The 72,089-nt window shown below is 45.3% G+C and overlaps 2 long non-coding RNA genes across 2 annotated transcripts in view; both read left to right on the forward strand.

Moving 5' to 3' along the window:
- Positions 1 to 1,465: 1,465 nt before the first annotated feature.
- LOC144892440 (uncharacterized) lies at positions 1,466 to 29,681 on the forward strand. Its single transcript, XR_013623653.1, has 2 exons — positions 1,466 to 2,041; positions 29,125 to 29,681. It is a non-coding gene; the product is annotated as an uncharacterized LOC144892440 (long non-coding RNA).
- Positions 29,682 to 61,634: 31,953 nt separating this feature from the next.
- The window catches only part of LOC144892441 (uncharacterized), a 15,670-nt gene continuing 5,215 nt past the window's right edge, over positions 61,635 to 72,089 (forward strand). Inside the window, exons 1-2 of the long non-coding RNA XR_013623654.1 lie at positions 61,635 to 61,785; positions 61,943 to 62,393. This is a non-coding gene — a long non-coding RNA (uncharacterized LOC144892441). The remainder of the gene's footprint in view (positions 61,786 to 61,942; positions 62,394 to 72,089) is intronic.

Consider the following 72,089-nt stretch of genomic DNA (forward strand, 5'->3'; position numbering starts at 1 on the left):
GATATTGGGTTCCATGGGTGGACTCTATAGAAGGTGGGGTTACTCGGTTCCGTGGGTGGAGTCTATTGAAGGCGGGGATTCTCGGTTCTGTGGGTGGAGTCTATAGAAGGCGGTGACACTGGGTTCCGTGGGTGGAGTCTATAGAAGGCGGAAATACTAGGTTCCGTGGGTGGAGTCCATAGAAGGCAGGGGTACTCGGTTCCATGGGTGGAGTCGAAAGAAGGCGGGGATACTCGTTTCCGTTGGTGGAGTCTATAGAAGGCGGGGATATTCGGTTCCGTTGGTGGAGTCTATAGAATGCGGGGATACTCGCTTCCTGGGTGGAGTCTATTGAAGGCGGAAATACTAGGTTCCGTTGGTGGAGTCTATAGAGGTCGGGGGATACTCGGTTCCGTGGGTGGAGTCGAAAGAAGGCGGGGATACTTGGTTCCCTTGGTGGAGTCTATAGAAGGCGGGGATACTCAGTTCCGTTGGTGGAGTCGAAAGAAGGCGGGAATACTCGGCTCCGTGGGTGGAGTCTGTAGAAGGCGGGGATACTCGGTTCTGTGGGTGGAGTCTAGAGAGGGCGGGGAAAGTCCGTTCGGTGGGTGGAGTTTATAGAAGGCGGGGATACTTGGTTCAGTGGGTGGAGTCCATAGAAGGCGGGGATACTTGGTTCAGTGGGTGGAGTCTATCGAAGGCGGAAATACTAGGTGCCGTTGGTGGAGTCTATAGAAGGCGGGGATACTCCACCACTTGTGAGGGGTAATAGCCGAGTTATTAAAGACCCTGAGAAAGCACTGAAACCTCATCCTCAGACAGCACTGAAACCTCATCCTCAGACAGCACTGAAACCTCATCCTCGGACAGCACTGAAACCTCATCCTCAGACAGCACTGAAACCTCATCCTCAGACAGCACTGAAACCTCATCCTCAGACAGCACTGAAACCTCAGCCTCAGACAGCACTGAAACCTCATCCTCAGACAGCACTGAAACCTCATCCTCAGTCAGCACTGAAACCTCATCCTCAGTCAGCACTGAAACCTCATCCTCAGACAGCACTGAAACCTCATCCTCAGACAGCACTGAAACCTCATCCTCAGACAGCACTGAAACCTCATCCTCAGACAGCACTGAAACCTCATCCTCAGACAACCTTCTTCTCGAGTGATTCGTCACCATTGAGAGATCGGGCCAAAAACGATAAATAACATGATATTTAAAAATGTTATTGACGAGTTCAGAATAAACTTCGTGGATGAGTTGGTTTGGTGACAAGAACAAGGCGATTAGATTTTGGTTCAGGTACGAATTCCGATCCAGCCAATCAGTGGATACAAAACGTAAACTGTTCAACCTGGAGAAGGATGCATGCAGGTGAGCATTTCTTCACTGTAACTTTCGATGTCTGCACGAAATGGCATTAAGGAGCGAAGTGCAACGACTCACAAACATGACAGTTCCTTTTATTACATTCGTTAGCGATTGCTGACAGATTGAGCAACACCTGTGCATGATAAAAGAGTTCACCTTACCTGTCGTACTTCTCCAAACGCTTCACTCGTCCTTCACACCTGGGAACAGTTGGTTCTCAGCATTATCCGCAAGAGCCATGAATCCATCAGGTGAATATGTTAATGGAGCAGTGAAGGAAGAAAATGGAGTGTCGATGCAGACGAAGACAGATCCATCTCGACAAGATCTACCACCTTACACACCTAATTATGCTGGAAATATTCCCATTGCACCTGGGCATGGATTATATCCACCGGGTGGACAAGGATTATATCAGGGTGGACCCATCATGTATCCTCAGGGTGGACACGTGATCTATCTTCAGGGTGCACAAGTTCCCAGTCGTCGGGGAGACGAATACCCCGCCGGGGTCAACGTGGTCTACACACAGCAACCCGTCGCCATACCTTTGGCAGTGGAACCTGCGGCTGGGCAGCAGCAGAATGAAGGCAGAAAGTGGAGCCACTACCTGGTTTGGTCCATCCTCAACACCATCTTCTGCAATTTGGTCATTGGTGCTGTAGCGATCATGTTCTCCGTTAAAGTAAGTATGACGTCATAAACTTGTGCTGCACCCATTTCCCCGACAGACTCGTCCTGAAGGACAAATGTTTAATCGCAGCGAATATTCGTACGTACGCACATCTACCTGAAAGGGAAAATACATGGATATGGTCTTTTTAGATGTTTTATGAACTATGTAATTAACCTTTTCCAAATATAGTTGTTACCTTTGTCAACGAATATAGTTGTCCACTGCCTCTGACATCAATTCTTCCTGGGAATTCTTCCAAAGCAAACTGATCTCTCTCATGCACAGATTTATCCCATCTCGCCTTCAATTGTCTTACCCTTCCTCCCGTCCATGGTACACTGAATCTTGTGGTGAGGCAGTTGCCCTGAAACAACTTGCCTTTGCCTCTTGGAAGGCTAATCCAACTGAAGGAAATCTCAGTTCCTTCCACCAAGCTCGGAACAAGTGTGTGTCTACCCTCAGGAGTGCCAGGAAGCACTATCTCTCCTCACTCAAGAATGAACTCTCAAACCTGTCTCCTTCCTCCAAATCCTGGTGGCGTCTGGTCAAATCCGTTTCTGGTGTTTGTTCCCCCTCCATTCCCTCCCTTACCTCAAATGGCCACACAGTTGACATCGCACGTGACAAAGCCGAATGCCTCAACTCTGTGTTCGCCTCGAAATCCTTAGTCCCAAACCCATCTCTCTCTGTTCCCACCTTTCCCAGTCGAACCCAACTGCTCCTGGACTCTGTGTCCTTCTCTCCTGACAAGGTGGAGGAGTTTTTGTCAAACCTCGACTCTGATTCTGCAACTGGACCAGACGGCATCAGCCCACGGGTCCTAAAATCCTGCTCTGCCGCTCTATCTCACCCTCTCTCTGTTCTTTTCACCCTATCTTTTGCTCAAGGTCATCTGCCACCATCCTGGAAATCAGCTAACATTACCGCTTTACACAAAAAAGGTGCAAAAACAGATCCTTGCAACTACAGACCAATCAGCCTGCTCCCAATTATCAGCAAAGTCATGGAATCCATCATTGCTTCGGATATGAAATCTTTCCTCTTCTCCAATGGCTTGATCTCTGATCATCAATTTGGTTTCAGACCAGGTCACTCTACTCTGGACATGCTGCTTCTGCTGTCTCAACAATGGATGGAGGTCCTCAATGCCAAACAGGAAATCAGAGCTGTCTCCCTTGACATATCAAGGGCCTTTGATACGGTCTGGCACCCAGCTCTGCTCACCAAACTCTCCTCCTATGGTATCCATGGAAATCTCCATGCATGGCTTGCGGACTTCCTCTCTGGTCGTAGTCAACGTGTGGCCCTGAATGGATTTCTCTCATCTCCCCTTCCTGTTCAGGCTGGAGTTCCCCAAGGAAGTGTGCTGGGCCCTGTGCTTTTTCTGGTCTTTATCAATGATCTCTCTGACTCTCTGGAAAATCCTCTCTATCTCTTTGCTGATGACTCCACTCTCTGCCGCTCCATTCCTCTTCCCTCAGATCGGCAGTCTGCAGCCTCCTCACTCTCTGAAGACCTGGACAAAATCACAGACTGGTCAAACAAGTGGAACATGTCTTTCAATCCTGCCAAATCTCACTCTCTTACTATGTCTCTCCGAAAAGATCGACTGGACAACCCTCCCATCTACTTTCTCAACAATCCTCTCCAAGAAGTTCTGTCACTCAAGCTTTTGGGTCTCACTATCTGCCATGATCTTTTTTGGGAAAACCACATTTCCAAGCTGGCCTCCAAAGCCAGTCGCCGACTGGGCATCCTCCGTCGTGCGAAGTCCTTCCTCGGCACACCTGAGCTCCTCACCACATACAAGGCTTTCATCCGCAGCTCAATGGAATACTGTTCTCCCCTATGGGCTGGTGCTCCTGCCTCACACCTGGCTCGGCTTCACGCTGTTGAATCCAAAGCGTTCAAAATCATTGGAATCTCCCGCGATGAAGCTATCTCTGAGGGCCTTTCACTCACTCACCGCAGGCAGGTAGGTGGTCTTTCTGTCTTCTACCGACTCCTCTCCGGCCTTGCTCCCCCAGCTCTCTCTGTGCTCTGTCCCCCAAATATTCCTACAGGTCGCACAAGATCTGCCAGCAACCCTCTGATGGTTAAACTGCCGAAATCTCGGCTCTCTGCTCACCTTCACTCTTTCATTCCTCTTTTCTCCCGCCTGTGGAACAAACTCCCACACTCCCTTCAATCCCTCTCCTCCCTCCAGGTCTTCAAAACAGCTGTTCACCACCATCTCTTATCTTCCCCCATCCATAACCTTGATCTTTTCTACCCCCACTAATTCACCCCAGATCCACCTTGTTTGAAATTCCAACTTATTTCCTGGAAATCCTGGCAGTGTCCATATGTTTATACCTCTCCCACCCACCCCCCCTTCACATGCCTCCCCCCCTTCACATGCCTCCCCCCCTTCACATGCCTCCCCCCCAAAGCCCTCTCCCTCCCACAGATCTCTCGATGTCTCCATGTCTCTCGGTCCCTGCTCTCAAATGTTGTGTTTGTGTCCTTCCCCCTCTCTCCCCATCTTGTCTACCGCTCCCGATGTTATTTGTTTTATGTGTCTGTTTGTCTTTCTGTGTGATTAATGTTCGCTCTTTCACGAGCCTCGATCTTGTATACAAAAAAAAAAAAAAAAAAAAAAAAAAAACGAAGATGGAGGAAGGGTATATTTTCACACCTGTCTGTTTGTGCGTTTAGGAATAGCATAACTCAAAAGGTTGTGGACGGATTCGGACGAATCTTGGAGAACAGGTTCGGTGTGTGACAAGGACAAATTGTTCAGATTTTGGTTCAGGTTTGAATCCAGATCCGGCCTATCAGTGTGATGATACAAAACGTAAACTGTTCAGCCTGGCGGAGGTGTGCCCTCCACCAAGTGTCGTGATACAGACATGGCATTTAATATGGATTTTTTTTTTCTTGACTTGGATTTACTTTCTTAACTCAGTATATCATTCTGGTGAGTTTCTTTTACACTTTGGTGATTTATTTGTTAAAAGAACCATGTCACTGATTGTCTGTCGCAGCAAGAAGTGAACAACAGGATTATATCACAGGTGGCGTGGCAAATTTAATGGACAGGTGCATTTGACGATTGGCTTCACAGTCGGGTATACAAGGGTTGTTGCGTTCTGTATTAGTGGAAAACAACTGCTGCACGTCTCCAAAAGTTATTGCCGCTTCCTCTGGAGATGGTCCGTCAACTCGACAATGCTGTTTGTGATTGTGTGGTGGCTTTACGAAATTACGGCATGAAAGAGCGTGCTATTGCTCGGCAGTATGGTATCACTCAAGGTCAGGTGTCAAAGATCCTGAAACGAAATGCTCAGAGGGGTGTCCCTACTCAAATACCGAGGCCAGGACGTCCCCGCAGAACCACAAGGAGGGATGATCGCCAGCTGCACCGGTTAGCCCGCAATGGCCGTACCAAGTCAGCTAATCGGCTTAGGGCTGAGTGGCAGCAACTGACAAATGTGCCTGTATCCAGAAGGCTAGTCAACCAACGACTGGTTCAAGCAGGCTATCATGCCAGGCGTCCCTTGAGAAAGCCACGCCTGACCAGACAACACTGCCAGCGCCGATTGCAGTGGGCCAGAGAGCACCGTCAATGGCAGCCAGGACACTGGAATCATGTGATCTTCAGTGACAAGTCTAGATTTCTGGTCTATCGTCAAGATGGCCGCGTCCGAGTGTGCAGACAAGTGCATGAAGCCTACAACAAAGATTGTTTCGTGCCAAGAGTCCAAGCTGGAGGTGGTGGGGTGACCATTTGGGCTGCTTTTCATGCAGGGGGCAAAACTGACCTGGTTGTTCTGAATGGAAACCTGAACCAGTTCAAGTACAGGGCCATTCTGGAAGAAACATTGCTTCCATTTGCTCGTGCAGCCTTTCGAGGAAACTTTGTCTTCCAAGATGACAATGCATGGCCTCATCGTGCTCGCATGATCCAACACTTTCTTGCTGACCGTGGTGTAGAGCATATGGAGTGGCCTGCCATGTCCCCAGATATGAATCCGATAGAGAACTTGTGGGCAGAATTAACGTGTCAAATCGACCACTTGGACCAGCAGCCGACCTCTGTGCGTGAATTGCAGCAGGCTATTGTAACTGCATGGCAAGCGATTCCTGTCCAAACCTTGGCAAATCCCGTGAACAGCATGCCTCAACATGTACGTGCTCTCCTGAATGCTCGTGGGGGTTACACGAAGTACTGAACTGTAATTTTACTGTCGGTAATCCCAGTCGTAATTAAACTTTTGTTTTTGTTAAAAAAAAATTTGGCTAATGTGCAAAATAAAGAGATACTTCTGGAAAACGTACAGAAGTTTAACACAGTACTGTCCATGAATTGAGTTCGATATCAGTTTACATCACTTTCAAGGATCAATTTATTTGTTTCGAAATGTCAAATGTGGTTTTTGTTTCTTTTAAAGGTCACATTAACAAAATCTAGAATAATTTCAACATAATTCCAATGAACTTTTGGTTATAAGTCATCTTGAAAAGTAAGTTCACCCCCACAAAAAAAATATTCCATATTAAATGCCAAGTCTGTCGTTACCTCCGCCTCCAAATGTTTTCACCCCTGTCTTTTGTCTGTGCGCAGCACTACATCTACACCGTTGCACATAGAATCGCCATACTTTACATACATATTTGTCTTTCCCTGGAATAGACCGTGCCCAATTTTTAACTCTCTCGGCCCAAGGCCTCCATTATGACGTCATAATTCTATAATTCGACAAGTACAAAACTTCATCCAATCAAGATGCAATTTCTTGAGCGCCATGTCGGCATAAACTGGTGGAGAAAAAATGATAATGATGACGTCATCGGTCACGTGGTTCGGCCGCCATCTTGGAAAAACCGAAAAAGTTTGCACCTCTCCATCTCCGAAAGTGCTGAATAGAAAAAATTGAGACATGGCTCATTGTAAAGAACTCTCCATGGGGAATAAAATATGTTCATGATGATGTCATAGGTGCCTCCATTATGACGTCATAATTCGACAAGTACAAAACTTCATCCGATCAAGACGAAATTTATTGAGCATCATCAAGGAATAAATTCGTTTAGAAAACAAATGATGACGTCATCGGTCACATGGTTCAGCCGCCATATTTGTCCAAAATGGCCGATAAAAAGTACATTCTGGCAAGTCTACAGAAGGTGGGGACTCTGACCGATTTTTCATCTGTTTGTCTGTTTGTTACTTGCAAAATCGAAGATTTTTCAAGTATATTGGTCGGTTGTGTTTGTGACTCTGTTAGTTTGTCACCGGCCTACAGGTCACAATTTTCAACCAAACTTCACCAAGTGGTAGAGTTGGTCAAATGCCAGAAGCCTATTGTTCTTGGGGTCAATAGGTCAACATAGGCCTAAGGTCACCAACTTTGCTAAATTTCTAAAATCCTCAATTTTCATCCGATTGACTTGAAATTTGAAGACCACTTGCATATCTGGTCATTGAATTCAACCACCAATAATTTTTGAGGTCAACATAGGCCAAATGGTCAACATAGGCCAAATTTCTAAATCCTCAATTTTCATCCAATTGACTTGAAATTTGGAGAGGACTTGCACATCTGGTCAATGAATTCAACCACCAAGTATTCTTGAGGTCAACATAGGCCAAATGGTCAACATAGGCCAAATTTCTAAAATCCTCAAATTTCATCCAATTGACTTGAAATTTGAAAAGGACTTGCATATCTCGTCACTGAATTCAACCACAAATTATATTTTAGGTGAACATAGGCCAAAAGGTCAACATAGGCCAAATTTCTAAAATCCTCAATTTTCATCCAATTGACTTGAAATTTGAAGAGGACTTGCATATCTGGTCACTGAATTCAACCACCAAGAATTCTTGAAGTCAACTTAGGCCAAAAGGTCAACATAGGCCAAATTTCTAAAATCCTCAATTTTCATCCAATTGACTTGAAATTTGAAGACCACTTGCATATCTGGTCACTGAATTCAACCACCAAGTATTTTTGAGGTCAACATAGGCCAAATGGTCAACATAGGCCAAATTTCTAAAATCCTCAATTTTCATCCAATTGACTTGAAATTTGAAGAGGACTTGCATATCTGGTCACTGACTTCAACCACCAAGTGTTCTTGAGGTCAACATAGGCCAAAAGGTCAACATGGGCCAAATTTCTAAAATCGTCACTTTTCATCCTGTTGACCCGAGCTTTGATCAAGATTATAAATTTAAATCTTCATGAAATGGCCAATTTGCTGTATCAATGGTAAACTTTTGGGGGAGGGCGTATTTTGCAAGTATCGTGCTACGCATGACGTTTTCTTGTTTGTTTGTTTGTTTGTCACCGGCCTACAGGTCACAATTTTCAACCGATCTTCACGAAACTTCACCAAATGGTAGAGTTGGTCAAATGCCAGAAGCCTATTGTTTTGGGGTCAATAGGTCAAAAGGTCAACATAGGCCAAAGGTCACCAAATTTGCTAAATTTCTAAAATCCTCAATTTTCATCCGATTGACTTGAAATTTGAAGACCACTTGCATATCTGGTCACTGAATTCAACCACCAAGTATTTTTGAGGTCAGCATAGGCCAAATGGTCAACATAGACCAAATTTCTAAAATCCTCAATTTTCATCCAATTGACTTGAAATTTGAAGAGGACATGCATATCTGGTCACTGAATTCAACCACAAATTATATTTTTGGTTAACATAGGCAAAAAGCTCAACATAGGCCAAAAGGTCAACATAGGCCAAATTTCTAAAATCCTCATTTTTCATCCAATTGACTTGAAATTTGAAGAGGACTTGCATATCTGGTCACTGAATTCAACCACCAAGTATATTTGAGGTCAACATAGGCCAAAAGGTCAACATGGGCCACATTTCTAAAATCCTCAATTTTCATCTGATTGACTTGATATTTGAAGAGGTCTTGCACATTGAGTCACTAATTAGGGAAACGAACTATTTTTGAGGTCAAAAGGTCAAAGGTCAACTCAAGGACAACCTTCCAAAATCATCATTTTTCATCTGAAAAATCGTCACTTTTCTTCCTGTTGACCTGTGCTTTGAACAAGATTGTAAATTTTAATCTTCATGAAATGGACAATTTGCTGTATCATTGGAAAACTTTGGGGGGGGGGGGGGGGGCGGATTTTGCAAGTATATTGGTCGGTTGTGTTTGTGACTGTTAGTTTGTCACCGGCCTACAGGTCACAATTTTCAACCGATCTTCACGAAACTTCACCAAATGGTAGAGTTGGTCAAAAGCCAGAAGCCTATTGTTTTTGGGGTCAAGAGGTCAAAAGGTCAACATAGGCCAAAGGTCACCAACTTTGCTAAATTTCTAAAATCCTCAATTTTCATCCGATTGACTTGAAATTTGAAGACCTCTTGCATATCTGGTCATTGAATTCAACCACCAAGAATTTTTGAGGTCAACATAGGCCAAATGGTCAACATAGGCCAAATTTCTAAAATCCTCAATTTTCATCCAATTGACTTGAAATTTGGAGAGGTCTTGCACATCTAGTCACTGATTTCAACCACCAAGTATTCTTGAGGTCAACATAGGCCAAATGGTCAACATAGGCCAAATTTCTAAAATCCTCAAATTTCATCCAATTGACTTGAAATTTGAAAAGGCCTTGCATATCTCGTCACTGAATTCAACCACATATTATATTTTAGGTGAACATAGGCCAAAAGGTCAACATAGGCCAAATTTCTAAAATCCTCAATTTTCATCCAATTGACTTGAAATTTGAAGAGGACTTGCATATCTGGTCACTGAATTCAACCACCAAGTACCTTTGAGGTCAACATAGGCCAAAAGGTCAACATAGGCCAAATTTCTGAAATCCTCAATTTTCATCCAATTGACTTGAAATCTGAAGAGGACTTGCATATCTGGTCACTGAATTCAACCACAAACTATATTTGATGTCAACATAGGCCAAAAGGTCAACATAGGCCAAATGGTCAACATAGGCCAAATTTCTAAAATCCTCATTTTTCATCCAATTGACTTGAAATTTGAAGAGGACTTGCATATCTGGTGACTGATTCAACCACCAAGTATATTTGAGGTCAACATAGGCCAAAAGGTCAACATAGGCCTCATCACATGCATTAACTTGTTTGTTTGTTACTTGCAAAATCGAAGATTTTTCAAGTATATTGGTCGGTTGTGTTTGTGACTCTGTTTGTTAGTTTGTCACCGGCCTACAGGTCACAATTTTCAACCGATCTTCACCAAACTTCACCACGTGGTAGAGTTGGTCAAATGCCAGAAGCCTATTGTTTTTGGGGTCAATAGGTCAAAAGTTCAACATAGGCCAAAGGTCACCAACTTTGCTAAATTTCTAAAATCCTCAATTTTCATCCGATTGACTTGAAATTTGAAGACCACTTGCATATCTGGTCATTGAATTCAACCACCAAGAATTTTTGAAGTCAACATAGGCCAAATGGTCAACATAGGCCAAATTTCTAAAATCCTCAATTTTCATCCAATTGACTTGAAATTTGGAGAGGACTTGCACATCTGGTCACTGAATTCAAACACCAAGTATTCTTGAGGTCAACATAGGCCAAAAGGTCAACATAGGCCAAATTTCTAAAATCCTCTATTTTCATCGAATTGACTTGAAAATTGAACAGCATTTGCACATTGAGTCACTAAATAGGGAAACTAACTATTTTTGAGGTCAAAGGTCAACTGAAGGGCAACCTTCCAAAATCATCATTTTTCATCTGAAAAATCGTCACTTTTCATCCTGTTGACCCGAGCTTTGATCAAGATTGTAAATTTTAAACTTCATGAAATGGACAATTTGCTGTATCAATGGTAAACTTTTGGGGGAGGGCGTATTTTGCAAGTATCGTGCTACGCATGACGTTTTCTTGTTTGTTACTTGCAAAATCGAAGATTTTTCAAGTATATTGGTCGGTTGTGTTTGTGACTCTGTTTGTTACTTGCCGGAAAAAATTTTCCGGCAAGTATGTTGATCTGTTCGTTTGTTACTTGCCGGAAAAATTTTCCGGCAAGTATGTTGATCTGTTCGTTTGTTTGTCTGTCTGTCTGTTTGTCTGTCTGTTTGTCTGTCTGTTTGTCTGTTTGCAGCACTGCGTCTACACCGTTGCACGGAGAATCGCCAAACTTTGCACACATAATGGTCTTGCCCTCTAATATACTGTGCCTCAATGATGACGTCATCAGTGACGTGGTTCGGCCGCCATCTTGGATAAACCGAATAAATTTGCACCTCTATATCTCCGAAAGTACTGAACAGAAAAAATTGAGACATGGCTCATTGTAAAGAACTCTCCATGGGGAATAAAATATGTTAATGATGACGTCATATGTCACGTGGTCGGCCGCCATCTTGGAAAAACGGCAAAAATTTGCACCACTATATCTCCAAAAGTGCTGAACAGAAAAAATTGAGACATGGCTCATTGTAAAGAACTCTCCATGGGGAATAAAATATGTAAATGATGACGTCATCAGTCACGTGGTTCGGTCGCCATCTTGGAAAAACGGCAAATCGTTGCGCCACTATATCTCCAAAAGTGCTGAACAGAAAAAATTGAGACATGGCTCATTGTAAAGAACTCTCCATGGGGAATAAAATATGTAAATGATGACGTCATCAGTCACGTGGTTCGGTCGCCATCTTGGAAAAACGGCAAATCGTTGCGCCACTATATCTCCAAAAGTGCTGAACAGAAAAAATTGAGACATGGCTCATTGTAAAGAACTCTCCATGGGGAATAAAATTTGTTAATGATGACGTCATCAGTCGCGTGGTCGGCCGCCATCTTGGAAAAACCGAAAAACCTAGCACCTCCATATCTCCGAAAGTGCTGAATAGAAAAAATTGACACATGGCTCATTGTCAAGAACTCTCCATGTTGAATAAAATATGTTAATGATGACGTCATCGGTCACGTGGTGCGGCCGCCATCTTGGAAAAACGGGAAAAAAATCACCTCCATATCTCCGAAAGTGCTGAATAGAAAAAATTGAGACATGGCTCATTGGAAAGAACTCTCCAGGGGGAATAAAATATGTTAATGATGACGTCATCGGTCACGTGGTTCGGCCGCCATCTTGGAAAATCCGAAAAACGTTGCACCTCTATCTCCAAAAGTGCTGAACAGAAAAAATTGAGACATGGCTCATTGGAAAGAACTCTCCAGGGGGAATAAAATATGTTAATGATGATGTCATCGGTCAGGTGGTTCAGCCGCCATATTTGTCCTAAATGGCCGATAAAAAAGTAAATTCCGGCAAGTCCTCGGTCTCTGACCGATTTTTCATTACTTGCCGGAAAAAATTTTCCGGCAAGTATGTTGATCTGTTCGTTTGTCTGTCTGTTTGTCTGTCTGTCTGTCTGTCTGTCTGTCTGTCTGTCTGTTTGCAGCACTGCGTCTACACCGTTGCACGGCGAATCGCCAAACTTTGCACACATATTGGTCTTGCCCTGGAATAGACTGTGCCCAATTGATGACGTCATCGGTGACGTGGTTCGGCCGCCATCTTGGAAAAACTGAAAAACCTTGCACCTCTATATCTCCGAAAGTACTGAACAGAAAAAATTGAGACATGGCTCATTGTAAAGAACTCTCCATGGGGAATAAAATATGTAAATGATGACGTCATCAGTCACGTGGTTCGGTCGCCATCTTGGAAAAACGGCAAATCGTTGCGCCACTATATCTCCAAAAGTGCTGAACAGAAAAAATTGAGACATGGCTCATTGGAAAGAACTCTCCATGGGGAATAAAATATGTTAATGATGACGTCATATGTCACGTGGTCGGCCGCCATCTTGGAAAAACCGAAAAACTCTGCACCTCCACATCTCCAAACGTCCTGAATAGAAAAAATTGAGACATGACTCATTGTAAAGAACTCTCCATGGGGAATAAAATATGTTAATGATGATGTCATAGGTTCCTCCATTATGACGTCATAATTCGCCAAGTACAAAACTTCATCCGATCAAGATGAAATTTCTTGAGCATCATCAAGGAATAAATTAGTTTAGAAAACAAGTAATGATGACTTCATCGGTCACGTGGTTTGGCCGCCATATTTGTCCTAAATGGCCGATAAAAAAGTACATTCCGGCAAGTCCTCGGTCTCTGACCGATTTTTCATTACTTGCCGGAAAAATTTTCCGGCAAGTATGTTGATCTGTTCGTTTGTTTGTCTGTCTGTCTGTTTGTCTGTCTGTTTGTCTGTCTGTTTGTCTGTTTGCAGCACTGCGTCTACACCGTTGCACGGAGAATCGCCAAACTTTGCACACATAATGGTCTTGCCCTCTAATATACTGTGCCTCAATGATGACGTCATCAGTGACGTGGTTCGGCCGCCATCTTGGAAAAACCGAATAAATTTGCACCTCTATATCTCCGAAAGTACTGAACAGAAAAAATTGAGACATGGCTCATTGTAAAGAACTCTCCATGGGGAATAAAATATGTTAATGATGACGTCATATGTCACGTGGTCGGCCGCCATCTTGGAAAAACGGCAAAAATTTGCACCACTATATCTCCAAAAGTGCTGAACAGAAAAAATTGAGACATGGCTCATTGTAAAGAACTCTCCATGGGGAATAAAATATGTAAATGATGACGTCATCAGTCACGTGGTTCGGTCGCCATCTTGGAAAAACGGCAAATCGTTGCGCCACTATATCTCCAAAAGTGCTGAACAGAAAAAATTGAGACATGGCTCATTGGAAAGAACTCTCCATGGGGAATAAAATATGTTAATGATGACGTCATATGTCACGTGGTCGGCCGCCATCTTGGAAAAACGGCAAAACTTTGCACCACTATATCTCCAAAAGTGCTGAACAGAATAATTGAGACATGGCTCATTGTAAAGAACTCTCCATGGGGAATAAAATATGTTAATGATGACGTCATCAGTCACGTGGTCGGCCGCCATCTTGGAAAAACGGCAAAACTTTGCACCACAAAATCTCCAAAAGTGCTGAACAGAAAAAATTGAGACATGGCTCATTGTAAAGAACTCTCCATGGGGAATAAAATATGTTAATGATGACGCCATCGGTCACGTGGTTCGGCCGCCATCTTGGAAAAATGGGAAAACTTTGCACCACTATATCTCCAAAAGTGCAGAATGGAAAAAATTGAGACATGGCTCATTGTAAAGAACTCTCAATGGGGAATAAAATATGTTAATGATGACGTCATATGTCACGTGGTTCGGCCGCCATCTTGGAAAAACCGAAAAATTGTGCACCTCCATATCTCTGAAAGTGCTGAATAGAAAAAATTGAGACATGGCTCATTGTAAAGAACTCTCCATGGGGAATAAAATATGTTAATGATGACATCATAGGTCACGTGGTTCGGCTGCCATCTTGGAAAAACCGAAAAACGTAGCACCTCCATATCTCCAAAAGTGCTGAATAGAAAAAGTTGAGACATGGCTCTTTGTGAAGAACTCTCCATGGGGAATAATATATGTTAATGATGACGTCATCTATCACGTGGTTCGGACGCCATATTTGTCTTAAATGGCCGATAAAAGAGTACATTCCGGCAAGTCCTCGGTCTCTGACCGATTTTTCGATCTTTCGATCGATCTTCGATCTTTCGGAGAATTTTTCGGTCACGTGTTTCGGCCGCCATATTGGAAAAACCGAAAAACTTTGCACCTCCATATCTCCGGAAGTGCTGAATAGAAAAAATTGAGACATGGCTCATTGGAAATAACTCTCCATGGGGAATAAAATATGTTAATGATGATGTCATCGGTCACGTGGTTCGGCCGCCATCTTGGAAAAAACGAAAAACTTTGCACCTCCATATCTCTGAAAGTGCTGAATAGAAAAAATTGAGACATGGCTCATTGTCAAGAACTCTCCATGTGGAATAAAATATGTTAATGATGACGTCATCGGTCACGTGGTTCGGCCGCCATCTTGGAAAAACCGAAAACTTTGCACCTCAACATCTCCGAAAGTGCTGAACAGAAAAAATTGAGACATGGCTCATTGGAAAGAACTCTCCATGGGGAATAAAATAAGTTAATGATGACATCATCTATCACGTGGTTCAGCCATCAGTCACGTGGTTCGGTCGCCATCTTGGAAAAACGGCAAAACGTTGCGCCACTATATCTCCAAAAGTGCTGAACAGAAAAAAATGAGACATGGCTCATTGTAAAGAACTCTCCATGGGGAATAAAATATGTTAATGATGACGTCATATGTCACGTGGTCGGCCGCCATCTTGGAAAAACGGCAAAACTTTGCACCACGAAATCTCCAAAAGTTCTGAACAGAAAAATTGAGACATGGCTCATTGTAAAGAACTCTCCATGGGGAATAAAATATGTTAATGATGATATCATCGGTCACGTGGTTCGGCCGCCATATTTGTTCTAAATGGCCGATAAAAAGTACATTCCGGCAAGTCCTCGGTCTCTGACCGATTTTTCATTTGTCTGTTTGTCTGTTTGTCTGTTTGTCTGTTTGTCTGTTTGCAGCACTGCGTCTACACCGTTGCACGTAGAATCGCCAAACTTGGCACACATATTGGTCTTGCCCTCTAATATACTGTGCCCAAATGATGACGTCATCGGTCACGTGGTTCGGCCGCCATCTTGGAAAAACCGAAAAAATTTGCACCTCGATATCTCAAAGTGTTGAACAGAAAAAATTGAGACATGGCTCATTGTGAAGAACTCTCCATGGGGAATAAAACATGTTAATGATGACGTCATCAGTCGCGTGGTTCGGCCGCCATCTTGGAAAAACCGAAAAAATTTGCACCTCCATATCTCCAAAAGTACTGAACCGAAAAAATTGAGACATGGCTCATTGTAAAGAACTCTCCATGGGGAATCAAATATGTTAATGATGACGTCATCAGTCACGTGGTTCGGCCGCCATCTTGGAAAAACTTTGCACCTCTATATCTCCGAAAGTGCTGAACAGAAAAAATTGAGACATGGCTCATTGTAAAGAACTCTCCATGGGGAATAAAATATGTAAATGATGATGTCATATGTCACGTGGTCGGCCGCCATCTTGGAAAAACGGCAAAAAATTTGCACCACTATATCTCCAAAAGTGCTGAACAGAAAAAATTGAGACATGGCTCATTGTAAAGAACTCTCCATGGGGAATAAAATTTGTTAATGATGACGTCATATGTCACGTGGTTCGGCCGCCATCTTGGAAAAACCGAAAAACCTAACACCTCCATATCTCTGAAAGTGCTGAATAGAAAAAATTGAGACATGACTCATTGTAAAGAACTCTCCATGGGGAATACAATATGTTAATAATGACGTCATCGGTCACGTGGTTTAGCCGCCATCTTGGAAAAACCTAGCACCTCCATATCTCCGAAAGTGCTGAATAGAAAAAATTGAGACATGGCTCATTGTAATGAACTCTCCATGGGGAATAAAATATGTTAATAATGACGTCATCGGTCACGTGGGTTAGCCGCCATCTTGGAAAAACCTAGCACCTCCATATCTCCGAAAGTGCTGAATAGAAAAAATTGAGACATGACTCATTGTAAAGAACTCTCCATGGGGAATAATATATGTTAATGATGACGTCATCGGTCACATGGTTCGGCCGCCATATTTGGCCTAAATGGCCGATAAAAAAGTACATTCCGGCAAGTCCTCGGTCTCTGACCGATTTTTACTTGCCGGAAAATTTTTTCCGGCAAGTATGTTGATCTGTTCGTTTGTTACTTGCCGGAAAAAATTTCCGGCAAGTATGTTGATCTGTTCGTTTGTTTGTCTGTCTGTCTGTTTGTCTGTCTGTTTGTCTGTCTGTTTGTCTGTTTGCAGCACTGCGTCTACACCGTTGCACGGAGAATCGCCAAACTTTGCACACATAATGGTCTTGCCCTCTAATATACTGTGCCTCAATGATGACGTCATCGGTGACGTGGTTCGGCCGCCATCTTGGAAAAACCGAATAAATTTGCACCTCTATATCTCCGAAAGTACTGAACAGAAAAAATTGAGACATGGCTCATTGTAAAGAACTCTCCATGGGGAATAAAATATGTTAATGATGACGTCATATGTCACGTGGTCGGCCGCCATCTTGGAAAAACGGCAAAAATTTGCACCACTATATCTCCAAAAGTGCTGAACAGAAAAAATTGAGACATGGCTCATTGTAAAGAACTCTCCATGGGGCATAAAATATGTTAATGATGACGTCATCAGTCACGTGGTCGGCCGCCATCTTGGAAAAACGGCAAAATTTTGCACCGCTATATCTCCAAAAGTGCTGAACAGAAAAAATTGAGACATGGCTCATTGTAAAGAACTCTCCATGGGTAATAAAATATGTTAATGATGATGTCATCAGTCACGTGGTTCGGCCGCCATCTTGGAAAATGGCAAAATTTTGCACCACTATATCTCCAAAAGTGCTGAACAGAAAAAATTAAGCTCATTGTAAACAACTCTCCATGGGGAATAAAATGTTAGTGATGACGTCATTGGTCACGTGGTTCGGCCGCCATCTTGGAAAAAGTTTGCAACTCTATATCTCCGAAAGTGCTGAACAGAAAAAATTGAGACATGGCTCATTGTAAAGAACTCTCCATGGGGAATAAAATATGTTAATGATGACGTCATCAGTCACGTGGTTCGGCCGCCATCTTGGAAAAACCTAAAAACTTTGCACCTCCATATCTCTGAAAGTACTGAATAGAAAAAATTGAGACATGGCTCATTGTAAAGAACTCTTGATGGGGAATAAAATATGTTAATGATGATGTCATCGGTCACGTGGTTCGGCCGCCATCTTGGAAAAACCGAAAAACTCTGCACCTCCACATCTCCAAAAGTCCTGAATAGAAAAAATTGAGACATGGCTCATTGTAAAGAACTCTCCATGGGGAATAAAATATGTTAATGATGACGTCATCGGTCACGTGGTTCGGCCGCCATATTTGTCCTAAATGGCCGATAAAAAAGTACATTCCGACAAGTCCTCGGTCTCTGACCGATTTTTCATTACTTGCCGGAAAAGATTCCGGCAAGTATGTTGATCTGTTCGTTTGTTTGTCTGTCTGTCTGTCTGTCTGTCTGTTTGTCTGTCTGTTTGCAGCACTGCGTCTACACCGTTGCACGGAGAATCGCCAAACTTTGCACACATATTGGTCTTGCCCTGGAATAGACTGTGCCCAATTGATGACGTCATCGGTGACGTGGTTCGGCCGCCATCTTGGAAAAACCGAAAAACTTTGCACCTCTATATCTCCGAAAGTACTGAACAGAAAAAATTGAGACATGGCTCATTGTAAAGAACTCTCCATGGGGAATAAAATATGTTAATGATGACGTCATCAGTCACGTGGTCGGCCGCCATCTTGGAAAATGGCAAAATTTTGCACCACTATATCTCCAAAAGTGCTGAACAGAAAAAATTGAGCTCATTGTAAAGTACTCTCCATGGGGAATAAAATGTTAGTGATGACGTCATTGGTCACGTGGTTCGGCCGCCATCTTGGAAAAAGTTTGCAACTCTATATCTCCGAAAGTGCTGAACAGAAAAAATTGAGACATGGCTCATTGTAAAGAACTCGCCATGGGGAATAAAATATGTTAATGATGACGTCATCAGTCACGTGGTTCGGCCGCCATCTTGGAAAAACCTAAAAACTTTGCACCTCCATATCTCTGAAAGTACTGAATAGAAAAATTGAGATGTGACTCATTGTAAAGAACTCTCCATGGGGAATAAAATATGTTAATGATGACGTCATAGGTCACGTGGTTCGGCCGCCATCTTGGAAAAACCGAAAAACCTACCACCTCCATATCTCCCAAAGTGCTCAATATAAAAAATTGAGACATGGCTCATTGTAAAGAACTCTACATGGGGAATAAAATATGTTCATGATGACATCATCGGTCACGTGGTTCGGCCGCCATATTTGTCCTAAATGACCGATAAAAAAGTAAATTCCGGCAAGTCCTCGGTCTCTGACCGATTTTTCATTTGCTTGTTTGTTTGTTTTCTTGTTTGTTTGTCACCGGCCTACAGGTCACAATTTTCAACCGATCTTCACCAAACTTCACCAAGTGGTAGAGTTGGTCAAATGCCAGAAGCCTATTGTTTTTGGGGTCAATAGGTCAAAAGGTCAACATAGGCCAAAGGTCACCAACTTTGCTAAATTTCTAAAATCCTCAATTTTCATCCGATTGACTCGAAATTTGAAGACCACTTGCATATCTGGTCATTGAATTCAACCACCAATAATTTTTGAGGTCAACATAGGCCAAATGGTCAACATAGGCCAAATTTCTAAAATCCTCAATTTTCATCCAATTGACTTGAAATTTGGAGAGGACTTGCACATCTGGTCAATCAATTCAACCACCAAGTACCTTTGAGGTCAACATAGGCCAAAAGGTCAACATAGGCCAAATTTCTAAAATCCTCAATTTTCAGCCAATTGACTTGAAATTTGAAGAGGACTTGCATATCTGGTCACTGAATTCAACCACAAACTATATTTGATGTCAACATAGGCCAAAAGGTCAACATAGGCCAAATGGTCAACATAGGCCAAATTTCTAAAATCCTCAATTTTCATCCAATTGACTTGAAATTTGAAAAGGACTTGCATATCTCGTCACTGAATTCAACCACAAATTATATTTTCGGTGAACATAGGTCAAAAGGTCAACATAGGCCAAATTTCTAAAATCCTCAATTTTCATCCAATTGACTTGAAATTTGAAAAAGACTTGCATATCTCGTCACTGAATTCAACCACCTAGTATATTTGAGGTCAACATCGGAAGGTCAACATAGGCCACATTTCTAAAATCCTAAATTTTCATCTAATTGATGTGAAATTTGAAGAGGACTTGCATATCTGGTTACTGAATTCAACCACCAAGTATTTTTGAGGTCACCATAGGCCAAAAGGTCAACATAGGTCATCATGTATCATTGGAAAACTTTTGGGGGAGGGTGGATTTTGCAAGTATCGTGCTACGCATGACGTCTTCTTGTTACTTGCAAAATCGAAGATTTTTCAAGTACAGTATATTGGTCAGTTGTGTTTGTGATTCTGTCTGTCTGTCTGTCTGTCTGTCTGTCTGTCTGTTTGTTTGTTTGTTTGTAACTTGCAAAATCGAAGATTTTTCAAGTATATTGGTCGGTTGTGTTTGTGACTGTCTGTCTGTCTGTTTATTTGTTTGCTTGCTTGTTTGTTTGTTTGTCACCGGCCTACAGGTCACAATTTTCAACCGATCTTCACCAAACTTCACCAAGTGGTAGATTTTGTCAAATGCCAGTAGCCTATTGCTTTTGGGGTCAATAGGTCAAAAGGTCAACATAGGCCAAAGGTCACCAACTTTGCTAAATTTCTAAAATCCTCAATTTTCATCCGATTGACTTGAAATTTGAAGACCACTCGCATATCTGGTCATTGAATTCAACCACCAATAATTTTTGAGGTCAACATAGGCCAAATGGTCAACATAGGCCAAATTTCTAAAATCCTCAAATTTCATCCAATTGACTTGAAATTTGAAAAGGACTTGCATATCTCGTCACTGAATTCAACCACAAATTATATTTTAGGTGAACATCGGCCAAAAGGTCAACATAGGCCAAATTTGTAAAATCCTCAATTTTCATCCAATTGACTTGAAATTTGAAAAGGACTTGCATATCTCGTCACTGAATTCAACCACCTAGTATTCTTGAGGTCAACATAGGCCAAAAGGTCAACATAGGCCAAATTTCTAAAATCCTCTATTTTCATCTAATTGACTTGAAATTTGAAGAGGACTTGCATATCTGGTCAATGAATTCAACCACAAACTATATTTGATGTCAACATAGGCCAAAAGGTCAACATAGGCCAAATTTCTAAAATCCTCAATTTTCATCCGATTGACTTGAAATTTGAAGACCACTTGCATATCTGGTCATTGAATTCAACCACCAATAATTTTTGAGGTCAACATAGGCCAAATGGTCAACATAGGCCAAATTTCTAAAATCCTCAATTTTCATCCAATTGACTTGAAATTTGGAGAGGACTTGCACATCTGGTCACTGAATTCAACCACCAAGTATTCTTGAGGTCAACATAGGCCAAATGGTCAACATAGGCCAAATTTCTAAAATCCTCAAATTTCATCCAATTGACTTCAAATTTGAAAAGGACTTGCATATCTCATCACTGAATTCAACCACAAATTATATTTTCGGTGAACATAGGCCAAAAGGTCAACATAGGCCAAATTTCTAAAATCCTCAATTTTCATCCAATTGACTTGAAATTTGAAGAGGACTTGCATATCTGGTCACTGAATTCAACCACCAAGTATTCTTGAAGTCAACTTCGGCCAAAAGGTCAACATAGGCCAAATTTCTAAAATCCTCAATTTTCATCCAATTGACTTGAAATTTGAAGACCACTTGCATATCTGGTCACTGAATTCAACCACCAAGTATTTTTGAGGTCAACATAGGCCAAAAGGTCAACATGGGCCAAATTTCTAAAATCGTCACTTTTCATCCTGTTGACCCGAACTTTGATCAAGATTGTAAATTTAAATCTTCATGAAATGGCCAATTTGCTGTATCAATGGTAAACTTTTGGGGGAGGGCGTATTTTGCAAGTATCGTGCTACGCATGACGTTTTCTTGTTACTTGCAAAATCGAAGATTTTACAAGTATATTGGTCGGTTGTGTTTGTGACTCTGTCTGTCTGTTTGTTTGTTTGCTTGTTTGTTTGTTTGTTTGTTTGTTTGTCACCGGCCTACAGGTCACAATTTTCAACCAAACTTCACCAAGTGGTAGAGTTGGTCAAATGCCAGAAGCCTATTGTTTTGGGGTCAATAGGTCAAACGGTCAACATAGGCCAAAGGTCACCAACTTTGCTAAATTTCTAAAATCCTCAATTTTCATCCGATTGACTTGAAATTTGAAGACCACTTGCATATCTGGTCATTGAATTCAACCACCAAGAATTTTTGAGGTCAACATAGGCCAAATGGTCAACATAGGCCAAATTTCTAAAATCCTCAATTTTCATCCAATTGACTTGAAATTTGGAGAGGACTTGCATTGAATTCAACCACCAAGTATTCTTGAGGTCAACATAGGCCAAATGGTCAACATAGGCCAAATTTCTAAAATCCTCAATTTTCATCCAATTGACTTGAAATTTGAAAAGGACTTGCATATCTCGTCACTGAATTCAACCACAAATTATATTTTAGGTGAACATAGGTCAAAAGGTCAACATAGGCCAAATTTCTAAAATCCTCAATTTTCATCCAATTGACTTGAAATTTGAAGAGGACTTGCATATCTGGTCAGTGAATTCAACCACCAAGTATCTTTGAGGTCAACATAGGCCAAAAGGTCAACATAGGCCAAATTTCTAAAATCCTCAATTTTCATCCAATTGACATGAAATTTGAAGAGGACTTGCATATCTGGTCACTGAATTCAACCACCAAGTATTTTTGAGGTCACCATAGGCCATCATGTCACATTGAAAACTTTTGGGGGAGGGCGTATTTTGCAAGTATCGTGCTACGCATGGCGTTTTCTTGTTTGTTTGTTTGTTTGTCACCGGCCTACAGGTCACAATTTTCAACCAAACTTCACCAAGTGGTAGAGTTAGTCAAATGCCAGAAGCCTATTGTTTTGGGGTCAATAGGTCAAAAGGTCAACATAGGCCAAAGGTCACCAACTTTGCTAAATTTCTAAAATCCTCAATTTTCATCCGATTGACTTGAAATTTGAAGACCACTTGCATATCTGGTCATTGAATTCAACCACCAATAATTTTTGAGGTCAACATAGGCCAAATTTCTAAAATCCTCAATTTTCATCCAATTGACTTGAAATTTGGAGAGGACTTGCATTGAATTCAACCACCAAGTATTCTTGAGGTCAACGTAGGCCAAATGGTCAACATAGGCCAAATTTCTAAAATCCTCAATTTTCATCCAATTGACTTGAAATTTGAAAAGGACTTGCATATCTCGTCACTGAATTCAACCACAAATTATATTTTAGGTGAACATAGGTCAAAAGGTCAACATAGGCCAAATTTCTAAAATCCTTGGTTATGACTAACTTCCCTGAAAATGTCTGCTGCTCTTCTTCTGCTCCGATCGGATCATCTGATCATGTCCTTGTTAAAGTGGACATCTCTCTGACCATCCTCAGGGAGCCTGCTCAGCGTCGACGAGTCTGGCATTTCACTCAGGCCAACTGGCACGGTCTTCAAGCAGCCATCAATCATCTGGACTGGTCTCCCATCTCTACCACCTCTGACATCAACTCATCCTGGGAATTCTTCCAAAGTAAATTGCTCTCTCTCATGCACAGATTTATCCCATCTCGTCTTCAGTTGTCATACCCTTCCTCCCGTCCATGGTACACGGAATCTTGTGGTGAGGCTGTTGCCCAGAAACAACTTGCCTTCGTCTCCTGGAAAGCAAATCCAACGGAAGGAAATCTCATTTCCTTTCACAAAGCCCGAAACAAGTGTGTGTCCACCCTCAGGAGAGCCAGGAAACAATATCTCTCCGTTCTCAAGACCGAACTCTCTTATCTGTCTCCCTCTTCCAAATCCTGGTGGCGTCTGGTCAAATCCGTTTCTGGTGTTTGTTCCCCCTCCATCCCCTCCCTTACCTCAAATGGCTACACAGCTGACTCCGCACGTGAAAAAGCTGAATGCCTCAACTCTGTGTTTGCCTCTAAATATTGTGTCCCAAACCCATCCCTCTCTGTACCCACCATACCCAGTCGTACCCTGCTGCTCCTGGAATCCGTGTCCTTTCCTCCTGACAAGGTGGAAAAGTTTCTGTCAACCCTCGACTCTGATTCTGCAACTGGACCCGACGGCATCAGCCCATGGGTCCTAAAATCCTGCTCTGCTGCTCTATCTCACCCTCTCTCTGTTCTCTTCACCCTCTCTTTTGCTCAAGGTCAACTGCCATCTGCTTGGAAATCAGCCAACATCACCGCTCTGCACAAAAAAGGTGCAAAAACAGATCCTAGCAACTACAGACCAATCAGCCTTCTCCCAATTATCAGCAAAGTCATGGAATCCATCATTGCTTCGGATATGAAATCTTTCCTCTTCTCCAATGGCTTGATCTCTGATCATCAATTTGGTTTCAGACCAGGTCACTCTACTCTGGACATGCTGCTTCTGCTGTCTCAACAATGGATGGAGGTCCTCAATGCCAAACAGGAAATTAGAGCTGTCTCCCTCGACATATCACGTGCCTTCGACACGGTCTGGCAGCCCGCTCTGCTCACCAAACTCTCCTCCTTTGGTATCCATGGAAATCTCCACGCATGGCTGGCGGACTTCCTCTCTAGTCGTCGTCAACATGTGGCCCTGAATGGGTTTCTCTCATCTCCTCTTCCTGTTCAGGCTGGAGATCCCCAAGGCAGTGTTCTGGGCCCCGTGCTTTTTCTGGTCTTCATCAATGATCTCTCTGACTCTCTCGAAAATCCTCTCTATCTCTTTGCTGATGACTCCACTCTCTGCCGCTCCATTCCTCTTCCCTCAGATCGGCAGTCTGCTGCCTCCTCACTCTCTGAAGACCTGGACAAAATCACAGACTGGTCAAACAAGTGGAACATGTCTTTCAATCCTGACAAATCTCACACTCTTACTATGTCTCTCCGAAAAGATCGACTGGACAACCCTCCCATCTACTTTCTCAACAATCCTCTCCAAGAAGTTCTGTCGCTCAAGATTTTGGGTCTCACTATCTGCCATGATCTTTCTTGGGAAAACCACATTTCCAAGCTGGCCTCCAAAGCCAGTCGCCGACTGGGCATCCTCCGTCGTGCGAAGTCCTTCCTCGGCACACCTGAGCTCCTCACCACATACAAGGCTTTCATCCGCAGCTCAATGGAATACTGTTCTCCCCTATGGGCCGGTGCTCCTGCCTCACACCTAGCTCGGCTTCACGCTGTTGAAACCAAAGCTTTCAGAATTATTGGAATCTCCCGCGATGAAGCTATCTCTGAGGGCCTTTCACTCACTCACCGCAGGCAGGTAGGTGGTCTTTCTGTCTTCTACCGACTCCTCTCCGGCCTTGCACCCCCAGCTCTCTCTGTGCTCTGTCCCCCAAATATTCCTACAGGTCGCACAAGATCTGCCAGCAACCCTCTGATGGTTAAACTGCCGAAATCTCTGCTCTCTGCTCACCTTCACTCTTTCATTCCTCTTTTCTCCCGCCTCTGGAACAAACTCCCTCACTCCCTTCAATCCCACTCCTCCCTCCAGGTCTTTAAAACAGCTGTTCAACACCATCTCTTATCTTCCCCCATCCAAAACCTTGATCTTTTCTACCCCCGCTAATTCACCCCAGATCCAACTTGTTTGAAATTCCAACTTCTTTCCTGGAAGTCCTGGCAGTGTCCATATGTTTTATACCTCTCCCACCGCCCCCTTCCCATGCCCCCCCCCCCCCCCCAAAGCCCTCGCCCTCTCTCAGATCTCTCGATGTCTCCATGTCTCTCGGTCACTGCTCTCAAATGTTGTGTTTGTGTCCTTCCCCCTCTCTCCCCATCTTGTCTACCGCTCCCGTTGTTATATGTTTTATGTGTCGGTTTGTCTTTCTGTGTGATTAATGTTCGCTCTTTCACGAGCCTCGATCTTGTATACAAAAAAAAAAAAAAAAAAAAAATCCTCAATTTTCATCCAATTGACTTGAAATTTGAAGAGGACTTGCATATCTGGTCAGTGAATTCAACCACCAAGTATCTTTGAGGTCAACATAGGCCAAAAGGTCAACATAGGCCAAATTTCTAAAATCCTCAATTTTCATCCAATTGACATGAAATTTGAAGAGGACTTGCATATCTGGTCACTGAATTCAACCACCAAGTATTTTTGAGGTCACCATAGGCCATCATGTCACATTGAAAACTTTTGGGGGAGGGCGTATTTTGCAAGTATCGTGCTATGCATGACGTTTTCTTGTTTGTTTGTTTGTTTGTCACCGGCCTACAGGTCACAATTTTCAACCGATCTTCACGAAACTTCACCAAATGGTAGAGTTGGTCAAATGCCAGAAGCCTATTGTTTTGGGGTCAATAGGTCAAAAGGTCAACATAGGCCAAAGGTCACCAAATTTGCTAAATTTCTAAAATCCTCAATTTTCATCCGATTGACTTGAAATTTGAAGACCACTTGCATATCTGGTCACTGAATTCAACCACCAAGTATTTTTGAGGTCAGCATAGGCCAAATGGTCAACATAGACCAAATTTCTAAAATCCTCAATTTTCATCCAATTGACTTGAAATTTGAAGAGGACTTGCATATCTGGTCACTGAATTCAACCACAAATTATATTTTTGGTTAACATAGGCCAAAAGCTCAACATAGGCCAAAAGGTCAACATAGGCCAAATTTCTAAAATGCTCATTTTTCATCCAATTGACTTGAAATTTGAAGAGGACTTGCATATCTGGTCACTGAATTCAACCACCAAGTATATTTGAGGTCAACATAGGCCAAAAGGTCAACATGGGCCACATTTCTAAAATCCTCAATTTTCATCTGATTGACTTGAAATTTGAAGAGGTCTTGCACATTGAGTCACTAAATAGGGAAACGAACTATTTTTGAGGTCAAAAGGTCAAAGGTCAACTCAAGGACAACCTTCCAAAATCATCATTTTTCATCTGAAAAATCGTCACTTTTCTTCCTATTGACCTGTGCTTTGAACAAGATTGTAAATTTTAATCTTCATGAAATGGACAATTTGCTGTATCATTGGAAAACTTTGGGGGGGGGGGGGGGATTTCGCAAGTATCATGCTACGCATGACGTTTTCTTGTTTGTTTGTTTGTTTGTTTTTGTTTGTCACCGGCCTACAGGTCACAATTCCAAACCGATCGTCACAAAACTTCACCAAGTTGTACAGGTTGTCCCAATTGAGAAGCCTATTGTTTTTGGGGTCAAAAGGTCAACATAGGCCAAAGGTCACCAACTTTGCTAAATTTCTAAAATCCTCAATTTTCATCCGATTGACTTGAAATTTGAAGAGGACTTGCATTTCTAGTCACTGAATGCAACCACCAAGTATATTTGACGTCAACATAGGCCAAAAGGTCAACATAGGCCAAATTTCTAAAATCCTCAATTTTCATCCGATTGACTTGAAATTTGAAGAGGACTTGCATATCTGGTCACTGAATTCAACCACCAAGTATTTTTGAGGTCAACCTAGGCCAAAAGGTCAACATAGGCCAAAAGGTCAACATAGGCCAAAAGGTCAACATAGGCCAAATTTATAAAATCCTCAATTTTCATCCAATTGACTTGAAATTTGAAGAGGACTTGCATATCTGGTCACTGAATTCAACCACCAAGTATTTTTGAGGTCAACATCGGCCAAAAGTTTAACCTAGGCCACATTTCTAAAATCCTCAATTTTCATCCAATTGACTTGAAATTTGAAGAGGACTTGCATATCTGGTCACTGAATTTTAACCACCAAGTATATTTGAGGTCAACCTCGGCCAAAATGTCAACATAGGCGAAAAGGTCAACATAGGCCAAATTTCTAAAATCCTCAATTTTCATCCGATTGACTGGAAATTTGAAGAGCATTTGCATATCTGGTCACTGAATTCAACCACAAATTATATTTTCGGTAAACATAAGGTCAACATTGGCCGAATTTCTAAAATCACCAATTTTCATTTGATTGACTTGAAATTCTAAGAGGATTTGCAAATATCATCACTGAATTCAACCACCAACTATTTGTGAGGTCAACATAGGCCAAAATGTCAACGTTGGCCGTTTTTTTAAAATCCTCAATTTTCATCCAAATGACTTGAAAACTAAACAGCATTTGCACATTGAGTCACTAAATAGGGAATCTAACTATTTTTGAGGTCAAATGGTCAAAGGTCAACTCAAGGTTAACCTTCCAAAATCATCATTTTTCATCTGAAAAATCGTCACTTTTCTTCCTATTGGCCCGAGCTTTGACCCGAGCTTTGATCAAGATTGTCAATTTTAATCTTGATGAAATGGACAATTTGCTGTATCAATGGAATTTTTTTCTTGTGGGGGGGCGGGGATTTTGCAAGTATCGTGCTCCGCATGACGTCTTCTTGTTTGTCTGTTTGTCTGTTTGTCCTTGAACAAAATATCTCAAAAAGTTGTGGACGGATTCGGACGAAATTTGGCAGAGATGTAGCGTATGTGACAAGGACGAAATGATTCGATTTTGGCGAAGATCCGGATTCGGATCCGGCTACTAGAATTTTAAAAGTGATTCTTCACCATTGGGAGATAGGGCCAAAAACGATACATAGCAGGATATCTAAAAAGTTGTGGACGGATTTGGACGAAACTTGTTGGACCGGTTGGGTGTCTGATAAGGACGATTCTGTTCGATTTTGATGAGGATCTGAATGTGCATTCGGATATGAGAATTATTTAATTTTTAAGTGATTCTTCACCATTACGAGATCGAGCCAAAAACGATACATGGTAGGATATCTCAAAAGGTTATGGACGCATTTGGACGAAACCTGGTGGACAGGTTGTGTTCGTGACACGGAAGAATAGATTCGATTTTGGTGAAGATCTGAATATAGATTCGGATATGAGAATTATTTTATTTTTAAGTGAGTCTTCACCATTGAGATTCTTCACCTTCACCACATGGCCAACCAGGCGGAGGTATGTATGCTTTCTACTGAGTGCCTTCTAGTTGTTTATGTCAGGGTCAGTTTGCTTTTGACCCAATTGCCTTGTATGGTGTTTTATACTTTCACCAAATGATTTATCTGCACACATGAGAGTTTCAAATGTGGAAGGAGCACGTACAAGGTGTGACAAAGTATGATATGGAATAATAAGGGAAATTCTGATGTTCACATCGAAAATTTTGATCTTTCGAACATAAAGGGGAAGGAGTTTTTATAAATTCATAATTCACTTACTTAATAGATAGAAGCCCCCTTATCGAAATGATCATTATTGTTGACATTCCTCCTAAGTAAACAGGTGTGTTCATTCCTAATTGCAGGTGATGGAACACCCTCAAGCTCCATCTTCTGCCACCTACTCAAAAACAGCCCTTGTGTTGAATGTTGTTTCCCTCCTCACTGGAGTCATAATTTGGGGGTTATCCATCGGGATAATAGTCGAAACATTAAACCAACCATATTAAAATGATGCAAGTGAGAGCAAAGCAAATGTTTGCAGTAATAATGGTGATTGTTTTGAAATTTAACACATTTGATGAATGCAAAGGAATTTCCTGCTGTCCTCGCTCTTACCGTTCACCTTCCCTACGTCCCTGGTAATTTTTACTTGTTAAAAAGCACACGGTCTGTGTGATGAAATGCTGTGATGTCAAACATGTTCAATATGGGCCTGTGAAGAGGCCTCATTTTGAGCACGATGATTCGGAACGATGTTCTAGTGTGATTTCATGCTCTCATTCTGCCACCGATTCAGCTCGATATTTGAACGTCACCTGCAAAAGACAGCAAGAAACAGTCATTAGAGGTTTTAAGGTGTTTGATAGACATTCCACCCATGGATCATGTGCCTTTGTTGAATATTAAATTCCGATCATCATTCCCGTTTCCCTTCTATATTTGATATGAAAATTCCCTTTTTGAGGAGTTTGAGAGAACAAACGTACATCACTGGTTCATTGTGTAACTCCATAGGTGGGTTGGTTTAACGATACTTCCTTTAGTCCGATTATAAATAACGATTATCCGGTTTATTATTTTCCCAAATATATTTTTTGGGCAAGTGGGTCAGGTATATCATCCTCTAACACATATCTTCTAAAACCGTCAAGATTGTTAACCTTAAAAAAACGTGACTGTTCCAGACCCCGTGATCCAATTCAACACATTCAGGATTTTACTGCTACACTCCATGGCGCTGCAATCTTATCCAAGGTCGACCTCGTTCATGCGTACCATCAGATTCCCGTTGATCCAGAGGACATCCTGAAGACGGCAGCAAGCATGCCTTTCGGCCTGTTCCCATTCCTTCAGATGCCTTTCAGCCTCTTCCCGTTCCTTCAGATGCCTTTCGGCCTGTTCCCGTTCCTTCAGATGCCTTTCGGCCTGTTCCCGTTCCTTCAGATGCCTTTCGGCCTCTTCCCGTTCCTTCAGATGCTTTTCGGCCTCTTCCCGTTCCTTCAGATGCCTTTCGGCCTGTTCCCGTTCCTTCAGATGCCTTTCGGCCTCTTCCCGTTCCTTCTGATGCCTTTCGGCCTCTTCCCATTCCTTCAGATGCCTTTCAGCCTCTTCCCGTTCCTTCAGATGCCTTTCAGCCTCTTTCCATTCCTTCAGATGCCTTTCGGCCTGTTCCCATTCAATCAGATGCCTTTCGGCCTGTTCCCGTTCCTTCAGATGCCTTTCGGCCTGTTCCCGTTCCTTCAGATGCCTTTCGGCTTCTTCCCGTTCCTTCTGATGCCTTTCGGCCTCTTCCCGTTCCTTCTGATGCCTTTCGGCCTGTTCCCATTCCTTCAGATGCCTTTCAGCCTCTTTCCATTCCTTCAGATGCCGTTCGGCCTGTTCCCGTTCCTTCAGGTGCCGTTCGGCCTGTTCCTTCAGATGCCTTTCGGCCTGTTCCCGTTCATTCAGATGCCGTTCGGCCTGTTCCTGTTCCTTCAGATGCCATTCGGCCTGTTCCTGTTCTTGTTCCTTCAGATGCCGTTCGGCCTGTTCCTATTGTCGCATAAATTTGGACTTGAAATAATTGACTAATCAAGAATCCAATGTCCAAATTTGCCAGAAGATGCTTGACAGATTTTTAATTCCCATGGAGGACCTCACTTAGGTTACAAGGAAGATACACGACAAGAAACAAAGAAAACCCTTTTGCAAAATCCCATTTCAAGAAGAACACGCTGCAAAATCCCATTTCAAGAAGAACACGCTGCAAAATCCGCACACAAAATTCCAAACAAATAAACAAAGTCCTGAAGCAAAATCCTCAAGTGAAAATCCCACATGAAATCTGAAGTGAAATCCGACATCTCTGGTGCAGGTCAGATTCTTTTTACTTGCTGGGAAGAAAGAAATGAGGTTGGGGAGGGGCAAAGATCGATGGATGAGGAAGAAGGATAACAAAGTTCAGGTAGGTCAGAAAGTTTTAGCAAACTAAGAATGAAGGTAGCAGCATTGTGTGGTCTCTGGTGCCACCTTTTGGTCCGTCCATGGTAAGGCAGGTCGTTTCTTCAACACCGTTGCATGTAAGACAAATCAGACAGGTTGTTATCTCTCCTCCCTAGCCCTTAGTGTCCATGAATCTGATTTATATATGCGTGAGAGATAGGTGCAATGCCTTATCCCTTCAGTACAAACAACTTTTATGGCCTTTAGAGAAAGCAACTCTGCTCTGACGCGAACCACCTGGATCATTAATTTACTCTGTCAGTTTGAGTTGTTCACAGAAAGGTAGCTTTTAATACTTTTCAGCCTGATAGAGATGCAGTTATATCTTGTTGTGTCTTAATACATTTACCATCTTGTCTCAGCACATTCACATATGTTGTTTCAAGTTAATAGAACATTAATCACAGTTGCATGTAAGCCTTACAAGAAAGAGTGTGTAATTTATTTCCCCAGCCCCAGTTGCGAAGTAACTATGTTTCCTCAAAGGGAGAAAGGGTGTTTTAATCAATTACAGATGTTAACACTTTGTAATGTAAGCTTATAACTACATATATATTTATTCATGCGTTACTAACAAGTAAAGAGATTTGTTATATATGTTACATCATATTAACTATGTGTAGTTAAAATATGGAGAGGAACATAAAATCAAAGGAAAAGTGTTTTGGAGAAAGAAAAGAGATGCTTTGAGACCGAGTTATCGCTCGGCAGGTGTGCACAGATATGCTGCCTGAGTTTGACCTTGCCAACTTTCATGATAAGTTTAGAAGTTTTCTTTCCCAACTTGTAACTTTTCTCAAACTTGTATTATATATTGGAGTCTAAATAAATAACTATTCGCAGAATATAATGATTAAATATGTTATGTCGTGCGCCTCCCGTTTAACACCAGAAGGTCGCGGATAGGCCTAAACGGTTTATTCAGAGGCAACAACCAAACAAGGATTTTACAATGTCGCACGGGAGGAAGAAGGAAAATGGAAGCTGCGCAAAAAGCTTACCTTGTGCGCTGACTGCAGCTTCGGTCCTGCAAGGAAATTAATTCAACCGGGCACAGGTTCAACAGGTGATGGAAAATAATACAAGGGTTTATTGCAAAGAAAATCGGGACGGGGAAAAGCACGCGCCGGTAATAAATATCCTAATCGGGACGTCCCCACACGACAGATTTCAGAAACGAGACACAGGAATATGAATTAATAAAAAGAAAAAAGTCCGTTATGTAATTGTGAAAAGTTCTGCGGATGCGGCTTTATCTCGTCTGTCGTCTTGCATCCCCAAGCTCCGCTGCACACCACGAGGCCCCTCGCTCCAGCACCACAGCACCAAGCACCCCTCCAAGCACAAGCACCGCTCCAAGCACCACGAGGTCGAGCTTCACACACGATTGATAAGCCAACTCTCAAGCCAACTCAACCAGGGACAGGACTCTCCACTCAGGATCGCACCGGGACTGCCAGGGCCAGGAATCTCCAGAGCATGAACCGCAAGAGACGCAAGAGAGCAAGAGCTGCAAGGGAGCGAATGATGTCCAAGCACCAAGAGAGAAAAAAAAGAGCACGAACCACGAGAGACTCTCCAGACCAACTCAAATGGCGCAAGACTCCAAAATGGCGTTCGGCGCTCTCTTAAATAACCTTGCTGGTGACGTCACGTCAGCCTTCGTGCGCTACCCAATCAGTGCCCTCCACTGACTCACCGGCTGGAGGTTCACGCCAACCACGCTACCCCAACTCTCGGCCCCTGTTCCGTGGTCATAGCGCATGGCACTCAAGGTGGATAGGCCTGTCGGAGGTGTAACTGGCGGCAGCGCCCATCGGCGGTGCCCCGGCCTGGTTTCTTTGCCTGTTCCTTCCAAAGTCACTGTCAGGGAAGGGCATTATTTAGTGTTGCAATAGGGACCTTTCTATGGTGTCTACAGGTGTGCATTGCCATAAGGGACAAAGGTTTGGCTGACCAGGTGAGACACACAGGGGCGCTACTCTTTAATCCCTAACTCTACTTAACACACAAACCTCCTGGGAGGTTCACAAGTATACTCCTTACCGACAAACCGCATTGACATGGAACTTATTACAAGGTAGATTCCTTACCGCGACAGACGAAGCACGTTACCTACACAGATCTATCTGCTCTACTAGTTAGGTCCAAAACTTCAATTCCATGACCATTTTCTGGCTAGTAAGGTTTGACGATTGATTTGACTTCTATTGACATTTTATAACAAAAATAGCCTCTATGTCCCTCCCAAAAATCCCGGCATTTTTCGCCAGAGGCCCGAATCCAAGATGACTGCCGGCACTATCTTGAAAAATTAAGTTTTGAACCAGAACACATAGAATCACGTACAAAGACACTTTTTTGGGTAATTTGACCACGAGGATTCCGAATCTGACATTAGTTTGACGTTATGACATTATTTTGACCCAGAAATCCAAGATGGCCACCATCCAGTAGAGCGAAAATGCAACTTTTGTACTTAAACATGTTAATGAAACTACCTCCATAAGGATATCTTGCAGTAAAGTAATTGATGATTGCATGACAAGTAAACTCATTACACTTCAAAATAAGCTATTTTTAATAGCTGTGACTTGAACAGTTTTCAAATGAAGTAATTAATCAATATGACCTTTAATTATATGATTAGTCCGAATCAGAGCATTCTGCTTCACTAGAATCTGAATCATCAGATTCCAATGAATCTGCCCGCCTTTGTACATCATCATCTCGCTCCTCATTCCCCTCCAGGCTCTCATCTTCCTCACTCTCTTCAGCTGGCCCTGGTGCAGGTAGATGTGTCGGGAGAGCAGGTTGCGTGTGGCGGACAGGGCGACAGCGACCACCCACCAGCTCCCAGCCATGTCCGAGTGGCGAGGGGTGGTGTTTCTTGGAGGGATGACGCACAAGATATGCCAAGTAGTTTGCTCGGAGGCAGTGTTGGCGTAGGCTGTCTGCATCTGGAGGGAGACGGAAAAATGATTTGTTTTTCAGTGTCTTCCACTTTGCTGCACGGGCCTCAGCCATGGTGCTACTCTTTTCGTCACCATAGATGACATGTCGTGTGAACTGGAAGAGCTCCTCTAGCACCTCCTCCTCAAGGTCAAGGCTATCTCCACACAGCGAGAGCTGCCGTCGAGCCACAGGGCTCTTCGCCACCCGGTCATACACCAACTTCTTACCCTTGCCATAGAAGCCTGAGTTGGCATCACAGCCTGTCATACAGTGCAGCTGCACAATACAGTCTGCCATCTCGTCATTAACCAGGCCATGACATAAGATAGTCTCCTTCTTCCTCTTGATACAGAGCTTTCCGGGCAGCTGCTGCGAGATGACTGCTGCCGCGACATAGGCATCGGTATCAGCGGTATCAATGACAACAGGGCCACTGTAGCCTGATTCACGCAGAACTGCGTAAGCAGAAAAGAGGACAGTATCAGCCTCAGACTGGTCAAAGCTGTAGTTCTCCATTGGTTGCTGGGTTGACAAATTGGTGCAGTGGGAGCCAACAGAGTAGACAATCTCTGCATCAACACTCTCTGCAAGGTCTGTCAGGTAGGTGCATATCAGCTTTTGCATCCACCCCTTGTTGCTGACGCTACATAGAAGTGTTTTGAATGCTTGGGCAGAAGGGAAGGGGTCATTCAATTTCATGTAGGTGTTGGGTATATGTGCCTTACCCTGTACCCGCAGGTCTCGCTCGTCATCTTTAGTAGAGTATGGTGTGTCATATGGATCATTCACACAGAAGATACGTTCAGCATCACCATGGCGGGCAAGGATGATGGAAGACACCTTGTGGACATAGTCTGACCACTTGTATGGGGTGCCATGTTGCATCTGTCGATCCTCTGCTGATGGAGTTGCCATCCTCCAAATCATGCCCATGTCGATGAGAGCAGTGTAGGGTTCCTGCAGATCTACAGATTGCAGAGAGAGTTTCTGGATGAGCTTACTCTTCTGTGTCTTCCTGTATGTTCCGTTGGAGTTGAATAAAGCCACACACTCCTCAACAACACGATGTTCCAGCAACTCAGTGAGGTCCACAAGATGACTGACCTCAACCAGGTTGATCACTGCCTTGAGAGCATTCTGCTCCATTTCAGCAGCTCTCGTTTTGAGTTCCTCCCTGGGCTTCTCCGTGTCTGGCATCTTGGCAAATGTCAAGCGTTTACTCAGAGGGACAGGTGCATGAAGGGAGGTATTCTTACTGAATACCCGCTCCTGCAAGAAGCTGGTCAACCTTTCCTCCCCTGCAGCATGGGCAGAATTGAAGTCCAGAACGAGCTCATTAGAGGCAGGCATGGCTGACTGTAGGGTGCGGAGTGTGGGTGAGGATGGGTCGAATGGAAAGGAGTCAAACTCATGTATGCAGGCTACCAGGTCCTGCACACACTGCTCATCTTCTCGCATTCGTTTTGGGCCACATTCAATGTGCTTCCTCTTGGCTTTTTTTCGGTTGGCCAGGGCATTATGAGCCGCCCGGATCTGGGCTACATTGTTCACATTTCTGGAGTGCACCAGCAGCTGCTTCTCATTCTTCAGGATGGAGAGCCAGCCAGACTTCATTTTGCTGCCCTTGTCCATGGTGCATTCGATCCACATGTCCCAGGCCATGTTGGAGTAGGGGTTGCCTGTGATGGACTGAGTGAAGTCAGTACGAAGGAAGGTGACCTGATCAGCAGGGAGATTTATCAGCATTGCCCAGAAGTCAGATAGCCACCTCCCGTACCTATTGTTGTCGTACGCTACCATCCATGGCAGCATGGCGCACAGAGAGCTGACATACTCGGCCCAGTTACAGATATGGACTGCGTGGACATTCTGCATTAGTGCATCTGTCATGGACAGGAAGTCCCTCCAGTAGTCTGCCATGTCACTGGCCTCCACATGGATGAATAAGTTAGTGATAAGGCTGTCCAGGTCAGCATCCTCCTCCAGTGCTGCATGAGCAGCAGCACGGGATTCTTGGGAAAGACTAGTATCTCTCAGAAACTCGAGGTTCTCCCTCATCTCATCAGCCAGGCAGGGCACGAGCCTCTCCTGCACCAGCTGACTCATGAGCGCCTCATACATAAGCCTCAAGCAACGCAGCCCCCTTTTGTAATGCTTGCCTTTCAGTGCACGATCAACGGAGCCCTCGGCAATAACTCCTGCTGCCACGAGTACATCTCCTAACTCACTCCCGTTGTAGCGCTTGTATATAGCACTCATCATCACACACTGTGTATGGAAGGGACCTAGAAAGGGCACAATGTCATGGTATTTCTTTAGGTTCTCGGCCTTGAGCAGGGTAATGAGGACGTACACGGGATGATCTCCCACTAAGAAGGCGAAAGGCATGTGCTTGGTGGCAATGATGATAGAAAGCTTGTCCATGATGTCATTCACAACTGACTTGTTGGACGGTTGATTGTAGGACATATGAAAATAAGCCTTGCTCTTCCCTTGCTCCGCATTTAAACCAGCATAAAACCCATTGTATGAAGGGATAGCCTGCTCAGCTGCATCAGGGCGGTCACCATCCACGTCCACACGAGCAAGGGCATGAAAAATGCTCCGCTTGCACTGATGCTTTGTACTTGATGAGAACATAGTGGGCTTTGGCCGGATGGGAGGCTCCCCACGTTTTATCGTCCTATACGGCTTAACTACCTGCATCTCAGATGCCTTCTCAGTTAGTGCTTGTGACACAGTCTTTGCGTCTGTGATGCGTGTTTGCTCATCCTGGATGTTAGCCTCATAATCCGGTACAAGACGTTCTAGACGCTGCAGAAACATCCAGTTACAGCGGTGTGCAGTACCCCCTCCTGTCAACGTGTCGTTGGTAAAGTCATCATTGTCAATGATACTAATGCTTGGTTCTCCCTCAGCGACCTCAATTCCGTGGCCAGTATAGATTTAGCCAAAATAATGTGTTAATTCATGATCATATGTTCTCCCATTTAAAAGTTGCATTTTCGCTCTACTGGATGGTGGCCATCTTGGATTTCTGGGTCAAAATAATGTCATAACGTCAAACTAATGTCAGATTCGGAATCCTCGTGGTCAAATTACCCAAAAAAGTGTCTTTGTACGTGATTCTAAGTGTTCTGGTTCAAAACTTAATTTTTCAAGATAGTGCCGGCAGTCATCTTGGATTCGGGCCTCTGGCGAAAAATGCCGGGATTTTTGGGAGGGACATAGAGGCTATTTTTGTTATAAAATGTCAATAGAAGTCAAATCAATCGTCAAACCTTACTAGCCAGAAAATGGTCACGGAATTGAAGTTTTGGACCTAACTATACATATCACTACCACATCGACATAACAGTTATACACAAAGAATTAAGTTAAGCACCCCCCCCCCCCGTTTTTTTACAACCTCGCACATTACAAGTTTGTTGTCGTCAAAACAGTGTAATATACCCATGATATTGCTATATTTTCTGGAGAAGTGATATTATGGTCACATAAAAACATAACAATCATGCCGTTTTCAATATTTTATTCTGAATAATTTAAGGTGAAATTTTTTGGGAATTTTAGGCATATTTTCACCTCAATTTAAGTGTGGAGCTATAGGTCCATCACGGACAGTGTGGATGACGTTTATGTTTTCTAACGTACAGTCATTGTTCTGAGAAGACCTCTAGCGATCTTTGCGTCAATAACGTGTGTAGGACCCACGTGATCGGATCACTGACTCAACCCTACGTCTCATAGACCCTGTGTATCTGCATTTCATCAATGGATAATTGCTAATGTCATACCAATCATTATTTGATCTCACATACCTTAGAATATATGCCAATGTATACATATACACAAAGAATATATATTAGGGGGTGCTTACCTTAATTCGTTGTGTAGGGGTGCTTAACTTAATTCTTTGTGTATATATAAAGAGTATATTTATTGATTATATAGATATTAATTGAAGAGAAAACTATGCTTTGATTTTGTTCCTCATCATTGCAAAGTGGAAAAGAAAGTATGCTCGTGCCGGCGTTGCCATGGAAACCCTGCACCCCAGCCTGCCTGAAGGTGCAGGACATGATTTATGACCTTTCTCTCAAGCTCTCAGTAAAATAAAATGCTTGTAGTCAGTTGGCCTTATCAAGAAACAATTTATGCTGAACTACATATATTAATGAAGCTTAATAAAGCAATTACAACTCAAGTGATGCAGCAAGTGGTTGAGACTCAAGAAAGTCACTCAGTTCACAAATGCAGTACGCAAATAATAAATTTACACTTCCTTAATCGCTCCTCTGGTCCTGTATCCAGGACCATAATCTAGATGTGTTCAATTTAATTATTTCAGTCTCAGGTTGACCCCATTTAGATGAACAATCGTTCGGACTTTGAACCTGCTTTCACGAATAATTCCCGTTCTTTTAGTTTCGGTCCTCAGGTTAAAGTATTACCAAATTCACCTGAGGATCCCTGGCCGAATGGTCTCCACGGATATACCTTCTCGTAGTACGGGCAAGTCTTTGAACAGGAGAATAAAAGGTCTCCAACATAGGCCATTTTGCTTAGCCCATCGTCTGGCAGTAGCCCCTTATTTGTGATAGCAGTATGCCCAATAGTTCTTGTGGCTTCCATGTCAGGAGCCATCTAAATTCTAAATAGTGAGGGGAAGTGCGAAAGTGTAATGCCCAATGGAATCAATACAGATCAATCGTGCACATGTCTCAAAAAGTCTCCTGGCACCGTGGAGTTTTGGAGAATGTAGTTGTGAAGCATTTAGTAATTAGTGCCGGTATGCATTTGATATGGCACAACACGATCAAAATCACAAGGAGAACGGTGAAAATAAATTTCAGTATAGCAGCACCCCAGCCTCCAAAGGTACTGGCTAGCCAAAACGTGGTTCCCCAATGTGTCTTTTAAGTAATCATGCAATTTTGCTCCTTCGTTCTTGATTTTTTTTCGGTCAAATCAGTAATGCGTTCAGAGTTGTCTGGAATACAAGTACAGAATTCTGAGCCAATGACGGCACAAGTTCCAGCTTTTTCAGCAAGCAACAACTTTAAAGCAATTCTATTTTGCATAACAATGGTCCTTATCGCTACCATTTCAGCATTTACCTCGTCAGTTTCAACAGTTTCATTAGCAAGCAGTTCTATGCTAGATGCCAATCTTAACAACTCCTGTCCTATTCTAAATGTCCCATACTGAGGAATGATTAGCGTTCCAACCCAATCTCCTATTGAGACAGCTCTACGTCCCCTTGCATGCAAGGCGTCCGTAGGGGTACCCTCTAACAGACGCATGTGCGGAATGATGTAACCGGGGAAGCAAGCTCCTGTCCACTTGGGGGGAAGCCAAGGATAGGCTCTAGAGCCGCATACAAAATAGGTGCTGTTGGTGTGCACTTGAGGAAGATCCCCACCTGGTCCTTCCCTGCCCTCCTCTCGTTTATCAACATCTATGTAAGTACCACAAGTCGATTTTCCCACGTAGAAATCACTCTTATTTGTCCGTTGTAGACAGAACAATCGTATCGGGAGGTCCATAATGACAAAGTGAGGTGGGTTGTTACGGTAATCATAACTAGGCACGTAACTACCAGAAAAATCAGTTGGTGTGGTGTTCTTTGGCAAAGTAAGATTATACTTACCATCCCATCCCCATCCCATGTAATCATTTACATTAAACGGGATCACCTTAAGGATTACTCTGCTTTGAACTGAGTTTGGTATGTGTGTGCAAACGCAACATTTACTCTTATTTACACTTTGTGCTTTCATCAGTGTTACGTGGTCCCCTCGGTGAATACCTGGTCTCGGTGACCCCCGGACCGTGAGAGGAACTTCGCCAGAAAGCTGTATTATATATGCGCTTTCGCCACGCAATCCATATGAATTTCACCCAAGAGACAACTGACGTTCAAGGATATATTTCAATGGTAATGATACCATACAATTTCAATGACACAACCACGGAGATTTTCCCCGAGCAATCAACCATACACAACCATCAACAATTCCCAATTCACAAGCACTTCCCTATGAGTAAGATGGCCATCTTATATATGTGTGTCCCGGTGAGTACTCACAACCCCCTTTTGGTCTCGGTCCCGCACAATGTCTCTGGGCCCCTCCTGACCAAGATGATGGTCGGCGTCGCCGCACTCGGGCGGTTGAACGAACCCCGGGTGGACGTGTTTCCACCGGGCAGGTATCGTACCAGGCACCCCGGCTACAGCCCCTCGTGGCCACGCGAAGCGGGTACGGGAAAGCAAGCCAAAAGCCCCACGCCGCTTGCCAGGCGTGTTAGGCCCCAACGGGCGACCCGTACGCGTCTTTTTAGACGGTGTCACGAACGGCGCCAAACGCTGGGTCGGTGCACGGCCACACGACAGTTTGACGTCCACCGGGCAGGTATCCGTCCCGGTAACTCCTCTCGCCAGACAGGCTCGGGAACGCCGCGTTTCCACACGGCTCAATCAATCCCACCTTTCGTCGGAGCGGGGCGAGGAAAAAGAATACTCGTCCTTTTTCCCTCGTGTCTTTTCCCTTCCGTTTCCGGTCACTTCCGTTTCCGGCCACCTTTTCAGAAGGGCTCCTGACCCTCCAACCACAACAACTACACAACAACTTAATATACTACACACGGATAAGCAAAGACCTGAATGGTAATTCACCTACATTCACATAAATATGTAACATCAGTGACAAGGAAAGATAGGTATTAATACCATAGAGACCGTTCAGGTGTAGGTGATGATCGTGTTGTCCTACTTCCCACCTTTCCCTAACCCTCATTTGTCCAAGAGTTCCATTTGAACCTCCTTGAGGTAGGCATAGCTGTGAGGTCCTATTTAGACCTTCAACCAAGATGGATGGGCCCCTATCAAGTGCTACTTACCACTCATACTGCCTTGAAATGCCAGGGCAAATCCAGCTGGATCCACGCCTCGCACTGCAAGCGAGCGAACGAGACCGACAAGAGCGACTCAGCAGAAACATAACTCGTCATTATGCAATGTCATGGGTTTTTGCTGAGCGTTTCATGCTGTTTTACATTGGGTTTGATTGCTGTGAGAATCAGACTGTGCTGCTGAACAATACACTCCCATCCAACACACAGCACCGTTACATCAGATGCCCACCACTAATGATGACAATGAGACACATCTTTTTCTTGCAATTAAAGAAACGCACACTCCACATGTTCCTTCAGATGCCGTTTGGCCTGTTCACGTTCCTTCCGATGTGGTTTGGCCTGTTGCCGTTCCTTCAGATGCCGTTTGGCCTGTTGCCGTTCCTTCAGATGCCGTTTGGCCTGTTGTTGTTCCTTCAGATGCCGTTTGGCCTGTTCCCTTTCCTTCAGATGCCGTTCGGCCTGTTCCCGTTCCTTCAGATGCCGTTCGGCCTGTTCCCGTTCCTTCAAATGCCGTTCGGCCTGTTCCCGTACCTTCAGATGCCGTTCGGCCTGTTCCCGTACCTTTGGATGCCGTTTGGCCTGTTCCCGTTCCTTCAGATGCCGTTTGGCCTGTTCCCGTTCCTTCAGATGCCGTTTGGCCTGTTGCCGTTCCTTCGGATGCCGTTTGGCCTGTTCCCGTTCCTTCAGATGCCATTTGGCCTACGCAATGCCGCACAAACCTTTCAAAATTTTATCGATCAGGTGCTCCAGAGATTACACTTCTGCTCTGTGTTTATAGATGGTATTCTTATCGCCAGCGCATACGTATGAAAACATCAGGAACACCTCTTCACCTGTTTGCAGGACTTTAGCATCGTCATCAATTCCACAAAGTGCATATTTCGCCCTCCGGAGTTGAATATTCTCGGCCATTGCGGTAACAACTCAGACATCCATCTGCTCAAGGAGAAGGTGCAGATTATTCAGGCTTTTCCGTGACCTTCATCTCAACGCAAACGGAGAGAATTTTATGGACTCATCAACTTTTACCACAGATTTGTTCCAAATGCAGCCACAACAATGCAGCCGCTGAATGAGTTACTCACAGTTGTTTTTAGAGCCAACGTTGTCAGCCTTCTTCACCATCGAAGATGCACTCGCGAACACCTCACTCCCAAAACATCTAAAGCCAGAGGTGCCAACATGCCTGACAGCCTGAGGTTAGACGCGTCTGAGGTTATGGTGGATGCGGCCCTTCATCAGTTCATTGATGCTGACTGGGCGTCCATTGGCCACAAGATCTAAAATGCTGAAAACATTGGAGCACAAGTACAGCATCTTCGATCCGGAATTACTCGCTGCATACCTCACCATCAAGCACTTCCGCCTCTTCTTGGATGTCAGACGATTCACTCTCCTGACTGACCACAAACCTTTAACATTTGCTTTGTCCATTCCGACTCTCAGGTGGAAGAAGTGGAAGGAGGGACGGACAAGTGGATGGACGGAGGGATGGATGAGTGGAGGGAGGGATGGATGAGTGGAGGGATGGATGGATGAGTGGATGGATGGATGGCTGAATAGAAGGAGGGATGGATGGATGAGTGGATGGTTGGATGGCTGAATAGAAGGAGGGATGGATGAGTGAAATGATGGATGGATGTTTATAGATGGTATCACTGTCGTAAAAATCAGCCACAGACACGACTTGTACCTTGGGCAGGTTTAATATCATTTAGATCTGTGGTAACATCCTGTAAAATACATTCATGCAATAGACATCAGAATCGGAGTATTACATGGGAAATGACCGATATCAATAGGCAAAGCAAGCAAGTTCAGCATATAGGTGCGTACATACCATTCAAACTACAGGACTATATGTCACAGTAAGTGTCGCTGGAGTGTCCTTGCGTCGCGGTTGTCCCGGGTCTTATAGACGCCCCTTCAGTGGGATAAGCGAGCACTCCCGGGTTCACCTTCAGTATAATTTCACTACATTCTCCCCGCCGTTAAAACTATACTGCCGCTAGGCAGGTCGCAAGCAAGCGTCAGCAATAATCGAATGGGGTACGTCAATCCACGTCAGTCGGTTCACCCGTAGCGGTCAGGGCGGCGAACTACCCTGCCAGTTCGTGTCCGGAGACTACCGGGTACGGCGTCCCCAAGACGGAGTCCCCCGCGTCGGAATAGCTGCCGGAGGTGGGTGTCGGAGGGGGCACCCCAGAGCCATCAGGCAAGGGAGTAGGCGATGACGGAAGTGACTGCAGTAGTTCCATAGAGGAAGCTTCAGTAGAGTCCATAGACTCGTAGATTGGTTCGTCGATATCCCTGTCGTCGACCCCACAAGGGGCGAGATGGTGTACAGAGACAGTAGACTCGCGTCCATCTGCCGTTATCACACGAGCATGCTCGGGATTAGCCTGGAGTACCCGCACCTTATCAACAAGGGGGTCATACTTGCTAGCGTGAACTGCTCGTTTGAGATAGGCCGGCCCCGGCTCAGCGAGCCAGCTGGGTAAAGATTGGATACTACCTAAGCTTCTAGGGTGGTGGAACAGTCTTTCGTGAGGAGTCTGGTTGGTGGCTGTACATAGGAGAGCCCGGATCGAGTTTAGAGCCGCAGGTAGCGACCACGCCCATTTATCGAGGCCCTGGCCGAGGGTCCTGAGGCTTAGCATGACGGCCCTCCATATAATCCCATTAAAGCGTTCGATCTGCCCATTCGCCTGGGGCTGGTACGGGGTGGTGTAGCTCGAAGCGACATTATTTTGGAGCAAGTAGCCCCGCACCTCCTGAGACAGGAACACTGCACCCCGATCGGTATGCACGTAGGCCGGATACCCAAACATAGAAAACAAATTCTGCAGGCACCGTATAACCGTGGCAGCCGACATATCCCCGCACGTATAAGCAATGGGGAATCGCGAATACTCATCAACGATAGTGAGCAGATAACGAGAGTTACTCGACACCGGCAGCGGCCCTTTGAAATCCATCGCCAATCGCTCCCACGGTCTAGTAGCCCTAACCAGCGTCCCCATAGGAGGGTTGTAAAAACGCGGTTTGAGCTCCGCACAGATAGTGCAATCATGGCAGATCCAGCGGATGTCCTCAATCGAGTTCGGCAGATTACCACTGCGCACAAAATGCGCGAAACGCGCCACCCCGGGATGACACATAGTGCCGTGCAAAGCGCGCAGTCCCTCCAAAGTTACAACCCCCGCGCAAGTGGCCGGCCTCGATAAGGCGTCGGCGACCAGGTTATCCTTCCCTGGGCGGTATTTGATGGTGTAGCAGAAGTCGGCGAGTTCGATACGCCAGCGAGTGATTTTCTCATTCTTAATGCGTTGAGCATGTAAGGTGTCGTACATGAATGCAACGCTTTGTTGGTCCATGACGATTTGGAAACACCGCCCGAGCAAGTACGGCCGCCATCGCCGAATTGATTCGACGATCGCGTACGCTTCCTTTTCGACAGACGAATGCCTCCGCTCAGCGGAGGTGAGAGTCCGCGAAAAGAAAGCCACAGGGCGCCCCCCCTTGGGAGAGAGTCAGCACTATCGCATGATCCGAGGCATCACTTTCCAAGACGAAAGCTGCACTCTCGTCAATTGTCGCTACAGTGGCGCCAGCGATGTCGGCTTTAAGGCCCCCGAAGGCCGCCATGACGGCCGGGCCCATGGGGAACGTGTCGCAGGCCACGAGGGGGCGGAGCTTCACAGATAAATTTTGCACCCACTTTGAATAGTGGGCGAACAGCCCAAGAGCGCGTTTCAGTGAAGCCCGATCGCTAGGCGGAGCCATATCGAGCAAAGGTCGCAGACGCTCCTTATCCGGAGAGACAGAGCCATGGGTCACGGTGTACCCCAGAAGATCTACCGTGCATAGAGAGTAACGACACTTAGCCTCATTCATGGTTAGGCGATATTTCTGCGCGACCTCGAGGAAGCGCTTCAGATTAGCGTCGTGATACCCCTGGTCATACCTACAAACCGTAAGATTGTCCAGATAGACAAAGACATCGGTCAAGTTCTCCTTCGTAACGAGGTCATCCATAGCCCTCTGAAAACATGAGACCCCATTAGTTACCCCAAAAGGGAGTCGAGTGAACTGGTACAACCGTTGACCCGATTCAAAGGCTGTATAGACGCGATCAGCCCTAGAGATGGGGACCTGATGATACGCACTACGCAGATCGAGAGTGCTGTAAACGGAGTACAGGGCCACCTGGCATACCAGTGCATCCATCCCCGGTAAGGGGTAGGCATCCAGCTGTGTAAAATGATTAATCGTCTGTGAGTAGTCGATTACCATGCGCCGGCGATGGGCCTCACTCCGCACCACTAAGACTTGGGCCCGCCACGGCGACCGACTGGGTTCTATAATACCGTCCTTTAAGAGCTGGGCCGTTTCTTCCGCAATGAATTGCGCGTCTGCGCGAGAGTAGCGCCGCGATTTTACGGCTACAGGGGTACAATCAGTGGTCAGGTTGGGGAACAGCGAGAGAGGCTCCACGTCCATCTGAGCGAGGGCGCACACAGCAAGCGTGTCCGGCCCACCGAAGTCCATTTCCAAACGTCCATGTCGCTTAAGGAAATCGTGTCCTAACAGAACATCGGCATATAACGCAGGTAATACCATGAGATACACGTCTGGGACCATGCGTCCCTTTATCACAAGTTTCAATCGACATGCCCCTTTTGTGCTCGGCCGAAGTCTTTGGGAGGCCATGAAGATCCGTCGTGTAGTCCCGAGAACCGGCCACCCATGTTGATGCACTAGTCGTTGATCGATAAAACTATCCGTAGACCCCGTGTCGATTAAGGCTTGCGCAAAAACGCCCTCGACCTTGAGCAGAATGATGGCCTGAGCAAGGCCGGAAGATCCGGCAGGTATTGTGCCGTCTGGGCGAGAAGCTCGCGCCTCGCGAGTGGATCCCACACCGGCTGCAGTTTTCCGGTCGTTCGGGCAGTCCGTGGAGGACCCCCGTAACAAGGGCATAGTTGGCCGCACTGGAGCAGGAGCATGTAAATCGTAAAAGCCACTGTCAGAGGACGTTTCCACGCCGGCTGCAGTTTGCCGGTCGTTCGGGCAGCCCGTGGAGGACCCTCGTGACAAGCGCATAGTTGGCCGCGCTGGAGCAAGTGCGTGTAATTCGTAAGAGCCGCCGTCAGAGGGCGCTAGAGTCACGCATAGAGGATCACTGCCATCCACCGTTTCATGAGCTGGTGCGGTAGCGTGTAATTCGTAAAAGCCGCCGTCAGATGGCGCTCGAGTCCCGTGCAGCGTTCGCTGCGAATCCAGAGGAGTTTTCAAAGCAGTACCTCGTTGCTTGTTTGAGGTGGGCGTCCGGACGCCAGCCAAGGCCGATCGCTCCGCGGCCGGTCGTGGTCGCGCCAGTTGTTTAGGCGGCCCGATGTCCCCCACCAAGGACGAGCGTGCAGCCAGGGGCCCACGAGGAGGGGATACGCTCATCAAGGCCGGGCGGGGCGCTCCGCTCGGTGCGCAGTCCGTTGGCTCAGCGATAAGCCCATTCAAGGCTGCGCGGGCTCGCGTACCTCGCGCGGACTTCTTGCAGACCTTCGCGAAATGGCCCTTGGTGGAGCACAGATGGCATATTGCCTCCCGAGCCGGGCACTCTAATCTGGGGTGATTCCGATTACCACAAAAATAACACTTCGCGTACCGTTCAGGCCGTGGCCGGGCAGCGGTAGCAGCAGTCAGGCCGGAAGCCAAGTCCGCTTCAGGAGCACCCAGGGACTCGGCCGTGGTCGAGTCCTCCCCCATATCCTCGGCGGTAACCCTCTCCGGTCGCGCGAGTTGAGAAGCCCCCGCCACGACTCGTGGGTGGTCATAGGCGGTAGATTGTTCACGGGCATCTGTAAAGACGTGAGCCAACCGTAGTGCCTCCGTGAATGTCAGCTCCGCGGTCTCCAAGAGTCGGAGCCTCAAGGCTCCAGAGCTGATCCCAGAGACTAAAAAATCTCGGAGAAGGTCATCTTGAACTTGCTCGTGTGTCCGTACCTCCTGAGCGCTGTCCGCAAGGAGGTGTCGCAGCTCCTGTGCGTAGCGATCGATCGATTCCGATGGTTGTTGTCGCCACTGAGAGAGCTGATGCTGGCCGTGCACGGCGCTCCGTTTCTTTATGTATATTCGCTTTAGCTCGGCCAGAGCAGTGGCGTACGTCTCAAATCGAGCAATGCACCGGTAGACGCGGTGATGGACCTTCGACTGTAACACGGACAGCTTCACCGCGGCGGTGGGCTCGGTTTCATGCGCTGCGAAATAATTCTCCAGCGTTTTGAGCCAGTTGGTGAACTCCGACCCCGACTCCTCGGCTTGTGCGTCGGCGTCGAGGATCGGTACCATGATCATCTTGTGTTCAGCCATTTCGTAGATTTAAATGATATTAAATGTCGTGAAAATCAGCCACAGACACGACTTGTACCTTGGGCAGGTATAATATCATTTAGATCTGTGGTAACATCCTGTAAAATATATTCATGCAATAGACATCAGAATCGGAGTATTACATGGGAAATGACCGATATCAATAGGCAAAGCAAGCAAGTCCAGCATATAGGTGCGTACATACCATTCAAACGACAGGACTATATGTCACAGTAAGTGTTGCTGGAGTGTCCTTGCGTCGCGGTTGTCCCGGGTCTTATAGACGCCCCTTTAGTGGGATAAGCGAGCACTCCCGGGTTCACCTTCAGTATAATTTCATTACAATCACCACCCCGGTGCTAACTGGAATCAACCAACAACTATTTTTGAGATCAGTATAGGCCAAAGGTCAACAACATTTTAAAATGGACGAGTGCAATGTGGGATGGATGAGTGGATGTATGGATGGAGTGGGAGGAGGGATGGATGAGTGGATGGATGGATGAGTGGAAGGAGGGATGGATGAGTGGATGGATGAGTGGAAAGAGGAATGGATGGATGAATGGAAGGAGGGATGGATGAGTGGAATGAGGGATGGATGTGTGGAAGGAGGGATGGATGAGTGGAATGAGGGATGGATGTGTGGAAGGAGGGATGGATGAGTGGGTGGATAAGTGGAAGGAGGGATGGATGAGTGGAAGGAGGGATGCATGAGTGGAAGAAGGGATGGATGAGTGGAAGGATGGATGAGTGGATGTATGGACTATTGGACTATGGATGAGTGCAAGGGGTTCATCAATGAGCAGCCACCGGTAACTTAAACCATCTGCGCTTACCATGTGTCGTTGGTCCTTGCGCCTCCCGCAGAATCTATTATGATGTCCAAGTCTTCCAGGAACATTTGTGCTCACGTCAGCAATTTCCCAAACAGTTACATTTTTAGCAGTCTCCTTGTCGCCTGATAGGCCCGGTGTTATTGCTTGTACCCCGGGACTCGTTCGGCCACCACACTTTCGTCCTCTTCCACATGTGGACAATGTTGGTTGTTGTGGTCTTGCTCCTGATGGTTCTTCAGGTGAGTCACTTTCACTCGAATGCTCCTGCTCAGGAATGTCGTCATCATCTCTCTCTTGATAATTTTCGACATTATCATCTCCCTCTAACATGTCAGAAAGCTGCTGCAGTAGCTCAAAAATCTATCTATCTGCGCTGAAAATCGCTGATCACTACCAACCAGAATTCCATTACCTTCATGTTCGACTCCAAGCAATCGGGCGATGTCAAGAACGATGAGAAACAAAGATGGAGGATCGAACTTGCCATGACGCACAATTCCGACACAGGAGAGAGAACATAGTGGCGAACACATTCTCCAGAGCACACTTTATGCCAATTTATGATTTTTCATGTGTCTTTATGCCAATTGCCTACAGGTCACAATTTTAATCCGATCTTCATGAATCTTTACCAGCTGCTCGAGTTGGTCATAAGGAAGAAGCCTATTGATTTTTTTAGGTCAAAGGTCAACTTGAGGTCAGATTTCTAAAGTTGTCATTTTTCATCCGATTGACTTGACAATTAAACAGCATTTGCATATCGAGTCACAAAATTGCGACACCAACTACTTTCGAGGTCAAAATTTCAAAGGTCAACTCTAGATCAAACTTCCAAAATCGTCAATCGTCATCTGAAAAATAATCAATTTTCATCCGACTTGAAAATTAAACAGCAATTGCACAGTCCCTCACTGAATTGGGAAACCAACTATTTTAAGGTCAATGGTCAACTGAAGGTCAAACTTCTAAAAATCAGCAATTTTCATTTGAAAAATCATTACTTTTCATCCTGTTAACTTGAGAATTAAACAGCAATTACATAGCGCATCACTGAATTGGAAAAGCAACTATTTCGAGGTCAAAAGGTCAACTCAAGGTCAAACTTCTAAAAATCATCAATTTTCATTTGAAAAATCATTACTTTTCATCCTATTAACTTGCAAATTAAACAACAATTACATAGCGCATCACTGAATTGGGAAACCAACTATTTTAAGGTCAAAGGTCAACTGAAGGTCAAACTTCTAAAAATCAGCAATTTTCATTTGAAAAATCATTACTTTTCATCCTATTAACTTGAAAATTAAACAGCAATTACGTAGTGCATCACTAAATTGGGAAACCAACTATTTTGAGATGAAAAGGTCAAAGGTCAACTCAAGGTCAAACTTATATTATTATCATCAATTTTCATCTGAAATATCATCAATTTTAATCCATTGGACAATTTGACGTATCCATTGGAACTTTATATTTTGGGGAGGGGTGAATTTTGCAAGTATTATGCTCTGCATAACGTCTTCTTGTTTGTTTGCCTGTTTATCTGTTTGTGAACAAGATATCTCAAAAAGTTGTAGACGGATTCAGATGAAATTTGGTTGAAAGGTTGTGTATGTGACACGGACGAAATGATTAGATTTTGGTGAAGATCCGGATCTGATAATTTCTTGAGTGATTCTTCACCATTCAGAGATAGGGGAGGAGCGGAGCGTCTCGAGAGGGGAGGGGCGGAGCGTCTCGAGAGGGGAGGGGCGGAGCGTCTCGAGAGGGGAGGGGCGGAGCGTCTCGAGAGGGGAGGGATGGAGCGTCTCGAGAGGGGAGGGGCGTCTCGAGAGGGGAGGGGTGGAGCGTCTCAAGAGGGGAGGGGCGGAGCGTCTCGAGAGGGGAGGGGCGTCTCGAGAGGGGAGGGGTGGAGCGTATCGAGAGGTTTTCATGCCCTGATATAAAGGAGGCTCTCACGGTGGATTTTACTGTTTTGCTTACTTGGAGTGTTAGTAAAACTTATTATTAGACACTCGAACTGCAAGTGGCCTCGCTAAAACTTTAATGAACCACTTGTTTGCTAGGTAGTTTATGTTTGCATTCTCGATCATTTACAGGGTCACATGACACAACACACAGGTTTGGAGAAGTGTTCAAAAGCAGTGTGTGTGTGTTGGAACTTAATGAGAGTTTTCGATCTTCTTTACCTGGTTCCATATGGAATACCAACCTGCGTCGACAAGAGGCGCTGCTGGAAACATCTCCCAAACATGTTGAACTCGAACCAACAAAACATGTCACAACCACAGCTTTAAAGCATTTGATTCCTTCACAAGATGTCACAACCTCCGAAAGAGCGGTTTAACCTCCATTTATCAGCACTGTCGATCAATCAGTTCAACCACATTACCCACCCCAATAATCTTCCTTCATATTGTTTAACCCACCATGGTACATTGAGAAAGCTTTCACATTCCACAATCCACCTTTCGATTGGGCGGGGCACAAATCCTATCCACACATACCTTTTGCCGATCTGATGACGTATTTAGGACAATGTTGAAACGTCATTACATGAGCCAAAAATCAAACAGATTTAACAACCTCAAAGGACAAATAATAACAATTCACAATCACATCAAAACGAAGTGCACAGGACAACGACATTAAAATAACATTTTCCTTCAAGCAAACCTCGAAAAGTTAACATTTAGTATTTACAGATAGTGACACAAACCCCGAAAACGTTACATTTTTACAGATAAATTTACACAACTCCTGAAAAGTTTATATTTATAGGATTTACAGATAAATTGATACAAGCCCTAAAAAGTTTACAATATTTAGTATTTACAGATAAATTGACACAAACCCTGAAACGTTTACATAATTTAGTATTTATACATAAATTGACAAACCTCAAAAAGTTTACATTATTTAATACTTTCCCATAAATTGACTAATGCCAAAAAGTTTACATTTAGTATTTACAGATAAATTGACTGAGATGAGACTCAGTAACATAGACAGTTCATACTCAGCCTAAATCTCTTATTCTGACCAGTAATTCACTCACTTTGCATTGATATCCATACACATCACACAAACACTACACTAGGCAGGAAATTTATTGTTGTGGGAAGATGGGAAGGATGGGAAGGGAGGAGAGGGGAAGGGGGAGAGGAGAGGGGAAGGGAGGAGAGGGGAAGGGGGAGAGGAGAGGGGAAGGGAGGAGATGGAGGGGAGACATGAAGGGAAGGGAGGAGAGGGGAAGGGGGAGAGGAGAGGGGAAGGGAGGAGATGGAGAGGAGACATGAAGGGAAGGAAGGAGAGGGGAAGGGAGGAGAGGGAAAGGGGAGAGATGGGTAGGGAGAAGAGGAGAGGGGGTGGGCAAGGGAGGAGAGGGAAAGGGGAGAGATGGGTAGGGGGAAGAGGAGAGGGGGAGGGCAAGGGATGAGAGGGGACATGAAGGGAAGGTAGAAGAGGGGAGGAGAAGGAGTAATGGGGAAGGGAGGAGAGGGGATGGGAGGACAGTGGAAGGGGAAGGGAGGGGGGAGAAAGTGAGGAGAGGGGAGGGGAGGGGAAGGAGGGGAAGGGAGAGGTGAGTGGAGCAGAGGGGAAGGAAGGGGAGAGGAGGAGACATGAGTGGAGGAGAGGATAGGGGCGGGGTAGAGAGGAAGAGAGGGGACGGGAGGGAAGGGGAGGGGAAGAGAGGAAGAGAGGGGAGGGGAGGGAAGGGGAAGGGAAGAGACATGAGTGGAGGAGAGGATAGGGGCGGGGAAGAGAAGAAGAGAGGGGAGGGGAGGGAAGGGGAGGGGAAGAGACATGAGTGGAGGAGAGGATAGGGGCGGGGAAGAGAGGAAGAGAGGGGAGGGGAGGGACTCCGTGTCTCCTGTCAGCTGCTCCTGGACTCCGTGTCCTTTCCTCCTGACAAGGTGGAAAAGTTTCTGTCAACCCTCGAATCTGATTCTTCAACTGGACCTGACGGCATCAGCCCACAGGTCCTAAAATCCTGTTCTTCCGCTCTTTCACTCCCTCTCTCTGTTCTCTTCACCCTCTCTTTTGCTCAAGGTCATCTGCCATCTGCTTGGAAATCAGCCAACATCACCGCTTTGCACAAAAAAGGTGCAAAAACAGATTCTAGCAACTACAGACCAATCAGCCTTCTCCCAATTATCAGCAAAGTCATGGAATCCATCATTGCTTTGGATATGAAATCTTTCCTCTTTATACAAGTAAAAATTTGAGAATTTGTGCTTATATAAAATGTTGGAAGAATTTTGTGTTAAAAGTGATTAAACAAGTTTTTAAGGATAATTCGAGGGTGCTGAATTCAAAAATGCTGTTTAACCGGTTCAATTTTGGAGTCTTAACCTTCAAATTGTAAAAAACAAAATGCCCACCATTTTCAGCATATTTTTTGCCATAACTTGAATTTTAAGCAACATAGAAGGCTCAAAATAGTGGCAATACCCATGTTTGTGATACTGAGGATTCCAAATTTACTGTTACCTAAGTTGTAACTAGTTTGGTTTCGCCGCCATGTTGAATTCCAAGATGGTCGCCATATTGATCATCAAGATGGCCACAATGTTGGATTTAAATACAAAGAAACAAATTGAAATATAGTACGCCTGGAGTCTTTTGCAAAGTGTGCTTTGGACTATTTTGAAAAGCGAGTAAAATGAGACAATGAAGGAATTGTGGTCTTGTGGTTGAGTTACATACACCTTCGCCTTCATGTGACCCCAGAGGAAAAGGTCACATGGGGTCAGGTCCGGTAACCGTGGAGGCCATTCGATCGCGTGATTCATAGCCACCCTTTCATGGAAGAGCTCTCCGCCAGTATGTTATCTGGGTTATTGACATGTATATTGATTATACATGTATTGTATACCTGTGATTGTAAACACTATTAACGCCCTCTTGCGGGCATTACTGATATGTGACTCGGTCACGGGAATAAACTACGTTAACACCGCATTAACGAAGCGAAGCACCACTGAGGCACCTTTGCGTAGGTGCCCAGTCTTGCTAAAATCCTTTGACGCCCATACTTCACCCCCTTACTTTGATGCCACCCATGGATGTCAAATTGTGAAGTTTGAGGTGAGAAGTGGTTCAGAAATGAACATGATAAGTGAGTCGATGGCTGAGGTGTTGGTTTTGGATATCGTGGTAGACGAATATGGATATGATGATTATTTTCTGAAAATAAGAAATGAGTAATTTAAAACGTTAATTGTAATTTGTTTTCTTTTTCATTACAGGTAGTGCGATAACTCCCTCACCATGGATGCATTACTTAGCCTTAAAAGACCAGTCCCAGTTTCGCTCAACCTGTGCATAATATGCCAAGATATAAAGACAAACGATAAACTGTTTGCTGCCACAGAAAAAGGCCTCAACACATTATCAAATGTTACCCACGAGCGACAAAAGTTACGACATGTCAAGTACAAGGATGCAGTTGACAGACTCTCAGAAGCCCTGAGACACGACTCTAAAAAACAACTAGTTTGGCATAAATCATGCTATGCTATGTATACAAACAAAACGAAACTAGATAAACTCAAGGCGGACTCATTGGCAGAGAGTAGCCCGTCCTCTAGTTCATCAGCATCAAGAACAGAAACCCAATCTTCCTCATATCTTCGTAGTAGCTCACCGCCCATTAATTGGGAATTCTGCATGTTCTGCCAAGAGGACAAGGCCAAGCAGAAGTTGACTTCAGTCACCACCTTCAAGAAGAGCACTGAAATATTGGAAGCTTCTGAGTTTGAAAAAAAAATGCGAGTGCGTGTTGCTGGTGTTAGTGACCTAATTACCGTGGAAGGAAAGTACCATCTCTCCTGCTATGTGCAGTTCACCAGAAAGACAACCCAAACTAAACAGGATTCTCGACATGCTGATATTGCAATGCTGTGGCTTTGCGATGAGCTCAAGTATTCTGCTGAGCACGGTCATGTATTAGAGCTAAAAGAAGTGCGGAACCGGTATTGTACAATTGCTGAAGAATCCAACGTAGATATTCCAGTGTCATTTACCAGCAGAATGAGCACATTCACGGATAAATTGGCAGATAAGATTGGTGAATTCTATGAGATACTTGTACCTCGTGATAACGAAGCAAGTGAGCGACGCAGTGTCTTTGTTCCACTGAAGTTTGCCCACATACCCATTTCAAAGATAACACGCGAAGAGGATGACGACACCATAGTCACAATCCCCACCTATAAACCACAGGAAGAAGATGAATTGCTCTCTATGGTACATGTTGCTCTGAAACTAAGAGGTGATATTCTTTCCCAACCAGCACATGAAGGAGTGGACGTCAGTGAGCAGGCAGCAATAGAATGCGTACCCGATAGCTTGTATATGTTCCTTAACATGATGCTGGGCGGCCAGCATCTACTAGAGCAAGATATTGATGAGGATTATGATGAAAGCAAAGAGGAGTCAGTAAGACAATGCCGCATCCTCAGTATTGCACAAGATTTGATTTACACAGCTAGTGGTGACAAGCACTTGACTCCAAAACACATCGGATTAGGCAGTGCCCTGCACCAAGCAACTCGCTCAAAGGAACTAGTACAGATGTTTCACAATGCTGGACATGTTATAAGCTACACAGACATACGTCGATTAGACACAGCCTTAGCAGAGAGTACGCTGCAAGGAATGGATGAAAGTGGGGCTGTCTTACCACCCAATTTAGTGAAAGATCGTTTCGTTTTTTTCTCTGCTGACAATATTGATATTAACGAAAACACGCTTGATGGGAAAAACTCCTTCCATGCCACACAATTTGCTGCTTGGCAGAGAGGACCACCTGCTGGCAGTCTCCTAGATGGTATCAAACTCTCAAAAAATACTACATTGAGTATTCCTGATGCCATGAATGATATCTTACCTGTACATGCCAACTCTAAGAGTATTACTCAACCTCCTTTCAGAGCTGCTACTAAACAGGAGTGGTTTGACATTCCCCTTGAAGAATCACCTTCAGCGTTGAAAGCACAGGCAACAGATAATGCGTTCATGATGACAAGACAATCAACTTCTCCAAAGCCGTCATGGACTGCATTCAACCAGGAACACAGTGATGTTAATCCTGAAATGACTACTGTAGGGTATCTGCCAATCATTCAAGCCCCAGCGCATGACATTAATACTTTGAACACTGTTGTTCGAAGAGCGCTACACATCACACAAGCCCTCAACCAGAAACATATTGTCCTAACTGTCGATGAAGCCCTCTTTCCAAAGCTAATGGAGCTAAAGTGGTCCGTTCCAGAATACAATGATATCCTCATACCACGCCTTGGTGGACTGCATACATCCATGAACTTCATTCGAGTAATTGGACAACACATGCAAGATTGTGGTCTAATTGATGTGTGGACCGAAACCGACATTCTTGGAGCCAATGCAGCACAACACGTAATGGCGGGCAAAGCATATGCACGTGCCGTTAGAGTCCACAAGATCACATTACAGGCCTTGTGGCAGTTACTTCTTCCCCAACTCTACAGTTACTTAGACGAGCATGATAAAGAGTTGAAGGAACAACTGCAGAGCACTTTGCAATCCAACGACTATGATTTTGCCGAGCTGCTGGATACATTCTCTACAGAGGAACTTCCGTAATCACATGGATACCTTTAGTCACAAACTACAGGAAGACAATCCAAATTCTCAGTTCTGGTGGCAATATATGGACATGGTAAGCATTCTTTTGCTTTTCATCAGAGCACAGCGTGATGGTGTCTGGGACCTCCACATGTATGCCTTCAGGAGGATGCTACCTTTCTTCTTTAGGTATGACCACACTCATTATGCTAGATGGGGAATCATTTACCTGGCAGAAATGAACTGCCTTCCACCAGACGTCCTTCAGGAATTCCAGGCAGGAAATTTTGTTGTAAAGGAGTCCGGCCGGAAATTCAATCAAGTATCACCTGATCATAGCCAAGAATGGCTGAATGGCACTGGAAAGAAGAGCGGTGGCATTGTGGGCATCACAAGAAGTATCTCTGCATTAGGCAGATGGGCACTATCATATAACTTGAGAACTTGCATATCGAGTAAAACTAGACAAATGCTGATGATCGAAGGGGAGGAAAGTGAGTATGTGTACAACGAGCTTACACCTTCCAGGAAAGGGCGTGACAACCTTGATGAGGAGAAAGTCGTCTCAGCTTTCCGACGATTCGATGTATTCAGCGAGGGAATGTCATCTTCTGTACTGCAGAATATTGCTACCAAGGATTTGGCATCGGAGAGCATTCAACATTCTTTGCTTAATGCAGAAAAACTTGGACAGGTGCAGCTGGATGAGTTTGTTGATCAGCGCCTTCTTCAGCCTCCTGATGGCACATGTCATATCAATTTCAATGCCGCTTTACATAGGAACAAAGCACAGACCTTCTCGTCTCTGTATGCTGTAGACTGCAAAGAAAGCAAAGGCAAAGAAACGACCATCAAGGCAGATAGAAACATTCTACAGCGACTTGTGACAGCTTCCAAAGCAGGGCGTGTGATAAACCTGGACCTGATTCTGCAGCATGAGCTTATGCCTGTGCCAATTTCACTTGCTGCCATGAATGGGAGTCTACATACAGGCAGTAGCGGTAAATCTCGACTGGCAAATGAGTTGATTCAAGATGTCTCAACCCCAGAACAAGTGACATTAACTGGAAGTACTTGCTTAGTAATTGATGGTCAAGCACTGGTGATGGCTCTTGGAAAGCCCAGCGGAATAACCACATTTGGTGAATATGCAGATGCGTTTGTGAATTCAGTGTTTGCCATGGGGAAAAAATTTGAGAGAGTTGACGTAACTTTCGACTGATACCAGCAGGATTCCATCAAGACTGGAACCAGAATGAAACGTACCCGGGGCTCTCGACCAATACGTCGTGTAATAGAAAACCAAAACGTTCCTCTACCAGACAAATGGACCAACTTTCTCTCACTTGGAGAGAATAAGGCAAATCTAGCAGAGTTTCTTTCTCAGCAGCTCATGACAAATGCGGTGTCTATTGCACCCACAACACTTGTAGTGGCTGGAGGATTTGCACAGATCACAGACGTGAAATCTTCAGATCCAGAGATGGACACATCATCCCTACAGGCCAACCATGAGGAGGCGGACACACGACTTGTTCTTCATTGGGTCGACACAAATGCTGAAACAGTGGTGGTTTTAGTGCGTGACACTGACGTGCTGGTCTTGTTAGCTGCTCATTTTGATAAGATGCCATGCACTCAGCTGTGGATGAAGGCAGGAACTCGTAAGAAGCCAAAATACATTCCCATCCACAAACTCCACCAGAAACTGCCACCTTGCCAAGTGGAAGCGTTGCTGCCATTCCATGCAATTACTGGTTGTGACAGTGTGTCACAGCTTGCTGGCCACGGCAAAAAGACAGCCTGGAAGGTGTTTCAAACACACAGCCAATTGTTGCCAGATCTAAGCACAGAAGATATCACTGAAGAAGTAATCAACGATGCAGAAAAGTTCATATGCCGTCTTTACAAGGTACCCGATGATGTGGACAGATGCGACAAGGCACGTGTAATACTCTTCTCTAAGGGTTGTCCACAGGAGACTCTGCCACCAACATCAGATGCAGTGAGACTACACATAAGGCGCGCACATTACCAGGCTTTTATTTGGAAGCGCGCAACCATCGCTACTCCAGTACTCCCCCAAGTAACAGACATGGGATGGACATACATCGATGGGAACTTGGTGCCGAAGTTGATGACGCTATCTCCAATTCCTAAGGCGTGTCGCAAGATAGTAACATGCGGATGTACCAAAGGATGTATAAATGGCCGTTGCAGCTGCAGAAAAGCTGGGCTAACATGCACAGGAGGATGTGCATGTGCATACAACAGACAACTAGAATGCAGAAACAGAACAGACTAAGATAGACAGGTAAACATTTGAGAATGCCAATATTGAGCTATACGGTATTTATAAAGTACTAGGGCATGCCCGTACTATATCTATATCTAAAATTATATCCCCCCCTCTATTTACATGAAATGGTTTGGTTCATGAAATGTTTTGGTTCATTCGCAACGCCAAAGCGAACGGCGAACGCTTTACATGAAATGGTTTGGTGCATGAAATGTTTTGGTCCATTCGCAACGCCAAAGCGAACGGCGAACGGCTTGCGAGTACAGTGACAATCCCCCCGGGGTTTTTATTAGTTTTAAAACATCGTTTAACGCCAACATAGCGCCAACATAGTTTGCAAACGTGAAATAAATGAATACGCTCTCAAATGTGCCATCCGAGGCAGAGTGTGTCCGCCACGTTCGGCACACGCGATAGCTCGCTGCTCTCTGATTGGTTGAATCGTTTTTTGGACATAGCTCGGTAAGTAATTGTCCGATTAATATGAAACCTTGAAAAGGCACATCCTCGGGTCCCCAGCAATATACCTGGCAAGTTTAAAGTATATCGGACCCGTGGTTGTCGAGAAACAGCGGTCACAGACAAACGTACAAACGTACAAACAAACAAACACACAGAGATTACTGGAATTATAGATAGATAATTACTAAAAGGCAGCCATTTTGGAACTTTACCCCTTTTTAAAATGCACTTTAGAAATGATTTAATATCATTTTTTTTTGTTCTAAAGAAATTAAAAGCGCATTTGACCAGTGAAAGTGATGTACATAAAAAAAATACACCCCAGAAATTATCAAAAATATGGCGGCCATCTTGGAATTCAACATGGCGGCGAAACCAAACTAGTTACAACTTAGGTAACAGTAAATTTGGAATCCTCAGTATCACAAACATGGGTATTGCCACTATTTTGAGCCTTCTATGTTGCTTAAAATTCAAGTTATGGCAAAAAATATGCTGAAAATGGTGGGTATTTTTTTTTTTACAATTTGAAGGTTAAGACTCCAAAATTGAACCGGTTAAACAGCATTTTTGAATTCAGCACCCTCGAATTATCCTAAAAAACTTGTTTAATCCCTTTTAACACAAAATGCCTACACTATTCGAAAATTCTCAAATTTTTACTTGTCTACTTCTCCAATGGCTTGATCTCTGATCATAATAATAATAATAATAATGCATTTATTTTATATAGCGCTTTTCAGGAAGCCCAAAGACGCTTTGACAGAGTGCAAAACATAACGCATAGCAAAACATAAAGACAATTGCAAAAAAAGAAGAATCAATAGGGAAATATTCAAAGCACAAAGGAGGGAGAAGGAGAGGAGATAGTCAGGGGTTAGATGCTGTGGGTTAAATGTTGAATGCAGTGTTGAACAGGTGGGTCTTGAGTGATGTTTTGAATGTGGTGAGTGAGGAGGAGTCTCTGATGGTGTGAGGTAGCGAGTTCCAGAGGGTGGGAGCAGCGATGGAGAAGGCCCTGTCCCCCCAGGATCTAAATTTGGTCCGGATGGGGGGGGGGGTCAGGAGGTTGGTACCAGCAGAGCGGAGGTTGCGGGTGGGAGTGTGTCTGGAGAGGAGGTCAGCCAGGTAGGATGGGGCCAGGTTATGGAGGGCTTTGTAGGTCAAGAGGAGGATTTTGTACTGGATTCTCTGGGAGATGGGGAGCCAGTGAAGCTTGTAAAGGACGGGGGTGATGTGGTCACGGGTCCGGGAATGGGTGAGTAGACGGGCAGCGGAGTTCTGAATGTATTGGAGTTTATTGGTGATTGTTGAGGGTTTTGGTTTGGTTTCATCAATTGAATCAAACCAAATCATCAATTTGGTTTCAGACCAGGTCACTCTACTCTGGACATGCTGCTTCTGCTGTCTCAACAATGGATGGAGGTCCTCAATGCCAAACAGGAAATTAGAGCTGTCTCCCTCGACATATCACGTGCCTTCGATACGGTCTGGCACCCCGCTCTGCTCACCAAACTCTCCTCCTTTGGTATCCATGGAAATCTCCACGCATGGCTGGCGGACTTCCTCTATAGTCGTAGTCAACGTGTGGCCCTGAATGGGTTTCTTTCATCTCCTCTTCCTGTTCAGGCTGGAGTTCCCCAAGGCAGTGTTCTAGGCCCTGTGCTTTTTCTGGTCTCAATCAATGATCTCTCTGACTCTCTTGAAAATCCTCTCTATCTCTTTGCTGATGACTCCAATCTCTGCCGCTCCATTCCTCATCCCTCAGATCGGCAGTCTGCAGCCTCCTCACTCTCTGCAGACCTGGACAAAATCACAGACTGGGCAAACAAGTGGAACATGTCTTTCAATCCTGACAAATCTCACACTCTTACGATGTCTCTCGGAAAAGACCGACTGGACAACCCTCCTATCTACTTTCTGAATAATCCTCTCCAAGAAGTTCTGTCACTCAAGCTTTTGGGTCTCACTATCTGCCATGATCTTTCCTGGGAAAACCACATTTCCAAGCTGGCCTCCAAAGCCAGTCGCCGACTGGGCATCCTCCATCGTGCGAAGTCCTTCCTTGGCACACCTGAGCTCCTCACCACATACAAGGCTTTCATCCGCAGCTCAATGGAGTACTGCTCTCCCCTCTGGGCTGGTGCTCCTGCCTCACACCGAGCTCGTCTTCACGCTGTTGAAACCAAAGCGTTCAGAATCATTGGAATCTCCCGCGATGATGCTATCTCCGAGGGCCTTTCACTTACTCACCGCAGGCAGGTTGGTGGTCTTTCCGTCTTCTACCGACTGCTCTCCGGCCTTGCTCCCCCAGCTCTCTCTGGGCTCTGTCCCCCAAATATTCCTACAGGTCGCACAAGATCTGCCTGCAACCCTCTTATGGTTAAACTGCCAAAATCAAGACTCTCTGCTCACCTTCATTCCTCTTTTCTCCCGCCTCTGGAACAAACTCCCTCACTCTCTTCAATCCCACTCCTCCCTCCAGGTCTTTAAAACGGCTGTTCACCACCATCTATCATCTTCCCCAATCCAAAACCTTGATCTTTTCTACCCCCGCTACATTCACCCCAAATCCACTTTTTTGAGGCGACTTTTGACTTCTTTCCTGGAAGTCCTTGGTGTCCTTGCGTTTTATACCTATCCTGCCTCCTCCCAGGCCCTCTCCCTCCCACACATCTCCCGATGTCCCTGCTCTCAAATGTTGTGTTTGTGTGCTTCCTCCCCTTCTCTCCCAATCTTGTCGACCGCTCCCCTTTTTATATACTTTGTTTGCTTGTTTGTTTGATTTGTTTGTTTGATAAATGTTAGCTCTTTCACGAGCCTCGACTCTGTATACAAAAAAAAAAAAAGGGGGAGGGGAAGAGACATGAGTGGAGGAGAGGATAGGGGAGGGAAGGGGAGGGGAGGAGACAACAATTCGCAAACATACGCAGCTCATTGTGACATTTCATCGGATTTTAACCCTGTGCCTTCACGGGGGTTGTCTGTTAAACCCAGCTCTGTGGACCCCTCAGATATCCTGTGGGACTTAAAGATCTCCCTTGTTTCTCTTTCACATTTTCCTTTGGATATTTATCTATAAGGTAGGTATTTGTAGGACATCTTCGTAGATGGATTGTCATGTACGAAGCATGATGATGGGGTTCTACGGAATGCGGGTGGGATTGAAGCTTTGTATAAATACATTTGTGGTTTAACAAAACTGTACATATAAAAAACCGTTTTCTGATGTCATTCCAGGTTCATTCTACCAGAAACCATGAGCGAAAAGAAAAACACTCACTTCGGTGAAAATGAAGACCCTCCGTCATATTCAGCAGCAGTTTCTGAACAACAACAAGGATATTATGGTGGTGATCAACAATGGGCATCGCATGGTCCTCCTGTACTACCAGCATATCTTCCAATGATGCCTCCTCCTGGCTTCCAGGCCCAACCTTGCTGGCCTAACCCAGGGCCTGTTCCAACAAACCCACCTGTACCAGCCATGACTGATCCACAACCACATCCACCTGCTGCCTATCCTTTCCCTCAAGCACCTAACACAGTGATACAACAACAGGTTCACATTTCTCAGCAGCCCCATACTGTTCCAATGGACCAACCCAAAGATTACATGGCATGGTCCATTTTCAGTCTCTTGTGCTGCAGCCTCCTTTGTGGAATTCCAGCCGTCATTTTCTCCTGTCTCGTAAGTTCTCAGCATCAGAAGTGCTTGCTGTGATTAAACAGCATCATTGTATGTAGGCAGGGGCTCCAAAATAGGAGGGATGGCTAGAAATGGAGGAGAAGGGGACTTGAACTCTCACTGTTTTGCGAAGTTTTTAATCCATTAATGCAATACCATTGAAGGAGAAGTTGATGGCGATTGAAGAATTTATGTAGAACTCACTTTACTTCCGGATTCACTTTTTTCCTAATTACTGTTTCTATCACTTCGCACAGATGGCCGTGAAGTTAACACCTTTTACCCGATTCAAAGTTAGGGTTGTACCATTACAAAAATTGGGGGTGTTGTGGATTTATTTGTACAAAAGGTGGATGCGAATGCGTAAATAGGGTAAATAATGGACTATAGTAATCCGATAATGGTTCGAATCCTGTAAAAGCCTGAGAAACATATTGTAAGACGCGAATAGGGCAATGGATCGAATCCAGTAATGGACTGAATCGTTAATGGTTCGAATGCAGTAAAGGTTTGAATCCGGTAAAATAAAATCGAATCGGGTAAACGTTTCAATCGGCTAAAGGTTGGAATCCGGTAAACGTTTCAATCGGCTAAAGGTTCGAATCCGGTAAACGTTTGAATCGGTCAATGGTTCGAATCCGGTAAACGTTTGAATCGGTCAATGGTTCGAATCCGGTAAACGTTTGAATCGGTTAATGGTTCGAATCCAGTAGTGGACTGAATCGGTAATGGCCTGAGAAACATAACGGCAGCAACAACAACAACAACAAGCACGACAACAACTCTCACCACCCGCCCCTCCCCCCTCCCCAAACCCGACCCGCCCTACCCCTCTCCCCCCTCCCCAACCCACCCCTCATTCAAACCTTTACCCTCTTCAAACCATTATCCGATTCAAACGTTTACCGGATTCGGACCATTAACCGATTCAAACGTTTACCAGATGCGAACCTTTAGCCGATTCAAACGTTTGTAATGGTACAATTTTTGTAATGGTACAACCCTAACTTTGAATCGGGTCAAGGTTAAAGCGTGCTAACTTCACAGACACCTCTCACAGTAAATAAATCCGTGTTACTGTGTTTGAGCGTAGATCTCATATCTTGTATAATGAGCTTTATTATGCACTCAGTAACATGGAGATCGCCCATTGACCCAAGGGATGGAGGGGTGCAACTGTTGGATGTTTATTATGTAATTATGTCGATCATATCTAGATATCTCACGGTGTTATGTCCCAATCAGCGAGACCAGGATCACGTGTCAAGCGAGTTCTTTAACTTCCTTTCCTTCCTCTGCTGCTCTGTCTCATCAGCTCTAGTCACGAGGCCATAGAAATACCATACCTTGCTGCATACCATTACTATTACTTTACTTTACCAAATACCATTACTTTACCTTTCACACAGCCCAGGTATGCTTGGACCAGGGCGGGGATTATACGTTCGTTTTATTTTTGCCAAATGGTACGAATATTATTAATGTTGTTAATATTGTTATGTCGGTGGGGTAGAGATACTTTAGACCAGGTAGATTTGTGTTGGTAATATGCTCCGACTGTTGTGAAGAAGAACCACCACCATGCAATAAGTAGAGGACCTGTTTAGCCCGAATGTCGGATTAAGGTGCATCTTCGTCCCCATTACAAGGAATGGGGAATGTTAACTAGTGATAGGGATTATCTTAACGACTTCCCTGTTCATCATTCCCTATGTGATTGATCCTTTGTCCCTTATGGCACCGCAATAGATACTAGTGAGAATGGCAATTAAAGCACATTAAATAATAATAATAAGCCAGTTATTATGGAAGCCAGTTCTGAGCACTGCCAATGGGATACCACCAGCTACACCACCACGAAAGTCAGGCAGGCCGAGAGCCACGCACAGAAGGGCAGTGATTGGGCGGGAGTTGACCAACTGGAAGGCCGGAGCAAGAAGCAACTCGCTGATTGGAAGAGAAGCACCAATGACATCAGAGGTGGGACGTAAAAACCGCGTCCGGCCAGGATTCTTCCTCTTCTCTTGTGCCTTCTCGTGCGTCTCATGCTGGATGTGAAAAGAGATGGTTGAGCGCTGACGATTCTCCCCCCTTGTCTTCACATTCTGGACCTTGGTGTGGGCGGTAGTGTGCCGAGACCTTGCTGGGGATTGCGAGGATGCCGAGTTGCGAACGAAGAGCTGGGAACGAGGAACGGCGTGACAACTCCTGTTCGCTTCGTGCTCGACGGGGCAGGAGTGAGAGGACACTCGGTAAGGCCTAGTGGCACGCGAACTAGTGGACTGCGGCCTTCTTTCCGCTAAGAACAGAACCGGGTTCGGACTGGTGCTTCGAGCCTGAGACGGGTCTTGACGAGGTGCCAGGACAGCCGATCAGAGCTAAGTGCACGATAAACCACACGTTTTTATTTATCCAGTTTACCTTTCCCTTCATCTGTGTTCAAGTCTGGTGTGGGGGACGTCCCAATTTATGAACTTATTTGACCGTGTTTTTATTTTGTATTACCGGCATTTCTTTTAACTAGGGCATGCCCGTACTATATATATATCTAAAATTATATCCCCCCCCTCTATTTACATGAAATGGTTTGGTCCATTCGCAAAGCCAAAGCGAACGGCTTGCGAGTACGGTGACAACCCCCCCCCCTCTATTTACATGAAATGGTTTGGTCCATTCGCAAAGCCAAAGCGAACGGCTTGCGAGTACGGTGACAATCCCCCCCCCCCCCCTCTATTTACATGAAATGGTTTGGTCCAAAGCGAACGGCTTGCAAGTACGGTAGAACCCCCCCCCCCCCCTCTCTATTTACATGAAATGGTTCGGTCCATTCGCAAAGCCAAAGCGAACGGCGAACGGCTAAATCGCCATAGCTCGGTAACTACTTGTCCGATTAATATGAAACCTTTGAAAAGGCACATCCTCAGGTCCCCAGCAATATACCTGGTAAGTTTCAAGTATATCGGACCCGTGGTTGTCGAGAAACAGCGGTCATACACACAGACATACACACACACATGCACACACACATACACACACACACACACACAGAGATTACTGGAATTATAGATAGATAAAGCCGGTATTTTTGGACATTTAAAATCCGCCTCGGTTCGAGTTATTTTTCGCAGGTTTAGGAACTGCCAGTTGGGAAGGGAGGAGAGGGGAGGGGAGGACAGTGGAAGGGGAAGGGAGTTCTTCTCTTTCGTATATAGTTCTCTCTGCCAGGTAAGTTCTTCAGTTTTCCATTCTCTTTCTTCCTCCGTATATATAAAAAGTCCGCATTTGAACTGATCGTTGCCTCGGAGTTAAAGCTTGCTTGGCCATTCGTGATCCCTGTGGTGTTCACCTGGGGAATCACGCGACAATATCATTAGTATTAATAAATGCTTCGTTACAATGTTATCATTGTTTTTGTTAATTATTTTGTAATAGGAATACCATGCCATGGAAGGACCTATTAAACTGCTCTCTACACCTTAATGTGGCACGTGTTTAGAAACAAAGGAATTCTTCCGGATTCTTTGTCGTTAATTAGCCGAATCATCTCAGGACATCATAACTAAATCTATTCTCATTTTGAACAGCTTCCAGGGCTCTGCTGATGATCCTGCTGGGGAAGCGTAAGCTCTTTCATATGGCCCCCCCAATAGGAATTTCTGTACCTACAGTACCTGCAGGGGACGCTATTGTTGACCCTCGCCTCGAGCGCCACAAACCATCATAACAGCAACTAGAACTGCACTCGGTAGAGCGCACACCTTCGCCAGGCTGAACAGTTTATGTTTTGTATTCCACTGGTAGGCCGGATCTGGATTCGGACCTGAACCAAAATCTAATCGGCTTGTTCTTGTCACCAAACCAACTCGTCCACCAAGTTTAATCATAACCCGTCCACAACTTTTTAAAATATCATGTTATATATCGCTTTTCGCCCGATAGTGAAGAATCACTTAAAAATTAAATAGCACTCGTATCCGAACCCATATTCAGATCTTTACCAAAATCGAATCGAATCTTCCTTGTCAAACACCCAACCGGTCCACCAAGTTTCGTCTGAATCCATTCACAACTTTTTGAGATATCCTACTATGTATCGTTTTTGACCCAATCTCCCAATGGTGAAGACTCATTTGAAAAATTCTACTTGCCGGATTCGAATCCAGATCTTCACCAAAATCTAATCATTTCGTTCTTGTCACATACGCTTCATCTCTGTCAAATTTCATCCGAATCCGTCGACAACATTTTCAGATATTTTGTTCACAAACGGACAGACAGACAGGGGTGAAAACAACCTCCATCCACCTTTGGTGGCGCAGGTAATAAACACACCGACAGTGTAGCAAGGACATATGGACAATACAAGGTCAAAATTGCACAACGGTAAACAGGGAAAGTTGATAGACAGGTAAAACAAGCATTCTGAGTATTGCGCTGCAATACATGTCCCCTACCGGCAGTCTGTCGTCCGGAAAACTTGGGGAAATTACCAAAGTTCAAAGTGCCATAACTTTGTCAAAAATGATCGAATATGCAAATTTATGCACGGTTGATGCTGGTTTTCAAACTTGATCTGAGGTATGCTGAGACACATGCGTGTCATGCCTCGCCTCGTTGATAAGCCTGCAAGGTCTCTCCATGGAGCAGCCTGCATGTATTGCACTGTGTGAATTATATCATTACCAACTCACGGTCTGAGGTAACTCGGCTAAAAATGATCCGATTTGCACCAAATAAAGTTCATGAATGGTTGCACAGACCCCTACTTCTCACTAAAAGGGGGAAAAAGAATGTAAACCGGAGTTAACATAAGCCCACAAGGTCGCTGCGTGGAGCGGCCTGCACGTATTGCACGATGTGTGAATTATATAATTACCAACTCACGGTCTGAGGTAACGCGGCTAAAAATTATCCAATTCGCACCAAATAAAGTTTATGAATGGTTGCACAGACCGCTACTTCTCACTAAAAGTGGAAACAGAATGTAAATTGGAGTTAAAACAAGGAATATTAACAGCTTTGACTTACTGCACTCCAAATTATAGTCTGGAAAACTGTTGGGGACATTACCAAAGTTCAACGTGCCATAACTTTGTCAAAAATGATCGAAACGTCGTGAAGTTCGAACTCGATCTGTAACTTATCATGAGGAAACCATGTACCAAGTTTGAAATCATTAGCATTCAGAGTTCAGAAGAAAAAAAGTCCGGAAAACTGTTCTTTGCGTGACGGACTGACAGACTGACTGACTGACAAACTGACAGACGGAGGGACGGAGTGCAAACCTATAGTCCCCTCCGGTGTACACCGGTAGGGGACTAATAAAGATAGGGGCAATACACCTGGCACTCACTTGGCAGAATAAACAGTATACTGCACCGACTCAGGGTATTTTAAACCAATTTCAATGATTGCTAGAAGACAGAGAAGCATGTAAAATCATAATAACAAAATCATGACTTTGAACAAACAAACAAACAAAAATACCTATTTTGGGGGGCAATGTCCCCTCCCCCAACCCCATATACCTCCCAATACCCCAATTTTTCTAATGGCTTGAACAAACATTGGTAGAACATGGATAATTAAGGTTGTGGTGAAGTTTCATCAAAATTGTGTGTGTGGTTTCAGAGGAAAAAGTAAATTCCTATTTTTTTGGGGGGGGGAGGGGGGGGGGGGGAGTGATACCTATATCCCCTTTGACCCCGGTAAACCCCCTTAGACCCTGATATTTTTAATGCCATGAAGAAACCTTTGTCAAAACATAACAAATATCATTTGTGCCAAATTTGGTCGAAATCCCATCAGCGGTTTCGGAGAAGAAGTTTCAAGTGTTTACGGACTGGCGGACAGACAGACTGACTGACTGACTGACTGACTGACAACGCGCCAGCGCATAAGCTCCCCTGAACTCCGTTCCAGGCGAGCTAAAAATGAAGGTGGACGTCTGCCCAAGATAGTCCCGCGTCTGCCCACGATAGTCCCGCGTCTGCCCACGATAGTCCCGCGTCTGCCCACGATAGTCCCGCGTCTGCCCACGATAGTCCCGCGTCTGCCCACGATAGTCCCGCGTCTGCCCACGATAGTCCCGCGTCTGCCCACGATAGTCCCGCGTCTGCCCACGATAGTCCCGCGTCTGCCCACGATAGTCCCGCGTCTGCCCACGATAGTCCCGCGTCTGCCCACGATAGTCCCGCGCCTGCCCACGATAGTCCCGCGCCTGCCCACGATAGTCCCGCGCCTGCCCACGATCGTCCCGCGCCTGCCCACGATCGTCCCGCGCCTGCCCACGATCGTCCCGCGCCTGCCCACGATCGTCCCGCGCCTGCCCACGATCGTCCCGCGCCTGCCCACGATCGTCCCGCGCCTGCCCACGATCGTCCCGCGCCTGCCCACGATCGTCCCGCGCCTGCCCACGATCGTCCCGCGCCTGCCCACGATCGTCCCGCGCCTGCCCACGATCGTCCCGCGCCTGCCCACGATCGTCCCGCGCCTGCCCACGATCGTCCCGCGCCTGCCCACGATCGTCCCGCGCCTGCCCACGATCGTCCCGCGCCTGCCCACGATCGTCCCGCGCCTGCCCACGATCGTCCCGCGCCTGCCCACGATCGTCCCGCGCCTGCCCACGATCGTCCCGCGTCTGCCCACGATCGTCCCGCGTCTGCCCACGATCGTCCCGCGTCTGCCCACGATCGTCCCGCGTCTGCCCACGATCGTCCCGCGTCTGCCCACGATCGTCCCGCGTCTGCCCACGATCGTCCCGCGTCTGCCCACGATCGTCCCGCGTCTGCCCACGATCGTCCCGCGTCTGCCCACGATCGTCCCGCGTCTGCCCACGATCGTCCCGCGTCTGCCCACGATCTTCCCACGTCTGTCCACGATCGTCCCACGTCTGTCCACGATCGTCCCACGTCTGTCCACGATCGTCCCACGTATGTCCACGATCGTCCCACGTCTGTCCACGATCGTCCCACGTCTGTCCACGATCGTCCCACGTCTGTCCACGATCGTCCCACGTCTGTCCACGATCGTCCCACGTCTGTCCACGATCGTCCCACGTCTGTCCACGATCGTCCCAAGTCTGCCCATGAGAGTCCCAAGTCTACTACCCCTGATAGTCCCAAGGCTACTGTTGTGAGGCTTTCATTTTTACAACACTTAATCTGAATCAATCTCGTACAGCATCTTCCTAAATAAGCACGTAATTGTCTCAGGTCTCCGGTTTCGGGTTTCCCCCTTGCTGTCAGCGAGTGGATATTTATGAGCACTGTTGCGGACAGACGATGTTACTGCACCTGGGCTAACTTAGTTGCCTACGTTTCACTACATCCTCCCAGAGTTCTAAAACTTTGCAAGCAAGCCGTTAAAGTATTCATGTGGTACTAATGAGCAAACAAGTATAAAATGCAGAAGAACATAAAACACCTATTAAGGTGTTACCTCCAGCCAAAGCGCTCCGGTCGACGACTTTCTCTCCCCGTGCAGGGTTCGATACACGCCTGAGCTGCTGGCAGGCGTCTAAATCCTCCCCAGTCGGAGTGCTAATCAACTCAGGCATCCGAGTCGGGCGAACGATGAAGAGGAGATGGAGATCCGACCATCGGAACCTCCGTACTGGACCCAGCCTCATCAGCTTCCCCGCAGGGAGCAAGATGTCGCCCCGACACAGTGGTTTCACGACCGTCAGGCATTTTGACATGAGCGTATTCCGGATTAGCATGAAGCAGCTGTACCTTGTCAACGAGCGGATCGTATTTACTTGGACGCACGGCACGTCTGAGATAGACCGGTCCGGGTGTGGAGATCCAAGCGGGCAATGACTGAGCACTACCTGTTTGACGCTGATAACGAAATAGATGATCATGAGGAATTTCATTTGTAGCAGTACACAGGAGGGATCGAATCGCATGTAGGGCCCCCTGCAACACCCAAGTCCACTTGTCTGTCCCCAACCCTCGGGTCTTGAGCCCTAGGGTAATGGCCCTCCATATGACGCCATTGAATCTTTCTATTTGTCCATTCGCGTATGGGCGATATGGCGTGGTGCAGCTAGAAGCAATATTCCGCTGCAGCAGAAATGCTCGCACGTCCTGAGACATGAAAACAGCACCCCGAGCGGTATGGATGGACGCAGGATAGCCGAACATCGCAAACAAGAGCCCCAAACAGCGAATAACCGACCCGGAAAACATGTCGTGACACGGAAATGCGAATGGGAATCGAGAATACTCATCAATAATTGTGAGGAGAAAACGATACGAGCCAGACGCGGGCAGAGACCCTTTGAAGTCCATGGCCAATCTCTCCCATGGCTGACTAGCTTGAATCAAAGTCCCCATTTCAGGTTTGTAGAAGCGCGGTTTCAGTTCCGCGCAAACAGGACATGCTCGACACAAACGATGAAGGTCCTCCACAGAATAAGGCAAGTTTCGGCTATGCACGTAATGGGCTAAACGTGTTACTCCCCAGTGACATAGTGAGTCGTGAAGTTCACGAAGTTCCTCCCTGGTGGTGAGACCCGCACACACCCCAGGCCTGGATAACCCATCCGCAGCTAAATTCTCCCGCCCTGGGCGAGATGAGATCTTGAAGCTATAGTCAGCTAATTCGATACGCCAGAGTAATTTTCTCATTTTTAATGCGCTGAGCGTGTCGCACATCGTACATGAATGCAACGCTCTGTTGATCTGTAATCACTTTGAATGTTTTGCCAAGCAAATATGGCCGCCATCATCGTATTGCTTCCACCACAGCGTAGGCTTCCTTTTCGACTGCTGAATGACGTCTCTCACTATCAGAGAGTATGAGAGAAGGCGACCGGTTTTCCCCCTTGAGTCAGGGACACTGCTATGGCACAGTCCGACACGTCACTCTCTAAGACAAAGGGTATGTTTTCGTCGACTGAGGAGACTGCTGCATTAGCTATATCTAGCTTCAGCCCTTGAAAAGCGGCTTTGGCTTCCTTGGTTATTGGGAATGCTTTGCAATCAACGAGGGAAGGAGCTTCTCGGAGTAATTCTGGACCCAACGAGAATAATGTGCAAACAAACCGAGAGCTCTTCTCAAGGACGCCCAATCATGCGGCGCCGCTATGTCTAGCAAGGGTCGCAGACGCTCTTTGTCTGGAGTTATCTTCCCTTGGGTCACAGTGTACCCTAGAAAATCAATCGTCCTTGCGGAGGAGCGACATTTGTCATCGTTGAAAGTCAGATTGTACGGGCGCGCGACCTGTAGGAACCGCCGCGGATTAGCGTCATGGTGCGCTTGATCTCGACCACATACTGTGAGGTTATCAAGGTACACAAAGACATCAGTTAATTGCCCTTTGAAAGTACACAACTTCGTTAGTTACGCCAAAGGGCAAACGCATGAATCGATACAGCCGTTGCCCCGACTCGAACGCCATGTAGGGTTTGTCATCATCACGTATAGGAATCTGATGGTACGCGCTGCGCAAATCGAGCGTGCTGTAAGCAGCGTATTGAGCGACCTGTCGTACTAGAGCGTCTAAACCCGGAAGTGGGTAGGCGTCCAACTGCGTAAATCTATTTATAGTTTGTGAGTATTCGATCACCATCCGCTTACGATGATTCTCAGTTTGGCCTCCCAGTACTTGAGCTCGCCAAGGTGATCGACTTGGTTCGATAATCCCTTCTTTTAAAAGCCGTCCAGTCTCTTCGGAAATGAATTGTGCGTCGG

The sequence above is a fragment of the Myxine glutinosa genome, chromosome 5 (assembly GCF_964187855.1).
Source record: "Myxine glutinosa chromosome 5, kmMyxGlut1.1, whole genome shotgun sequence".
In the NCBI taxonomy this organism is placed as follows: domain Eukaryota; kingdom Metazoa; phylum Chordata; class Myxini; order Myxiniformes; family Myxinidae; genus Myxine; species Myxine glutinosa.